Source organism: Acartia tonsa, chromosome 9 (genome assembly GCF_053477335.1).
Source record: "Acartia tonsa isolate MP-2025a chromosome 9, ASM5347733v1, whole genome shotgun sequence".
Lineage (NCBI taxonomy): Eukaryota > Metazoa > Arthropoda > Copepoda > Calanoida > Acartiidae > Acartia > Acartia tonsa.
The window spans coordinates 4,280,116-4,352,204 of record NC_137268.1 but is presented as its reverse complement, the minus strand read 5'-3'; the positions used below and the strand labels follow the sequence as shown (position 1 = coordinate 4,352,204).

Here is a 72,089-nt window from a genome sequence, read left to right as displayed (position 1 = left end):
CAGTTTAATCCACCTTCGAATACCCTAGATGCCAGGGGCGAAGTAATTAGTAATACCTAAAACTTGATAGATCAATGTTACATAAACATTGCCTGTAACTAGACAATCAAAAGAGGGGATAACCTAAGCCCTATAGAAGAGTCTTCACATGTTAAAAAACTCTCTCGCGCCGTAATAAGTCAATTTAGGAAATTTAAGGTTTAGCAATTTTGAAAGGTGCTACTACAAATGGGTGAATTTGAAATTGTCTAAAAAACTCAAATAACCAATTAATAGAAGACTAGAATAACAAAATGTGGACTTTAAAAACTTTGGGTACATTTATTTAATTTTGATTGGTTGGTTCCAAAATATTAATGTCCAAACTTTTCCGTCAATATGTTAATAGGGGGTACTTTTGTTTACCATCATTGGGGGTTTTCACCCATTTATCGTCCATTGTCTTATCTCTAAGGATTCCTGAACAAAAAGGGTAAAAATTTGCCATGGCTTTCTGTGCATTTTTGTAGTTGTTCCTCATATTAGCGGAAATCCTTGCTCTCCTTGATTATATTTGAACTCGACAAAGATTTATCTATCTATCTATTTATCTATCTGTCTATCTATCTATCTATGCATCTATCTGTCTATCTATCTATTTGTATATCTATCTGTCTGTCTATCTATCTATCCTTGCTCTCCTTGATTATATTTGAACTCGACATGGATTTATCTATCTATCTAGTTCTCTATTTATCTATCTATCTATTTATCTATTTATCTATCTGTCTATCTATCTATCTATGCATCTATCTGTCTATCTATCTATTTGTATATCTATCTGTCTGTCTATCTATCTATCCTTGCTCTCCTTGATTATATTTGAACTCGACATGGATTTATCTATCTATCTAGTTCTCTATTTATCTATCTATCTATCTTTCTAGATATCTGTCTAGATATCTGTCTATATATCTATTTAGATATCTTTCTCTCTATCTATCTATCCTTGCTCTCCTTGATTATATTTGAACTCGACATGGATTTGTGTATCTATCTATTTATCTATCTGTCTATCTTTCTAGATATCTGTCTACTAGATATCCATTTAGATACCTTTCTCTCTATCTATCTATCCTTGCTCTCCTTGATTATATTTGAACTCGACATGGATTTATCTATATATCTATTTATCTATATAGTAATCTATCTGTCTATCTAACTTTCTGTCTATCTATCTATTCTTGCTCTCCTTGATTATATTTGAACTCGACATGGATTTATCTATCTATCTAGTTATCTATCTGTTTATATTTCTAGATATATGTCTATCTAGATAGATATCTCTCTGTGTATCTATCTATCCTGGCTTTCCTTGATTATATTTGAACTCGACATGGATTTATCTATCTATCTAGTTATCTATTTATCTATCTGTCTATCTTTCTAGATATCTAGAAAGATACCTTTCTCTCTATCTATCTATCCTTGCTCACCTTGATTATATTTGAACTCGACATGGATTTATCTATCTATCTAGTTATCTATTTATCTATCTGTCTATCTTTCTAGATATCTGTCTACTAGATATCTATTTAGATATCTTTCTCTCTGTCTATCTATCCTTGCTCTCCTTGATTATATTTGAACTCGACATTGATTTATCTATCTGTCTATCTATCTATATAGTTATCTATTTATCTATATACCTATCTGTATATTATCAATCTATCTTTTCTCTCCTTGATTATATTTGAACTCGACATGGATTTATCTATCTATCTAGTAAGGTGTCTATCTATCTATCCAACTTTACTTGATTATATTTGAACTCGACATGGATTTATCTATATATCTGGTTATTTATCTATTTATCTATCTTTCTAGATATCTGTCTATCTAGATATTTATTTAGATATCTTTCTCTCTATCTATCTATCCTTGCTCTCCTTGATTATATTTGAACTCGACATAGATTTATCTATCTATCTAGTAAGGTGTCTATCTATCTATCTTACTTTACTTGATTATATTTGAACTCGACATCTATCTATCTATCTAGTAAGGTGTCTATCTATCTATCTATCCTGTTTTATACTTGATTTTATTTGAACTCGACATCTATCTATCTATCTATCTTCTATCTATCTATAAATCTGTATCCATCTTTTGAATCCAGCGGTTAGCTACAGATAGAATGCATCTTCTTATTTTTGCCTTACAATATATCTAATTGTCTATCTATTTCTATATCTATCTATCCAAACTCAACAAGGAAAAACATATTCTAAAGGATCTTAAAAATGTATTCAGTATGTTTTGTATTAAGAACTTCCCCTATAACACAAGGACAAAACACACTTTGAAAAGAAACTATTTGTATGACTATTCTACGTTAGATTGGGTAAAGTAGGATTTAAAAGATTCCCCACGGGGTAGAGACCACCGCTAACGCTTACTGTTTAAAGACATCCTACCAAAATTCTTCATTAAAGTCCACAATTTAACGGCGTGTTACAATGTAATCATAGTAGAAGAGTAGATTCGCTTCTAAAAGAGCACAAATGATTAAGATAATTTTTCTATATATATCCATTTCCGTTTAACTTAGTTTTTATTTATTGCCCTCTGACTTTTTACCTCCAGCTAAATATTTCCAGGGATCTAGAAGGGATAAGACAATGACCGAAAAATTAATGTACATCCACAATGATGATACTCCAAATTACAACTTCTTTAGATTATAATTAGTGGTTGAAATGTTTGAACACTATTTTAATGAACCAACTAATCACATTCAATAAAAGTCCCCAAAGTTATAAAGTCAACGAATAAGAAAATATTATCATAAAACTTTGGAGACTAGTGTATTAAACAGCCCAATGTACCCTCCCTTCCTGAAATCTTACATAGCTTTTGTTTTATTTTTCCTTTTCATGTATTTTATTTAATTTTGACTTACAAATGGATATATTATTTCTGGATCTTACACCAGATTCTCATGTTCTCAAGTGAAAATAACAGCGGGCTAATGTACTCAAACCTTATTCCACCTCTTCATCCCATACCCTCCCCTCCTACTGGATGATCTATTTGACCAATAAACGAGTTCCAAGTTAGCAAGCTAAATTGACAAGATTTTTCCCCCTGTCATGATATCCACTTATGGTTCAGTGGTTATTAGATAATAACGGATAAAAAAAACATTACTACTTTATATAAAAGGATTGCAAATTCTTAACTTTAGTCAATCTAACAAGGATGACATCTATATAAGGGTAAACTGAAAAGTATTAAACGAACAATAAAAGTTAAAGAATCTAAGTCCAACAAATTGTCTAAAAGTGCAAAAAAAAATACTTTTATGAAAATATGGCCTATTTTTCTAAGGAATACCCATGTAATGAAACAAATATTCCAATATTAAAACCCCCCACAAAAATTTATTTAATTTGAGAAAATTTACTCAAAAACTATTTATTTATAGGATAAAATTAATTTTCAATATTTGCAATTCATTACACATTAAACATTGAAAAGCTTCGCTTTTTAAAACAAAGTTCTTTATATAGTTCACATATGTATTCATGATGGTTAAGTCCTTTTTAGGACATATGTTTTTATGGTAAAAATGGTAAAAAGCTAAAAAGCATGTTTTAGCTTTTATCTTGTAAGTGTGTAAATGTGTTTTATAGAGAAGCTACATTATAATTTACTTTGGTTGAAACTTATTTTTGCAGTAAGTAGTAAGGTATTCTGTAGGTCCATTAGATTTCTTCAACCACTGAACCATTTGAGTTCTTCATTTCAGGGATTTTTTGCATAGCTTATTAGGAAGACGAAGAAAGTCTCGCAAAAAATCAGCATGTGAAGTTATAAAAATGAGGATTATCCATCTATTTTTTAGGGGTTTTCTTTCCCACTGCTACTTTCCTAATCCCTCATTTTTATGACGTCAGAATTTTTTTTGTAGGGACTTTTTTCGTCTTCCTTATTAGATGCTAGTGGGGAAGAAACTTGATTAAATAAATTATTAATCATAGTTGGAGGAGTGCTTTGGCATATGAACAGGTGTCCTACATTGTTGAAACTACCAGACAAAGGTAGTGCAATCAAGGGGTTGGTTGTCTGATATATTATATACAGATATAACCCTTGACGTATTAATCAAATTGTTTATAAAGTTTCGCAACTTTTTCACAGTTTTATCCTTGTTTTATTTTTTGGTTTAGGTAAGTTTTTGTTTATCTTAGTATTTTGCCTAAATGTAAATTGTACATGTAATAGCGTGTTTAGATGTAGAAAGGACAAATTATCATTTAAAATTCTACATGGATGACAACACCCATAAGCACAAAAAAGCATACATGGACAAACGGACAACGTCAATTATATGGCAGATGTTTTGTCTTTAAAAAAGAAAGAAATAAGTAAAATATGGAATTGATCACTATAACTATGAAATCTTTAGAAAAAAACGATTTATGTCTTTTAAAACAAGACCTTTCGACAAACCTACGGACCATGATTATATACAAGATGCACTTTGATACATGGAATTTTCCCTATAGCATCACAGAAGGGCGGACAACGTTAATTTTAGAACCTCGTAAAAGTGTCGGAGTATGACGTCAGAAAAAAATAACAATTAACCAATGAGAAGCCAGTATTTACTGTAATTGACCAATGGTAAAATATATAGCGGTCTCCCATTGGTTAATTGTTATTTTTTCTGACGTAATAGTTCGACACTTTTACTGGGTTCTAATTTTAGAGTGGCTTTGCTACTTAAAAAAATGATGATAAAACCACAGGGGAATCACTTAAAAGTTAGCTATATATATATTTTAAAATAGAAAAATATGGGGGGGGGGGGGGGGTCGAAGCTCCTCAACTCCTGTTGTACGTATTTTTGATTGAGACTAAAAAAGTAATTTCAGTTAACATATCCTTATCCACGAAGCTACCTAAAAACTAAAACCTAACAAGACTAACTAATTCTGGAGAGAGGAAGCGAGGATTAATTTTATTAATATACCAGAAACCATTAAAATGGGTGATTATGGTTTTTAACTAGAAAAAGAAAGTGTAAAGATAGCAGAAAAAATCAGGAGGGAGGGTACATTGGGCTGTTTATTACACTAGTCCTCAAAGTTTTATTGTAACGTTTTCTTATGCGTCGGCTTAAGAACTTTGGGGGACCCTTATTGAATTTTGAATAAGTTGTTTCATTAAATTGAGTGTCTAAACATTTCAACCATTAAATGTAATCTACAAAAAGGGTAATTTTGTGTATCGTCATTGAATATGAATATCAATTTATCGTCCATTGTCTTATCTCTTAAAATTCTTAAGAGAAAATAGTAAAAAAGAAGTAAAAAAACGAATGAAATAGATAGATAAAAGAATATAGATAGAAAAAAAAGAAAAATTGGACAATGAATTATATAAACCAAAGTAACAATGATGTATAATGTTGCGTTAAGATCTCGTAAGCTATTTAAGAGAGAGATATATATAGAAGGAGAGAAAGAGAGTCATATGATAAAGTGTGTTCTTTTTTATTTAGTTATCAGAAATAGATACAAAGAGGGAGAGAGAGAGAGAGAGATAGAGAGAGAAAGAGAAAGAGAGAGAGAGGAAGAGAAGAGATGGAGAGGGAGAGAGAGAGAGAGATATACAAATAAAGGGAGAGAGATATATATATATATAGAGAGAGAGAGAGAAAGAGAAAGAGAGAGAGAGAGAGAGAGAGAGAGAGAGAGAGAGAGAGAGAGAGTAAAAGAGAGAGAGAGAGAGAGAGAGAGAGAGAGGAGAGAGAGAGAAGAGAGAGAGAGAGAGAGAGAGAGAGAGAGAGAGATGGGAGGGAGAGAGAGATATATAAAAAGGAGAGAGAGAGTGTGATAAAGTGTGTTCATTTTTATTCAGTTATCAGAATGAGAGTTAGAGAGAGAGGGAGAGAGAGAGAGAGAGAGAGAGAGAGAGAGAGAGAGAGAGAGAGAGAGAGAGAGAGAGAGAGAGAGAGAGAGAGAGAGAGAGAGAGAGAGAGAGAGAGAGAGAGAGAGAGAGAGAGAGAGAGAGAGAGAGAGAGAGAGAGAGAGAGAGAGAGAGAGAGAGAGAGAGAGAGAGAGAGAGAGAGAGAGAGAAGAGAGAAGAGAGAGAGAGAGAGAGAGAGAGAGAGAGAGAGAGAGAGAGAGAGAGAGAGAGAGAGAGAGAGAGAGAGAGAGAGAGAGAGAGAGAGAGAGAGAGAGAGAGAGAGAGGAGAGAGAGAGAGAGAGAGAGAGAGAGAGAGAGAAGAGAGAGAGAAGGAGAGAGAGAGAGAGAGAAGAGAGAGAGAGAGAGAGGAGAGAAGAAAAAAGCGTGAGAGAAAGAAATATAAAGTCTGTTCATTTATACTCAGTTAACTTTTTGTCAACAATTTCTTATTGGGTTTTCTATTCAGCCAAGGCATGATAAATCGTTTTTCTAATTGTTTCTGATTGATTTAAAATTCAATTATTGTTGATTTAATTCATTAAGTACATATACAACTTGGCTAGATGGATAAACAGATAGATGGATAGCTAAATAGAATAGACAGAATAGTAGAACAGTATATAAATAGGCTTCAATAGATATCCTACTATATAAAGTAAGTAGTAGGGGGGTTTTGTTTGAAGCTAAGATTTTAAAACTTACTGAACCAATTGGGTTTCTAATTAAGGTATGCTTCACTTAACTCATGTGATAGTTTTAGGCTATTTTATTTTCATATTTATGTCTTGGGGTGGCTTTAGGCTATTTTTATTCCTTTCCTACGCTTTTGCATAGATGGAGAGATAGGTAGATCAATTGGAAATCAGGCAGAATAATAGATGGATAGATATATTATTTTGTGCAAAATATTGATCTCATAACATGCCCAAAAGTAAAGATTAGCTCATTATGAATTGGTCTACTTTATCCAAGATTATTTAAGCTATTCAGTATTAAAGATAAAAACACTTAATAATTAACATTAATAATCTTGTCATCTAAAGTAGTAAGATCTTTTAGTCTGTCTGTTAATATCTCGCTAACCACTGCACTGGTGCGATGGAGTTCTTCTTTTCAGGAAAGCTTACATAACTTACAGGATGGTTTTAAACTGTTTTCTTGTCTCCTCATATATGAATACTTATGAAAAATATAATAGATTTCAATACATTAATATACAGTAAATTGAAGTATATATTTACATTAAATGTTAAGGTAATATGTAAACTAACAAAATTTATTTCTTTTTATGCTTTTTTAAGGTTAGGTTAAGTAGGGACTAGAAGAGCCCCACATAGTATATTTTCATCTTATAACCAAACCATGTATAAAGCCTTGAATAAAAAAAGTGTTGTTCTATATACTTTAGGTATAATCATAATTTTAGCTTTAGATTAAATTCTATGTCTTGTAGGCTATAATTTGGGGGCTCTGCACTGTGCAGTTAACTAATAAGGGTGTCATAATAATAAACATATAGATAGATAGATAGATAGATAGGAAATTGGATAAAAATAGATAGATAAAAAGATATCTATAGATAGATAGATAGGAGTAAAGATAAAGATAGATAGAAGGATGGATAGATAGATAGAACATGGATAAATATATAGATAGATAGATAAGAATATAGATAAAAGGTAGATAAATAAAGACATAGAATAATAGTAAGGAGGATGGATAAAAATTGAGTTAGATAGATAGATATATAGATAGAAAGATATATATAGATAGAGATGGATAGATAGCTAGGAGAATGGATAAAGATATATATAGATAGAAAAAGATATGCATAAATAGATAGGAAGTTACATAAAATGATGGGAGAATAGTTAGAAATATGAGTTCTAAATCCGTATATAAAAGTATCAGGATGCATGTCTGTTTGTACCAAAAGATCTCGCTAACCGATATGGATCTGCTTTATAATTAGCTTCTCATAGGTCTAGTGAGAATATTTATAATTATATCTAAGGAGGGTACCACCACCCTTCAAAGAGAAATCCCCCAACACAGGTGCCTCTAGAAAATTAAAATCTATATAAACTATGTAATCTATGATTTAACCTATCACTATAAAACAAATATTTATATTTAAGTGTAACTTTTTTCAATCAAAGGCAGGGATAAGGCACAAGATTTTGAAATTAAAGTAGCGTTAACTGAAGTAAAGATTATGAGTGGTTGGAAATTTGTAGTCTTTTTGGTTGCTAACATGGACAAGGACGTCCAAGGGGGGGGGGGGGGGTAAAGTGGTGATTACCCCCCCAATTTTTTTTCCATTTTAACCCTCCTATTTAATATTTACCCCTACCCTGGGGGTATCTTCCCCCCCAAACAATTTTGGGGGGAAATACCCCCCCCCAAAATAAATAATCCCTAACAAAAAATATTTGGCGCAGCATTTTTACTACTAGATATTTCATAATTAGGTGGGTACTTTTTACATTTTTAAATTACCCCCCCGAAAAATTTTACCCTGGAGGTAAATTTTTTTAGGGGCCTAAAAAAATTTACCCCTACCATCAGATAACAGGGGGGGTAATTACCCCCTCCCCCCCCCCCAACCAAATTATCCCCCTAAATAAAAAAGCTTGGATGCCCCTGAACTTGGACCTCATTTAATGGTCAGTTCGATCATCAAGTAGGAGGGGATGGGATAGGGTAAAGGGTGTGGATAGGGAGTATCACTTTTTTTTAGCCAGCTTCGAGTATCACTTGATTAAAGTACATGGAAAATCTGGTGCAACATCCAATATATAGATTAGATTAAGATATTATCATATTAGTATTTTATCTTCTAGAAGAGTTAAGGAAAACTTTTTTTTTCTTGGTGTGCCGTGTGCCTATCCCTGTTTTTGAATATCTGTTTTTCTCCTACACGCTCTCTCTCTCTCTCTCTCTTTACGGATAAAGGAATACACGTTTTTAGTAGCGAAGCTACTCTATAATTCGAAATGTACGTCCGTCTCTGATTTTTTTGGCTCCTATAAAAAATAGACAGCTGAAATTTTTAGTAAAGATTTTCATAACATATGCCCATCTAATCTATACATTGTTTTGTCCACCTGTCTGTTATTTTGGGTGCTAGATCGATTTTTAGATTTTCATGTTTTCTTGATTTTACATTTTACATTTTACATAAGTTCCTTAAGCTTTATTGCGATTTATTTATTAATTGGGGTGCTAGATCGATTCCTAGATTTTTAGGTTTTCTATGGTTTTTTCGATTCCTATTCAGGATTGGCGGCTGAAATTATCAGGTATTGAATATGCTCATATATTACATATTTTTATCAAGTTTCATTAAGATTTGTCTATAAATTGCGGTGCTAGATCGATTCCTAGATTTTAAAATGTTTGTGATTTTTAAGGTTGTGTGATTTTTACGGTTTCCTGATTTCCCTATTTTATCAAGATTAATGTTTATTGTGTGACACTGCTTTATAGTAATTTTTCCTGATATCCATTCATAATTTTTGAGCTTCGCTACTTATGGATGTTGTCATCCTTGTTTTAACTCCTGTTTAAGTTTGTTTATATAAAAGTAAATCTTTAAACATTTAACCCAAAATTACTCATAAACTGAATCATAACTAATACACGTTAATATTCGAGTTTTTAACATAAACAAAGTAAATTTTCTATGAATTTTCTATATTTATTTAATTTTAGGGAATATCTTTTTTTTTAAATTAACTCTAAAATTGGTATCTGTATGAAGCTTAAGATCTCAGTAACCGCTATACGATATTCTTTTAAAATGCTAAGTTTTGCAGGAGGCATACCCAAAGAAAATGTAAATAGATCTATTATATGAGAGGTATATTTTATTTGATTCTATCTTTAACCTTATATAGTTACCATTTGTAAAAGAAATAAGAAACCCCCAATGATTATGAACAAAATAAACCCTGTTATAGATTGAGTTTATTGTTACAAAAGTGCGGACTCAGCCTTTTTGCATTAATGATAAAATGTGTGTCTAAAAATTTGGGGACAAGTATAATTTTTTAGTCAAATATATTTTGTGTATTTCTATCTTAATCTTCTTTGATCTATCTATCTATGTGCAAAAAAACTCCTTGCAAAAAGTTGTTCATCCCATTAGTATAAACACATTTAAGAAATTGCAAACAAAACAACAACAAAAATATTTTCTTTTATAGCATTCATGTAGCTCTTTTTAATGCTTATAAAAAATATAATAGAATTGACCAATGGCCATAATACACAGACTAAATTACCAATAGCAGGCCAGTTTTCCTTTTTAATTGACCAATGGTAGGCCAGTAGAGACAGCGCAAAAAGGACCAAAAAATGACGTCATACGATAAAATAACCAATGAGAGGCGAGTATATATTTTACCATTGGTTAATAACCATGTATACTGGCCTCTCATTTGACAACTTTATTGTATGACGTCAATGTTTTGGTTCCATTTTGCGCTGTCCATAGGCCAGTGTGATGTAATTTTATAGGCACTATAAAAGATTCAGCATTTATTAATTCTAAAAGAAATTTGGATGCTTACGTCATTAGAAAAATTTAAAATAAAGAAGAACAATAAATTGTTATACAGTAAGAAATGTTTGGGGGTAATTTCAAAAGAAATATCAGTGCAAAATATTAATTTAGGTGCACTAATATCCAGAGGACTTTGAAATTTTAATTACTCTAGTCCCCAAAGTTTTATAATAAAGCTTTCTTATTCGTTGGCTTTATAACTTTGGGGACTTTTATTGAATTTTGATTGGCTGGTCACTTATTGGGTGTTGAAACGTTTCATCCACTAATTGAAATCTACCGAAGGTGTTATTTTGTCTATAATTATTGGGGATGTACATAAATTTATCGGCCATTGTCTTATCACTGTAGATCCCAAAATATTATCTTTTTTGTATAAACATATGCAAGTGTGTGACATAAAAATCTGCGAATTTATTTACATTAATTACGATTAGTAGTTTGATATCTAGTTCATTTTATAATTTTATATTTGAACTTATAATTATAAGAACTTATTTTTTTCAGATTTTAAAATGGTAACATAAAAACAAAAATGGCTCAAGATAAATTGTTATTGTGATAAAGTTTAATTTAAAATAGTTTTACAAAATGTGAAAAAATATATATATAAAAAAGTACACCAAAGTGAAAAAGTTATACAATGTCAACTGACTATCAAACCGCCGAATCTGACGGCGGGAAACGGCGGCGAAAGGCCGGTTTCATGGCGTATTCCGCCTCCCGCCCCCAGTCTATGGAAGTTACCGATGACAGCGGCCGACCTTTAGGAAATTAAAATTGTATTTTGAGTTTAAAACATCCTCAATATTTCTTTATTCTTTTTGCGGTTAGCTGTACTGAAAAGCAAAGCCATTACATTTAATTAACTCTTTTTTATTATACTGAAAACCTTACTACTTTACACTACATGATAGTTACCTTGATTTCAGCCAATCAAATCCTATTCTGGTGACATATGTCTAGTATTCCGATAATGTTCGCAAGTTAAAAAAGTACAGGATAAATAACCAATGCTTCCGAAAGATGAAATTATATTCGGCTTTAAAATTCTGTGTTTTGTACATTTTAGTAAATAAGCCTTTTTAGAAATATCTGTAAAACTCGTGTAACACCCATTTTTAAAGGATAAATGTACTGTCTAAAATTGGAACCAGTTATTTTGACCCTTTTTTAGTATTTCTATCATTATCAAAAATAACACAATTTATTTTTTAAAAAGATTTTTCCCGCCAAAATGTTGATCACCTGCTTGCAAAATCAGCTGATTCTCTGTTGGTTGAGTCACTTGGCCACGAAAAACGGCGGGAAAGTGAGGGAAAGGGAGGTTCCAACTCCAGCGGGGCGTGGGTGAGGAGGCACACACCTGTTGCTTCCCATGGGAGTAGTAGCCAGCAGAGGAGCCACAAAATTAGCCCGCCAAATTTATCTTGTAAATTGTATGAATCAAGACCTCTGAGAGGTGATAACGGAGGCTACAAGAGGGGAGAAAAATTCTCCGTTTGTGAAGGATTCCTCAGTGAAAATCATTTTACATCCAGTTCGGATAAATATGCGGAAAGGTCCAGAGGTGGCTATAGCGATAATATCGGTTATAGTACCAATTGTGATAGAAGTTATAGTAATGATTTTGATTTAATAACAACCAGCAGCCCGGTGACTTCTCATAGTGATCAATTATTTAGTTTTTGTGATAATAGACGAGTTTTAAAAGGTACGTTCTTTTTTTGTCTTAAAAAGAAGATACTCTAACAATCTACGTCGTATAGTCGTACAATGTATTTGGAAGCAGCTATAAACACAATCAAATGACCAAGGATAGGCCTGTGTATTTTTTTCCATTGGAAAATATAAATGACCAATGATGTGCCAGTATACATTTTACCATTGGTCAATATAAATGTATACTGCCCTATGAGTGGTAATTTGTATTGTATGACGTCATTTTTTAATAGGCATTTTAAGCTGTTTCGTGTATTTAAAATGTCTAGTATTTGCCTTAGTGTTGGTGGCAGATTTATTGTTTTAGTTGTTTTTTGATAAATTGTACTTGTACTTTATGTATAAATAGCGGCTTCGCCCCTAGCTTCTAGGGGCTTTGCCCCAAGAGGTAATTTAAAAAAAAATGAAGTATTTCTGGTGCTACCATTTTTTTTTAAATAACTGCCTAAAAAATGGTGGGGAGAATTTATTATTTTTGGGCCGGTTGTGGGTGTCCTAATCCCCAAGAAAATAGCCTACCCCCCCCCCCCCCCAACAGGAACAGTAGGTATATTCCCTGAAAAATAGAATTCAATCGGTTCAGTGGTTACCGATATCCCAATGGACAGTCAGACGGACGGACAGACAGACAGCATTCTACTTATAGATAGCCGAATAATCCAAAATTAAGTAAGTCCGCTGGTTAAATGAGTTATTGGCGGATTTTGAAGATTGAAAATCGAAATATTTGTTTTAGATTATTTAATTTTAAACTCTTTTTAAGTACGGCTTCAAAACCAATTAATATCCGCAGGATTAGAACCGGTTCTCAGCCATATTGAAAAACCATAAATAGCACCGTATTACAGACAATTATCCTCGAATATTAATATAAAAATCTGAAAATTAAATAAAACCTGTTTTTTTAGCATGATCTGCGTCCACTCGGGGCTAACAAAACTGAATTTAATCTTATAATTTTTTGTTGTGATATCCGAGAAAAGCTGTCTATAATAAAATGCGATAAGTAGCTTAAAATGTGTATCAGTGTAAAGCTTTATCGATGAACATATGAGTTCTTGCGTTATATTAAAGATGCAATGTTTCTTAACAAAGAGTTTTATTTCTTTTTTAAAAAACTTATTTTATTCTCTAGATATTTAAATAAGTTTTTTTGTGCATTATTTGTAAAAGAAAATATTTGTTACGCGTTTTTGTGAATTTTAAATTTAAATTTGACTTCTTTGAAGAATATTGAAAAAAAATAGAATTATGAAAGTAAAAATACTCTTTCAAGAAAAAATAACAATACAAATTTTTATAAAACAGTGGCAATATAAGTTTTGACAAAATTATACGTAAATTGATAGCAACACTTCTTAAATATAGAATAATATTTATGGACAAACTGACATTTTTAGGACTCGATCAAAGAGATGCTTATGATATTGTACCTTATTGTAATAGGAATCAATAATAGGAAAATGTTTATAAATACTTTTCTCGTATTCATTCGAATCCGGTGGATAGGAACCGGTTCTCATCCATACGAAAAAACTATGTCTAGCATCGTAATATATCCAGTTTTCTACGAATATAGAAATGTACAATCATAAGATTAAAACCAGTTTTTTAGCCGGTGCCTCCGGCACCTCGGGGCTAAAAAAACTAGTTTTAATCTTATAATTGTACATTCTATATCCGCGGAAAGCCGTTTATAATACGATACGAGAAATAACTATTCTCGTATTCATTCGAATCCGGTGGGTAGGAACCGGTTCTCATCCATACGAAAAAACTATGTTTAGCATCTTATTATAAACCGCTTTCTACGAATATAGTAATGTACAATCATAAGATTAAAACCAGTTTTTTTAGCCGTGCCTTCGGCACCTCGGGGCTAAAAAAACTGGTTTTAATCTAATAATTTTACATTCTATATCCGCGGAAAGCGGTTTATAATACGATGAAAGAAATAACTATTATTTACAATAAACAAAAACAGTCAAATAATGGATATAGAAGATACGCAGGAGAGGATGTGGGGGGATGGGAAAAATCGTAGTTTTAGCCCGCTACAAGTTTCACATAATAAGTGTAATATCCAAGTAATGATAAATACATTAGTACGTGTTAACTTTTCATTGAGTCAAATAATAAAAAAAAAACATTTGAAATGCAGATAATTAGATTACAGGATAATTAAGAAATTACGTTACTGGTAAATTAAAGTAATATTTGTTTTTGAAATCTTTAGCAAATAAATGTTTTGTTTAAAATTTTCAAATAACCTTTTATTGTTGCAATTTGAAAAGATTAAATTTTAAAAAACTCAAAGTGAATTGAGAGCAAAATAAAACGTTTTTCTTATTCATTGGCTTAACAACTTTTGGGACTTTAGTGAATTTTGATTAGTTGACTCATTAAATTGAGTGTTCAAACGTTTTAACCACTAATTTTAATCTACAGAAGTTGTAATTTTGTGTTGACTTTACTTCTTCTAAAAAAGTACTTTTGGCCAGACAATCATAAGTACAAGTTGACTTTTGTGTTTGAACTTTGCAGAAAAGAAAAAAATGTTTTTTATACTTCAAAACAAGTTAGGGAAATAAAAAAGCAATTTACATCCCTTTATCATCCCAATCAATCAGGGCATAATTTATCACACAAAGATTTGAGGAAGAATAATTTATCACTATTTTGTCGAATCTCTGCATTCCTTTAATAAATGGAAACAAAACAAATTCATGTTATTCTTTGTGGTGGGGGGGGGGGTTGTAGAAGTTGTTAAACTACCCTCACTTTCATTCTTTAAAATAGCCTGAAACCTACAATTGACCAATAATAGATAAATTGTCGCCAGGGATCACAAGTAAAACCCCAAATCTGCTCAAAATGTGTTAAATAAGAGACCCCCTTCTGTAGAGTAAAAGTATTTGTTGAAAAGTTTGAGCACTGCTATTTGTACCATCAAGATTAAGCACTAAACATTCTTAATCCAACGTATAGGAGAACGTGCTTATGCAGTTTTTTTTGGATCAGCATAATTTACAGTCAATTGACACCAATCTTCCTGAGAGTTGTAGAATAGCTGAGCTACTTTAAAAAATGGAATTGCCACCTGGTGAGAAAGTGGTTAGGGCACTAGTTTTAACATGAGGCATTCCATGGAGGAAGTATTTTAGAGTCTATATGTCCTTATTTTTCCTGGCCTTTTAAAATTATGTTAGGGCACTAGTTTAACATGAGGCATGGCATGGAGCAAGTATTTTAGAGTCTATATATGTCCTTGCTTTTAATAGCCTGTTTAAATTAAGTTAGGGCACTAGTTTAACATGTGGCATTCCATGGAGCAAGTGTTTTAGAGTCTATATGTCTCTAATTTTCCTGGCCATATTTAGGTTAGTTAGGGCAATAGTTTAACATGAGGCATTCCATGGAGGAAATATTTTATAGTCTATATGTCCTTACTTTTCTTGTACTTTTTAAATTAAGTTAGGGCTGCTAGTTTTAATATGAGGCATTCCATGGAGCAAATATTTTAGAGTCTATGTGTCTTTACTTTTCCATGTTAAACAAGTTAAGTTAGGGCACTAGTTTTAACTTGAGGCATTCCATGGAGCAAGTATTTTAGAGTTTAATTTATAGGGCCTTATTTGCCTATTTAGGTGGGTTGCTGCATTAGTTTCAACATAAATTTAACATGAAGGAAGGAGGTATTTAAGAGTGTAGAGGGTCTTTCTTTTTCTATGCGAATACAAAGTTACTGCATTAGTTTTGATATAAGACAAAGTGACATAGAGAAAGTATTTAAGATTCAGTGGGTCTGTTCAAGGCTATATTCAAGATGGTTACTTGGCATGAAGAAAACTTTCCCTGGTCCTAAAATGATGTGTCATGAACTAAATAGTTTTCAGTAAAATTAATTGAATAATATAAAAAGTTTTGTATCTACTTTGTTTTATATTATATTTTTTCAAAAAATACTCATAATTTTTTTTTCTTTTGGAATTGATCTCCCTCTTTTCCTATTTTATCTATGGTATTTAAAGCAAGGGCTCCGCCCTAGAGGGACAACCAATCAATCACAAAATTACATGGATAAAGAATAGGTAACTTTTCAGGGAAGCCGTGTATTATAGGTTGTAAGTAGATGTAGTTTGCACTTTTAAATATAGATAATATTTAAATAAATTGTCTAAATAAAACATTATGTTAAAATAGGAATGTTTTTGTTTGTTTCTTCTTAAGTTAATAATTTTATATTTAAAGCACCTCACTTAGTAAAAATAATAGATTTACCAAAATCTCATTCTGCACTGGTCCCTGAAATTATTTTCTCTTTCTATGTATCTCTGTCTTCCTCTCTCCCTTTCTTTCTCTCTCTCTTTCTCTCTCTCTCTCTCTCTCTCTCTCTCTTTCTCTATCTCTATCTCTCTCTCTCTCTCTCTCTCTCTCTCTCTCTCTCTCTCTCTCTCTCTCTCTCTCTGTCTGTCATTCTCTCTCAACCAATCAATCAGAGTTGAAATTAGAATTTCCTCATTTAATGTAAACCAGTTGTTCAATAGGACAGACCTAGTTTTCTTAAAAACAATTATTATAACAGAGTATTATTTTTAGTAGCGAAGCTACTCTATAATTCACTTTGTTAGTAGCGAAGCTACTCTATAATTCACTTTGTCCGTCCGTCAGTCCGTCAGTCCGTCAGTCAGTCCGTAACGCTATGGGGGAAATGGGATTTACTCAGCTCCTATAAAAGATAGAATGCTGAAATTTTTTGACAACATTCCCATCATTAAGGAGCACAATTGACTATAAAACATCATTGGCGTTCGGACCGATTTTTAGCAGGTTTTAGGCTATTTTTATATTTTTCACATTTTTCTCCATATCTTCAGTGTTTATGGTCCGATTTTCAAAATTTTTTCAGTTACAGATATCAAAATTAAATTTCCCGTCGTTTAAAGGAACAACCATGAAGGCCAGACTGCCTTTTTTTGCAGGTTTTAGGCTATTTTTATATTTTTTACATTTTTCTCCATATCTTCAGTGTTTATGGTCCGATTTTCAAATTTTTTTCAGTTATAGATATCAAAATTAAATTTACCGTCTTTTAAAGAAAACAATCATGACGGCCAGACTGCCTTTTTAGCAGGTGTTAGGCTGTTTTTTATATATTTAACATTTTTCTCCATATCTTCAGTGTTTATAGTCCGATTTTCAAAATTTTTCAGTTATAGATATCAAAATTAAATTTCCCGTCTTTTAAACAAAGTAACCATGACGGCCAGACTGCCTTTTTGGCAGGTTTTAGGCTATTTTTATATATTTAACACTTTTTTCCATATCTTCAGTATATATGGTCCGATTTTCCAAATTTATTAAGTTAAGGATTTAAAAATTAAATTTTTTGTCGTTTTAATAAAACAACCATGACGGCCAGACTGCCTTTTATCAGGTTTTTGGCTATTTTTATATGTTTTACATATTTCCCCATATCTTTGTTTATTTTGATGCAATTTTCAAACTTTTATGGGATATCAGTATCAAAATAATTTTTCCCATTGTTATGAGCATCTTTAATATAATTTAGTTTGACCATCGTCATCATGCAAAATAAAACAAGTTTTTATGTTTATTTTATCCAATAAATCTATTCTTGATTTTAGTAAAAACCTTTTAAATCTACCTGTACGTATTCCCATCGACGATTTTTTGTGCTTCGCTACTTATGGATGTTGTCATCCTTGTTTCTATTATGATTGTTTTTCCCTTTTTTAACTCTGTATCTATCTTTTTATTCATATCTTAGATTATGCCTTTTAATTATAATTTTAAATTTTTTCTGCCACTTAAATTTTGTAAAGGCTTTTTGGTCTATTGCATGGTGCCTCAAGGTCCTCTAAAACAAAAGTCTCAAAAAAGTTTGCCTGTGTTTGATTGTGTGTCACCTAATTTGCCATAACCATTTTCATTTAAAAAAGGCATCAGTTTTAATAAAAAAAAACTAATCACTTTAATTATTATATCTCTTGGCTTTTCCCCCCATTTTGTTTGATTTTGATTTTGACCTTAAAATTAAAATGGTTTATTTTTCAGTTAATTAAGAATGGGCGTTTACTGACTTAGTTTACCAAACTCAGTTTTTGATGGATAACTTTTAATAAACGGTTTTTAAAATGTGTTTTTCCTGTATGGCTTCGAAACCGATTAACATCCGCTGGATTAGAACTGGTTCTCAGCAATATTTAAAGATCATATATAACAACATATTAAATAGAATTTTTCAAGAATATTAGAATAAAAATCATAAGATTTAACCTAGTTTTGCACCTTAGCATACTCGGAAAGCTGTCTATATTACGATGCGATACATAATCGTAATATAAAAAAATGAAACAAGGACGGCCTTGTTCTTGCAAAGGACAGGATGGTGATAAAAATTGAAGTTGGCAAGCTGCAAACATGTACACTTTCTAACCAATAATGTGACCAGATTGTTCCTCCATTGATTTCCTAATAGCTGATTTAAAGATTGTATGTATCTAGGTCTTCTATATCTATTTATTTACTTTAGTAATGCCATTAGGAAAGATTATTTCATGCCAGAAAGTTATTCTATTTTTATAAAGTAGTAAGGTTTTTACGTCTGAAGCTTGAGATTCAAACAACTACTGAACTTCTCCTAATTAGAGAAGCTTCAAAATCACATAGGTCCCAGGATGGTTTTAGGCAATTTTATACTTAGATTTAAACCTGGATTGTTTAAGGCTACTATTCTGCCCCCTTCTTATGCCTTTGATTGAGCCCTCAGATAGAATGGCGCAACCGCTAAGGTTAATAAAATAAAGATTAAAGAAATAACTTTGCTTTTTAACAATCTAAAATTTATTTACCCATATGACCATAAACTAAACTCAACCCCATTTTAAAAAATACTAGTTAGAAACCCCCTGTCAATTTAATAGAAGCTAAAATTCATTTTTCAACATACTAAAAGATTCCCTCAAAAACAACCAAAATATCTAAGCAGTAAAAAACCGCTAAATTGATTTTGATATGATTCTGGCACATAATGGATATTGAATACGTGGATATATTGACAGGGAAAAATTGTCGTCAATTTAGGTTGCTAATATTGACCTCATTTGTTGGTCAGTTTGTTTATCCAGTAGGAAGGAAGGAGATGGGGTAAATCGTTATTTTAGCCAGCTGCAAACATTACTTTATTATAGTACATGCAAATCTGGTGTAACATCCAAGTAATTATAAATCAATTGAAAAATTAAATTTAACTATTGAGGGTTATTCTTAGAGTATATATTGAGGCTATGAGCGAATCTTTTATTTTTATTTTAATTTCATTTAACACTAAGTATGTTTGAGCTTTTTAGTTGTTTTAATTGATTTACAGAAGTATTTTTGGACTTCTGAAATATGTATATTTGAAAACAAATAGAAGGAAAAAAGTCATTTTATTCTTATTTCATAATTTGTGCAATTTTTTTCAAACATTCATTTGTTTGGATTTCTTAACTTTTTTATACAATCTTTGACTGTCTTGTATCGTATTATAGACAGATTTCCGTTGCCAAAGACCCTAGCTAACAAAACTTGTAATGATATTCGTGGAAAATTGTCTGCAATACGATGCTATACATGATTTTTTATTATTGCTGAGAATTGGTTCAAATCCAGCGGATATTAATCAATTTCGAAGCCTTACTGGAATATCTATTCCAATCTCTGAGCTTTTTTTAGGAATCTAAATACTCCGCCTAGAGGCGATTAGGGGCGGGTATTTAGGTCCCGCCCCTTAGTTAGTTAGACACCAATAGTTGGGGTTACAAAATACCAAAAAAAAAAATTTAATACTAAAGCAACTTCATATAAGTTCAATTGTCCGCATGAGTTGTTTGTTACACTAGTTGCCAAAGTTATAAGATAACGTTTTCTTATATGTTAGCTTAACAACTTTGAAGACGGGACTTTTCATGAATAATGATTATGTTGAGTGTCCAAACGTTTCATCCACTAGTTGTAATATACAAAAGGGTTTATATTGTGTATCATTATTGGGGATGTACATTAATTCATCGTCCATTGTCTTATCCCTTTAGATCCCTGCGATTCGAGACTGATATACTAGACCCTTCTGCTGCTATGTCAGGCCTATATCTAAAAAAACTAGTCACTATCTTGCACAAGGACTTTCAGACAAAGGTCGTGAATCAAAAGGTCGATTATCTATAATTTTAGGGAATTATAGATGAAAATATGTATTTTTTAAGGAAAAGGTTTCAGGTGTAAGATTTTATCGGGTAAGGGGGGGGGGGGGGGGCGGACAAAATCTAAAACATTCGGGGTTCATTTGATTTATCTATAATGTCTTTGGTATTTATAGAAAATAAATTTTAAAAACCGCTATTAGGAGGTCAGACTAATTTGTAAAATTTGTAACACCGCCATCTCGGCTGGTTTTTACCTATTTTAATTAGACGCTCTCCCAAGCATACAGATATAATACAATATATTGGTCAATAAATATAACTTTTACTACATATGTTTACATTTTATTTATTTTCTACTTTTTCTGAATTTTAAACAATTCTAGCATATTGATTATCTTACTTACAGATTTAGATTCAAGTTGAAAACAGTAAAAGTGTCGAACTATGACGTCAGAAAAAATTAACAATTAACCAATGAGAGGCCGCTATATATTTTACCACAGTGAATACTGGCTTCTTATTGGTTAATTGTTAATTTTTTCTGACGTCATAGTTCGACACTTTTACTGTTTTCTTCAAGTTTTACAACAAGAAAAGAGTTTGGTTCTAGTCAAGCTCATTGTATGTCATGTCTCACAGTTTACTTTAGGGATCTTAAGGGATAAGAAAATGGTGACAAATAGATGATGTACATCCCCAATTTTGATACACAAAATTGCCCTTTTTGTAGACAGTGGACAATCAGCTTAATGAACCATCCAATAGAATGCAATAAAAGTTCCCAAAGTTGGTAAGCTATCGAATAAGATAACGTTATTATAAAACTTTGGGGACTAGTGTATATACAGCCTAATGTCTCCTCCCTCCATGAGTGAACCCACTTCTACTGTCGGGCCAGTGACACTGACATAAATACATAGAACTTATGAGAGATGTATAATTTTTAAATTGTAAATTAATTTCATTGACCAAAGGAGTGAGGAGGTTAGGTGATATTGGACTGTAAATTTTACTGGTCCCCAAAGTTTTATAAACATTATATCTCATTCTTTGGCTCCAAAAATGTAAAGACTTTGCAATGGTAAAGCTTTAATTTTAGTAACCAATAACCAATCATTTAAATCTAAACAAGGGGCAAATGTTTTTATCTACATTGGGTTTGAAAATCAAATTATTGGCCATTTTTTGTTATTTAAGAACTAAGAAATATTTTAACCAATAATTATTCAACAGGAATTATCAATAAATCAATTATCAATAAATCAATGATAATGATATTTTCATAATATAGTAAACTTAATTCTATCTTAATCCTAATTACATATTATGATATTATTTCATAATTGTTATTATTTGTTATTACAATAAATTAACATATAACATATAAATACTCTTATTTGCGGGAATCTTAAGGGATAAGACAATGGCAATAAAATGTTGAATATGCTTAATGATGATAACAAAATTACAAAAATATTTAAAAGCGAAGCTTTTCTATAATTAGGGTCGGTTCGTGCGTACGTCCGTAACGGATAGCTCTTTTCATTAATTTTGGCATGTTAGAATTGCCCTATCGATTTCAAACATTGAATGATGATTCCTATAGGAGATAGGTACGAGTTAGAAAACGTAGAAACTCTATAATCGTTACCAGAAAGTCCGTACGTCCATTTTAAACATGTTGCTTTTTAACATTTTAGCAACAAATTATAAAATTATCCGTTAGGTCTGATATTTGGAATACTGATTCCTGGGACAACAAAGTACATTGTTATAAGCGAATCATCTCTATAATCAAGTCTTAAAAATGTAAATATGTCCTTAAATAATATCCTGTATTTAAGCAGTTTTCAACAGACCTACTTGCAATTTTTTTTTATTCGACGTTAATACATTTATATTCTGATTATTCAGTTCTGACACTCTACTTAAGTGTTAATGTTCGTTTGTCCTAACGTTTCAGAGCTTCGCTTTTATGGATGTTGTCATCCTTGTTTTAGTTGAAACTATTGGACATTGCTGGTTTAACCAGCCAATCAAGATTTTATAAGATTAAAATGAGAGGACATGTTCAAAAAAAACTTTGAATACCAGTAAAATTTTCAGCCCTCCCTCTCTGTAATATATGAAGATTTACCATAATAATATAAATACCCTCATATCACACTCTTATTAGGTGTGCATTTGGTCCCAAAAAATTATCGCAAAGATCAGATAAGTATAAATTTTTTTTTTAAATATGGATGGACAAACACACAAATTAAGTTATAGAGCAGATTTTCAATGGTCATATTAATGCAAGAAATTCAAGAAATTTAACTAAAGAAAATCAAGAAATTAGCAGTCTATTAGTAATGGCAGCCGAGAAAGAATGTCCCAAAGAGTCAAATTAATACTAATTTGCCGTTCTGATAATTTGATAATGTAAACTAGTTTCACGGAATTGATAGTACATCCTCATAATAATAAGCTTACAAGGATGGGTCAATAAATGATATATTATTTTCTCGTATTCATTTGAATCCGGTTGATAGGAATCGGTTCTTATCCATACGAAAATACTATGTCTAGCATCGTATTATATCCAGCTTTCTACGAATATAAAAATATACAATCATAAGATTAAAACCAGTTTTTTTAGCCCGTGCCTACGGCACCTAGGGGCTAAAAAACTGATTTGTATCTTATAATTGTACATTCTATATCTGCGTAAAGCTGTTTATAATACGATGCGAGAAATAACTATTATTTACTAAAGTAATAGGATGTCTGTTTCTTTTATGTTTCATGAGATCTCCTTAGCGATTGGTTTGTTCGTTTTTATATTTTTTACGTTTGTCAAGGTTTGAGGCTATTTTAAGGGAAAGGGTTGTCCCCGAGAAAACATTTACGTATTCCTGTATTCCTTTACGAATAATGATATAATTTACATAAACAATAATAGTTATTGATTAAAGATTATTATTATAAGGGCTCGGCAGCCGCGCTCATGACCTTCTAAAAAATTTACGTTTCATAACTTTTAAAATGAACTGAGTGACGTTACCGTTAAGGGCTATTTTTGAGGCATCCTCAGTTCTGTAGCTCGGATTACTTACGGCTGCCGAGCCCTGGATATTATCAATATGTATTACTTAATTAAGTAGTAGAAAGGATTAAGAATAATAGAAACAGTTAGTTTCAGGGAGTAAGGGAATATTGGACTTTTACAAACAATATCTCTGTCATTAGTTTGCCAACAAACTATTGGTACTTAGAAAGATTCTAGATTGGTTGACTCAACAAACTAACATTTTCCAAGAAAGAGAGAAAGAGAGAGAGAGAGAGAGAGAGAGAGAGAGAGAGAGAGAGAGAGAGAGAGAGAGAGAGAGAGAGAGAGAGAGAGAGACAGAGAGAGACAGAGAGAGAGAGAGAGACAGAGAGAGAGAGAGAGACAGAGAGACAGAGAGATAGTGAAATAGAGAGAGAGAGAGAGGGAGAGTAAGAGAGAGAGAGAGACAGAGAGACAGAGAGATAGTGAAATAGAGAGAGAGAGAGAGAGGTAGACAGAGAGAGAGAGAGAGAGAGAGAAAGAGAGAGAGAGAGAGAGACAGAGAGAGAGAGAGAGACAGAGAGACAGAGAGATAGTGAAATAGAGAGAGAGAGAGAGGGAGAGTAAGAGAGAGAGAGAGACAGAGAGACAGAGAGATAGTGAAATAGAGAGAGAGAGAGAGAGGTAGACAGAGAGAGAGAGAGAGAGAGAGAGAGAGAGAGAGAGAGAGAGAGAGAGAGAGAGAGAGAGAGAGAGAGAGAGAGAGAGAGAGAGAGAGAGAGAGAGAGAGATGAAGTGAGAGAGAGAGAGACAGAGACAGAAAGAGAGAGAGAAGGAGAGAGAAAGATAAAAGGAGAGATTTTAATTTTACAATTATATTTGCTATCAAAGATTAATTCAAATGCAAGACAATTGGTAAAATATATCCTAAGGTTTTCAAGTGGTTAGACAATTTGACTTTGGCTACTGGCTCCAGCCCTGACTTAGTCTATCTGAAGTAATAAATTTTAGTTACATTTATCTGAAATAGCCATATATATTGATAAACCAGGGGTGTAGAGATATTCATATTAGGGTTGAGCCGGATATCCGACCATTTTCATAATCCGGCCGGATACCGAATATTGAAACTATCCGGAAACTGGATATCCGGCTGATTTCTTTTTGATTTCTTAACCGGCTTGTTATACGGTAATTTGCCGGATATCGAACGTTATCCAGATATCTAGCTTAACCCAAATTCATATGTAGCGCAGTAATAACACGAACACGTACAACTGTTTACGTTTATAAGATTATAAGTTTACAAATTATCCTAAAATATAAAGTAATAAGGTTTTATTTTTCTAAAACTACAATTTGATTGAGTTCTCCTTTCCAGGGATGGTTTTTAGGCTATTACATTTTAAGATAAAAGCCTTAGAATTTTAAACTTCTCCCACTATATGCCCATTTAAATATAAAATCCCTAGAAGCTAAGGTCGTAGCCACTAGTCCTTTATAAAAGTAACAGGATGTCTACTTTTCCTGTAAGCTGTTTTAGATATTTAGAGAACCACACAGACACACACACACACATAACTACTGTTTCAATTACTAGCGGATGGCAGCAATTTCATCTAGATGCTCTTGATTAGAAGGGGTAGAAAAGGGCCGAAACATAGCCTAAAACTAACGAAACGCTTAAATCTAAATGCAAAAGCAAAAAAAATATATCTTGGGACCTATGTGAAGCTTTACTTTTATCAAGATGTAATAAGATAACATGATATTTTCTTTGCTTTTCAAAAAGATCTCGTAAACGGCTTGACCATTTGTTTCAGAATTTCTAAAAAAGTTTTCACGAGAGAAAAAATCGTCCACCTCTCTAAAGTTTTTCTTCTTTCAGCTAATATTCACTTAATATGATTATATGTATACCTTTATTTCTTTAAATTAACTTATTTGAGCAATATCCCATGCAGAGAAAACTAACCCCATTGTTGAACCCCTACGTATAATACACATTTTTTATTTTAATAATTTGTGCAAAAAAACGCTAAAATGGCTCTTAAGGGGCAGTCTGAATGCACATTGCATTAATTGTAAAAAAAAGTATAATATCTTTAATAAAAGCTGAGAAAATGCTGGACTTTGTCATGGAAAACCAGAGGAACACACCCTAAGAGTAACACCTTATATTCAGTGGCGTGCGGTAGCGGGGTGTCAACACCCCCCCATAAAAATTAAGATTAGGAAGGACTGCCTTACCATTGTTGAATCATGTGCACGCCACTGCTTAAATTCTAAAGGGGTGTTAACAAAGTCTATTCAGACTTAAAAGGAAAATGTTCTAAATCTTTAGCTTATCTATAAATTGAAAAGTAAGTAGTTTATGTATCTTTACCCCGTAAATTAAACACTTTTCAGGAGTAATACATACAGGTTGGAAAAAAATGACGATTTAACGAGTTGTGGCTATACCCTATTAAACGTTGATATCTTTAATATTCCAACATAATTCAAAAGACACTTATTTGGGCATGTAGATTAATGCATTTAAATACAATAAAGTCGACATAAAAGTAATTAAAAATATAACTTTCTGTTTTAAATCCGCAAAATAGTAATTCTGTACGTCTATGTTTATGTTTCAAAGACTAAATTTCATTTATAGATTGTCAATTTTCAATTTTATCTTTGAAGTATCAAGGTTTTTTTTTTCTTTTGGGTAGTTAGGAAGTGAAATAGCCTAAAACCACTCCAATACTTAAATAAAGCTTCACGGTAAAGAATAACTACGGGGGGGCAGAAATTTACGAGATCTTTCAAACAGGCCTAAAAATTTATCTAAAATTTACACTTCACTGTAAAACGTAATTGTAAAAATGGTGTTTTTTCTCTTTTTGTGAATGTGAAGTAGTTAAATTTTAAGTCTTACTTAACGAGGATGATAACATCCATAATAAGCGAAGCTTTAAACTATTGAAGTAAGAAGATAAAACAAAAATATCTAAAATCTAAATTATAGCAAGGGTAGCTATTTCAAATAATATCTGTTTTAAGAATATTTATTCATGTACCTGACTAGTGGTAGATAAATATCTAAAATATAAATTATAAAAAGTGTAGCTATTTCAAATAATATCTGTTTAAGAATATTTATTCATTTACCTAACTAGTGTTAGTAAGTTATAGATAGATATCTTAATTCTAAATCATATGCTAAGTAGCCTTTTCAAATATTATCTGTTTTAGATTATTATTCATTTACCTAACTAGTGGTAGATAAATATCTATAATTTAAACTATGGTAATGGTAGCAATTTAAAATCATATCTATTTTAAGAATATTTATTCATGTACCTAACTAGTGTTAGTAAGTTATTGTAGATAGGTATCTTAAATCTAAATTATAGGGTGGGTGGCTATTTCAAATCATATCTGTTCAAGAATACTTATTCATTTACCTAACTTCTATTAGTAAGTTAAAGATAAATTTCTAAAATCTAAACTATAGCAAGTGTAGCTATTTCAAATCATATCTGTTTAAGAATACTTATTCATGTACCTAACTTCTATTAGTAAGTTATAGATAGATATATAAAGTCTAAATTATAGGGTGGGTAGCTATTTCAAATCATATCTGTTTTAAGAATACTTATTCATGTACCTAACTTCTATTAGTAAGTTATAGATAGATATCTAAATTCTAAATTATAGGGTGGGTAGCTATTTCAAATCATAAGAATATATTAACTGTCATTTAGGAAAAGATGGTAATACAGATATGAAAATAAAAAATGTTTTCGATGTGATGTTAGTATATAACAAGGATGACAACATACATAAAATCGAAGCTCTGAAACAGTATGACAGATGAACATTAACCTTTATAGAGTGTCAGAACTGAATTTACAATAAAAAATTTAAATGTTTTGACAAAATTATACGTATATATATATGTATTTGTTGCAAAACCTCTTGAAATACAGAATTCGGTTTAAGGGCATGCTGACATTTTTAGGACTTGATTATAGAGTTGCTTCGCAAATCACCATGCAAAGTTTGAAATCGATAGGACAATTTTAACTTGCCTAGAATTACGAAAAAAGCTATCCGTTACGTACGGACGGTTGGACGGACGTACGGACCGATCCTAATTATATAAAAGCTTCGCTTTTAGAATAGATATATTTTGCCTTTATGTATTTCTTTAATATTCCCCCTATTTTCTAACTGTCCAAAGACGTTTATAATAATTAGGGAAAGGGTTGAATTTGGACAGGAAACCTAAATATTAAAATCTTTTCTAAATTTATACGATCCTGAAAGTTAATATTTACTGATATTTTCCAATAAATTTTTTCGTTTCGTCAAAATTTGGAAAAATAGCCAATATGGCTGTCTAGAAAAAACACGAAACCTCTACACCTAATATTTTCTCAGTGTTTTTTTTTACTTTTTATACAATTTTTTTAAAAAATTAAATATTGATGAGTTTTTTATTTTTATAGAATGAATTATAAAAAAAATAATATTGGTTGATTGGTTTTTGCGATATCAGAACTCAGAACCATATCAGTTTTACTTTTAAACAATTCAATAAATATGAAAACTTTAAAAATTAAATATTGATGAGTTTTTTTTATTTTTTTAGAATGAATTATAAAAAAATAATATTGGTTGATTGGTTTTTGCGATATCAGAACCATATCAGTTTTACTTGTAAACAATTCAATAAATATGAAAACTTAGATATAAAATTTGTATAATAGATAAGACTTTTAAATAATTTATTCTCCCCTTTCTTTATTCCAAAAATCTCGATTTTTCTTTCATTGTCATATCCTAGTATTTATTATGTGTATTTGTATTGTCGTGTGAGTATGTGAGAGGGTTGTAAAGGATAGATAAATTACCACCCCCCCCCCCTCTCCCTCACATAGCTGTTAAGACTTAAGATTTTTTGTTTCAGGCTTTCAGCGTATCTACTCTATAATAATCCACCTTCCAAAGATCCAACACCCTACATTATCCAACCCTCCACCCTGCTTACTGTCTTCTACATTTCAACTCAACCATATATCAAACTTGCTAATATCATAAAGTGAAAGAAAAGTTAAAAAATAAACCACCAATAACCATTAAATAATGTATTAATCATTCTAACTCAAGTAATATGTACTAATTTATTATTTAACCTAACATACTAACAAAACAATAATCATAACTTTTTTTACTTTAATGAAATAAATAATCTAAATAAATAAATAAACTATGTTGACTTAAATAAAATGAAAATAAATATTTTTATTTTATTTGGATTGGAGTTAGTTAGTTTTGTAAATTGTAACGATTTGTCCTTGTTCTCTAAGGTCTCATATTTCCTGTATCATGAGTTGACCCTTAGCTTTATGCGGTCATAAATGTTCCCCCCCCCCCAAAAAAAAACGCTTTTATCAATATACCTTGTATATTGGGGAATATTAACAAGGATTAAAACATCCATAAAAACTAGTACTGAAACTTTATGACAAACGGATACAGGAAGCAAATGCCTACATTACCAGAAATGAAAAAAGCTATCCGCTTTCTTACGGAGATTGACCAGCCCTAATTATAAAAAAGCTATTGTTCTGTAAGATTAAAACGATTTCTGAAACTGTATAACAAACGGATAATAACACAAACACTTAAATAGTTCAGAATAGTCGACAAATAGTCGACGGACAAACTGACCCTAATTATAGAAAATTATTGTTCTGTATGAAGATCTCATATTTCTCATGTGAGTTCAGTTAAGTTGACCCTTCCAGTTTCCCTTCCTTAATCAGGTGACATAAATTTTTCCTCCCCGCCCCCCCCCCCAAAAATAAATATTGTACAGCGATTAAGGCGCGAAGATATGTTAATTTTATTTACCATAAAAACGAGTACTTTTATTATCAAACTGACATTATTCTTTTATTTTAGTAATTATGGGAAAATTGAAACAAATTTAAAATGCACGGAAAAATGTCTATAAAAATTTTAAAAAACTTAATTATGAAATAGCTTCGCTCCAAAAAAAATAAAATACTGAAGGGAAACAAACTAATCTAAAATCTTAAATATATATGAACATAGCTTTGTAAGTATGTCTGTCCAGGCGATAAATTTAATTCAAAAAATAGATATTTATCAAATTATCACATCGTATTATAAGCGTATGACCGGAAAGTAAAAACGATTTCTTTCAACTGAAGTCCAAAAAAACCGTATATAGTTATTCCGAATTTTACGATTTGTATTTAATAAAAGATAGACAGACAAAAAGAAAGAACTAAAATTATTAAAGTGATTATCTAAATTTGGTTACTATCATCATATCTTTGTAGTTTGTATAATTGATCAAAAAGCCTTCATAAAACTCCTAGGAAAGTACAGACGATATTTTTATTTACCATAAAAACGAGTACTTAAGTCAAGTTTTTATTTCTTTGTATGTAGATTTCTAGAATGATATCTATTTCTTTTTAATAAAAAAATTAAATCGACTTATATCGACAAATTACGGCTTTGTGAAAAAAAACTAAAGATATATTTTAAAAATTAAAATCCACGGAAAATGTCTATAATATGTTAAAAGTAAAAGTACTATAGAAACTATTTTTTGAAGCGAAGCTATTTCTGATTTATTTACATAAATAAAAACGAAAATGTCTATAATATGTTAAAAGTAAAACTATAGAAACTAACTTTTGAAGCGAAGCTATTTCTGATTTATTTACATAAATAAAAACGAAAATGTCTATAATATGTCTATAATACGATGCGATAAATATATATTTTCTGAAGCAACATAAAAGATAGACAGACAAAAATCAAAATGTATTTCCGTGAGAAATTAAATCTTGTTGTTTATCTCCCTCCCCCACCCCTCCTTCTAACTAACCATTACTACCAGGCTAAACCAATCTAATGAAATTCTCCCCTCTTTTTATAAGGTTTTAACACCTGCATTTATATTTCTTACAGATTTTTCTTTCTCATAAATTTAAATGAATTCTATTTCAAATATTATACAATTATACAATTAAAAAACCGTATATAGTTTTACTTACAAAATTAACTTTATAGACTATTGACATTGAGCTATTGATATTCTATGACCACAAAAATAAAAGAAGCAAAGCATTTATTCTAAGAGTTATATAAAAAAACCGATTTCTTTCAACTGAAGTCAAGTAAAACCCGTATATATATTTTACGGATATAGGATGTACAATTATAATTTCTACTAAGTTATCAAATATATTTTTTTGCATTTCTTTCAACTGAAGTCAAAAAAAACCCGTATATAGTTATACTTACAAAATTAACTGTATTAACATATTAACGTAAATCCGTAATATCGTTTTATTTTAGAGTTATATAAAAACGATTAGATATATAGTTATACTTAATAAATTTAGATTTTATTAATTATTTATAATTTATATCATAAAAATTCAAATCTTAAATCGTAATATCCACGTATGACGTAACTCTCGCAAATCCATCGTATCACCTGAAGAAAAGGGGCGGAGATTTAGTATAAATATCTGTTTTCCGGTCATAGGCAACTCAGTTCATTCAAATATACGAAGCCATATACATAACAACACCAGTCAACCAGTCAACCAGTCAACCAGTCAACATCAAATTTTAATTTATTAGTTTGAATTTTTTAAATAATATTATTTTTGAAAAATTGAAAATATGCCTGTTGTAACCAGGAGACAAGCTCTTGCGGCGGCTAACCGTCGCGCTAGAGCGCACGCGGCCGCTAATATAGCGGATCCAGTGTTGATCCTGGGGGACCACATAGTCCATGGTGGTCCTGTTCCGGTTCCTGCTCCTGTTCCTGCTCCAGAAGTACCTCCAGCAGTCCCTAGAGTTCCGCCGCCAGCAGTTCCAGTTAGAGGACCTGTTGGTCCACAGGGACCTAGGGGAGAAGTTGGTCCACCAGGACCCCCTGGAGGACCTCCCGGCCCAAGAGGGGCAAGGGGGCAGGTTGGACCACCAGGACCCCCTGGAGGTCCGAGGGGACCTCCCGGCCCAAGAGGGGCAAGGGGGCAGGTTGGACCACCAGGACCAGAAGGGCAACAAGGACCTATTGGAGCGGATGGACCACCAGGACCACCTGGCGGGCCGATGGGACCTCCCGGCCCAAGAGGACCAATGGGACCTAGAGGCGTGGGGAATGTGGAGAATAATATAACCATAAATAATAACAATACATATTTTATTATTAATGGCCAGCATGTCCCCATGCCTAACCCAGCACAGCCGCCAATAATTCAAAACAATATTGTTTATATTTATCAGAATTTTAATAATTAATTTAAGTAACTATATATATTGTAATCATATCATCATCATTATCATCAAACTATACTGTAATTATTAATTAACTATATATATAACTATTTCATATTTGTAATTGTATTGTAAATAGAAACTTTAATAACTATATTGAAATTAAATTGTAAATATTATAAAAATAACTTTTGCGTGATATTGTAAAAAATAAATGTGATAGAAACTCAAAATAATACACTTTTTATATTCATTTTTGGTGGATAGTCTTTAGATTTAATTTTATTAGACACTAACACTTTCAAAACGATTCTGGTAACGATTAATTTAATTATAGAGTTGCATGTCAAAAAAAAATCAGTTAATACTTGTGTTTGGATTAGGAACTTTGGATAATTATATCGCATTATTGGATTTACGGCCTAAACTAACCGGCTGCTTATTATATACACTTTTTATATTGGTGGATAGCTTTTAGATTTAATTTAAAAGTTTAAAAATGATTCTGGTAAAAAAGAGAAAAGATTTTAAAAAAAACTTAATTATGAAATAGCTTCGCTTCAAAAATAGAGATTTATCGCATCGTATTATAGACAGCTTTCCGCTTTATTTAAATAAATCAGTTTTTATGTAAATAAATCAGAAATAGCTTCGCTTCAAAAAATAGTTTCTATAGTTTTAATTTTAACTTAATTATTAAAACCAGATTTTCATTTTTTAGCCCCGAGGAGCCGTTTAACTATGAAAGAAATAGCTATCTGTCTTAAAGAACGAACGAATTAAAAAGTAAAAACTTTGTATATTTGTTTTACATAGAAAGAGTAGAATAGAATAGAGATTTATCGCATTGTATTATAGACAGCTTTCCGCTTTATTTAAATAAATCAGTTTTTATGTAAATAAATCAGAAATAGCTTCGCTTCAAAAAATAGTTTCTATAGTTTTAATTTTAACTTAATTATTAAAACCAGATTTTTTAGCCCCGAGGAGCCGTTTAACTATGAAAGAAATAGCTATCTGTCTTAAAGAACGAACGAATTAAAAAGTAAAAACTTTGTATATTTGTTTTACATAGAAAGAGTAGTTTTTATTGCAAATCAAATATATTTTTTTATCCGTGGACCGTGGGACATGAAATTTCGTTGTTTCTCTTACTTAAATAAATTAATAACCCCTCGCCTCCCCCCTCCCCCAAGCCATGAAAAAAAGAAATGAATATAAATAGATTCAGATTTCAATTTGAGATCCTTGGTAGAGAGAGATTAACAGACATCCTATTATTTTATTTTTTGGTTTTCAATGATAACTATGACGACATATATAGAGTAGACAGAACAGAAAAAGAGTAGTTTTTATTGCAAATCAAATATAATTTTTTTCATTTGTTTTTTATCCGTGGAGATTAACAGACATCCTATTATTTTATTCTTTGGTTTTCAATGATAACTATGATATATAGACAGAACAGAAATGTACAATCGTTTGATTATTAAAACCAGTTTTTTTAGCCCCGAGGAGCCGTTTAACTATGAAAGAAATAGCTATCTGTCTTAAAGAACGAACGAATTAAAAAGTAAAAACTTTGTATATTTGTTTTATTCAAAAAGAGTAGGTTTTATTGCAATTAGAGTCTTCCAACTAATTCACTTACAATTTTGCTTCATATCCGTGTCATGTTATTTAGTTGACCCTTTTTAAAAAATTTAAATTTCCCTTCCTTGCGAAAGAATGTTTTTAAAACTTAAAACATATGAAATGATATTATCACAGATATTATCATCAATCTATAATATAATTGGCCAAAAAGCCTTCATAAAGTGTTATAAAGAGAATATAGTCTCACTGAAGATATCTATATTCCAACTTTCAATATGTAACTTTGAAGCAATTTTGTTTGTTTTCTACATTACCGAATACTTTGTGAAATCAATTCGTCTCAAATGTAACTTTTCTTAAAAATAGGTTTCTAAAACTTGAAATATAATTTTTAACTTTTCTCACCAATGAATGATGAAAGTATAAATTTAAGAACAATTTGAAATATTTACCCTCTAACGGCTAATTTATTTACTATAATTTCATCGTATTAAATCCAAATTTAATCTTGTTTCTCCCCCCCCCCCCCCCATCCCAATTATTACCATACCATTACCAGGTTGGTTACGATATTATATATTTGTTTTTTATCCGTGGACCGTGTGACATGAAAGATTAAGCATCAAATCCTCCCCCCCTCCTCAAAGGGGAAATTAGCAGAATTCTTACATGTCTACCTAATAAAACATACATAAGTAGCGAAGCTCTAAAATTATGAATAATAAATAGACCATTTGGAACAATGTATGGTTGTCTTTTGAAGCATTAAGCTAATAGAAAAACGTTAAAACTTAAACAATTGAATTTACAATTACATAATCCTAAATTTGCCTAAACTTAAAATTGTTTATTAATTATTTCTTATCAGTTCAGCATTTTGATTTTTGATTATTATTTATTATTGTCAACTGTCCTATCCCCTCCTAATATTTATGTTTTTCCCCCTTTTTTTTTTGGGGGGGGGGGAGCTAAACAGATATCCTATTACCTCCTAATATTTATTACATACAACACCAACCCCAATTTTAGGGGGTTACATGGGGGGGGGGGGGGGGCGCGCATTACCACTCCGCCCATATTCATAATGAGCGGTGAAAATGGACAAAAAAATTGTAAAATACGTGATAAAAAACACATTTATAACAATCTTTTTCTATATATAACAATATAGTGTATTTCCGTAAAAAGACTCGGACGGAGGGACGTATGGACATACCTTAATTATAGAGTAACAAGGATTCTTATAATTTCATTTTCACTATGTTTATATATATGAGAGGGGGGGGGGGGTCACGATTAATTTTTAACTTGGGGAGTGGGTAAGATTATAATTTATTATACTAGTGTAGTCTCACCCCTCCCCTATTTGAAGGTTGACCGTTACATTACAACTTACGATACAAATATTGACCCCTCCCCCCCCCCCCCTCCCCAAGAAATAAGTTAACAATTCAAAACATATGGAAAATAGGAATTAGCGAAGCTTTTCTATAATTTGTGTTGGTTATAAACGTCAGTTAGTATTACTATTTTATATAATTTATAGACAGAATACTTACTTTATAATTATACTTATGCATTTATGTTAATGTTCCCCCCCCCCCCCCCCCCCCAAGAAACAAAACAAAACAAAACATATGGAAAATTCAAAATACTAGGAATTAGCGAAGCTTTTCTATAATTTGTGTTGGTTATAGACGTCAGTATGTTAGTATTTATATAATTTATACTTATAGACAGAATACTTACTTATAATTTTGATTATACTAATGCATTTATGTTAATGTTTTGCTTTAATGGATATTGTCATCCTTGTTAAAAATATTTCACACATCCCATTCCCAACACTTTATATTTGAAGATATCTAGAATATTATAAATCTTAATAATTTCTTGGAAACCAACAACAAAGAAAAATTTGTAGGGGGTAATTAATGATTCCTTGAAATTTCATTTGCTTACAGACCTTTGAAGTGACAACATTTGAACATTTGTTTTATTTTTGCTATCGTTATTATGGCGGAACAAGGACAGAGAGTCAGAGTTGGGCGCAGGCGCAAGCCGGTAGCGATGGATGACTTGGTTCCTTACTTCCCCCGTACACTTACCTGCACAGATCCAGAACCAAGTTTATACCCCGACCTGATGCCTGGATGGTACGCCCATTATCAGGTCCTTCACAGATCTTTTAAAGATATATCTAACCTGCTTTACAGGTCGGGGTTTCAGAGTGTTCGTAATATGCAGGCGATCAGACTATTTAGTGAAGGAATTGGTATATACCAATTCCTTCACCAAGCCCTTCCATCTTCTCAGCGTACACGCGAAGAAAATGAACTTGTTCTGCAGCAAATGGAAGCAAAATGCAACGGTTACCGTGACGACGTTATCCAGGCGTTAGCTGTCTATGACCGTGCGATATGTTTAGATGGCACAGTAGATCTATCATCAGATGAAGACGAATATCCCGATATCTCCGGCGATGTAAATCCATCTTCCGATGATGACGATATTGACGCCATCCTGGAAGTTCTGGAACACGAAGGTGGCGCGAGCGAAGGTGAAGGTGATGACTCTGATGAGTCAGTGATCATTATCGATTGAACATTGATGTTGCGTTGAGTTGAGATCGCATTCCTGTGAATATTTAGTTAGATTCCACATAAATAACTTGACATATATATGCTATAATAATAAAACTATGAAAAATAATTTTCTTATTTTTATTTAATTTAATTTGTAATTGCGATGCTGCTCTATAATTTGAATTATAATTGAAGAAGTAAGCTCTGTTTGTCTGTAGCTAAGGATCTCGCTAACCACTGAACCTATATGGTTCTCCTTTACAGTACAGCTTCGTATAGGTCCTTAGATGGTTTTATTTGTGTACTTATTTTAACTTTGAATTGAAGACATAAATTTAAAATTATCAATAGCTATAGTATTAACTTTAACAAACAAAAACATTTAAAGTGCCACTAGAGGCCTCTAGGGGCGTAGCCGCTAGTAAACTTATAAAGAAGTAAGCTCTGTTTGTCTGTAGCTAAGGATCTCGCTAACCACTGAACCTATATGGTTCTCCTGTACAGTACAGCTTCGTATAGGTCCTTAGATGGTTTTATTTGTGTACTTATTTTAACTTTGAATTGAAGACATAAATTTAAAATTATCAATAGCTATAGTATTAACTTTAACAAACAAAAACATTTAAAGTGCCACTAGAGGCCTCTAGGGGCGTAGCCGCTAGTAAACTTATAAAGAAGTAAGCTCTGTTTGTCTGTAGCTAAGGATCTCGCTAACCACTGAACCTATATGGTTCTCCTTTACAGTACAGCTTCGTATAGGTCCTTAGATGGTTTTAGGCTATTTTTCTGCCCTTTCATATCCCTTCGAATATAGAGCCTCTAAATGCTAGGGGCGCAGCCGTTTGTATCCAAGGAAGAGACTCGAGAGACGTTTGATATAGTTATTTGATATACTTAGGTAGGTAGGTAGGTAGGTTCGAATATAGAGCCTCTAAATGCTAGGGGCGCAGCCGTTTGTATCCAAGGAAGGAAGAGAGACGTTTGATATAGTTATTTGATAAAACTTAGGTAGGTTAGGTAAGCGTTCCACGTATTTAAAATTATCAATAGCTATTTCTTGCATCGTTAACGAATAAAAGCTAACTATCTCGGACGAAAAATCAACATGTTTAAAATGGACGTACGGACATTCTGGTAATGATTATAGAGTTGCTACGCTTTCTAAATCGGACGGACCGACCATAAGAATGAATAAAAAAGTGTATTATTTCGAGTTTCTTATCACATTTATTTTTATCACGAATATGAATATGAAATGAAATGAATGAAATACAAAATGAAAATGAAACAATGAAATTGAAAAACGAAAAAAAAACAGACAGACAGACAGACATATTTACATTTAGAAATATAAAGTAGATTTGCTACTAAAAAATGAAAATGAAACAATGAAATTGAAAAAAAAATTTAATGAAAATATTAAAACTAAAGAAAAGGGGTAGTTTCACGAAATGCATTTGAACTTAATTTAGTGAACCGCATATTTTATCCTGGTTAAATGGGTAAGGTAAACTACATTTATATGGCATATATTTGAAATGAATTCAATTTTCTACCACGTAGTTTTTAAAATATCAAGACCTTAAAATTGTCTTTTTTGTGATATATGCAATTTAAAAAGACGATTTTCAAGTCTTGACATTTTAAAAACTATGTGGTAGAAAATTGAAATTTTTTCAAATATATGCCATATAAATGTAGTTTAACCATTTAACCAGGATAAAATATGCGGTTCACTAAATTAAGTTTAAATGCATTTCGTGAAACTACCCCTTTAAAAAATCTGCAAATTTAGTAAATAAAGTATAAATATATCAAAAATAGTATATACAAAATTTGAAAATACAAAATAGATTTTTACAATTTTTATCCCCCCCCCCACCAATAAAAATAACCGCGGGCGCTCGGCCCCCTAGCCATATAACCTAACCTAGCCTAACCTAATCCAGTCATTTAGTCGGGGGGGGGGGGGGGGGGATAACAACACAAAATAGAAATAATATTACAAAATTAACAATAAATTAACAGTAAATATCAACAATAATCAATAGAATTCAAATTGATTATTGTTGATATTTACTGTGGCGTGCGCACCTATTGTCAAATTGAAAATAGGTGCAACACGCCGAGGTTGACGTTCTTGCTGTGGCGGGGGTGGGGGAGGTGGATTGTTGTCTCCTGGCTGTGGCTGTTGTTCGGGAAGGGGCTCTGGAGGGTCGTCCTGCTGTTGAGGATGGTCCGGTTGTGGTGGTTGATGGGGAACATTGACATGATTGTTGTTCCCCATCTGTTGGATAACCTGTTGACCTTAATAAATTAAATCAAAATTAAAATTAAAATCTCTCAGGAGGGTGGTCGATAGATCGTTGTACATCCCCAGTGATTTTCCCTTCTGTAGATTACAATTAGTTCCATAAAAGCCAAAAAAAATACATTTTAATTAAAGAGCCAAAAAAAATACATTTTAATTAAAGATCCAGCTTAGATTTTTTGACGCATTTTTTTGGAGCTTCTCTTTTATGCATGTTTTCATCCTTGTTTTATAATAATCATGTAAGCAATTCTGTATGATATTTACTATTAATTTAAATGGTTAATTTTTCAAAATCATAAAATATCTCAACGCAGGAGTCCCAATTATATATAATACCTTGTCCTCTTGGAGCATTACGGCGTCCTCGACGATTCCCATCAGGCTGGGGTTCAACAGGAACGGCAGCCACACCTTAATGAATTAAATCTTATTTATTATTTCAAAGTAAGGGGACTGGACAAACGCAGGAGTCCCAAACGTCGGAGTGGACAAACGCAGGAGTGTTAAATTAAAATATTAATTTTAAGTATTTCTGTACAGGTTAGGTTAGGTTAATATGTACAAGATATATAAGACTTGGAATAGGTAATAATAAAAATATGATTATATATAATACCTTGTCCTCTTGGTTGAACAACCCGTCCATGGCCATCATCAACAGCAACAGGAGGAACAGCTGCCACACCTTAATAAATTAAATCTTATTTATTATTTCAAAGTCCCAAACGTCGGAGTGGACAAACGCAGGAGTCCCATTTATTAACTTAGTCCTATAGTTTATACAAACGGACAGTTTAACTTTAAAAAAGTTTAAACTTTACTACAGTAATATAATTAAACTAAAGAGTAGGACAAACGGACATTAACACTTGTATAGTGTCTGAAGTGAATAATTTAAATATAAAGTATAAGAGTCGAAGCAAAATTGTAAGTAAATTTATTGGAAAACTGCTTCATACAGGATAACCGATAATGTTTATGGTTATACTTACATTTCTAGGACTTAATTATAGAGTTGCTTGCTTCGCTTATAATATTATTCTTTGTTGTCCAAGGAATCAATATACCAAAAACCAGATCAAACGGATAATTAGATCACATAAAATTTTGTTGTTATAAAAGTAGAAAAATCAACATGTTTAAAAGGGATTTACGGACATTCTGGTAATGATTATAGAGTTGCTTCGCTTTCTAAATCGTACGTAACTACATCATGCAAAGTTTGAAAGCGATAGGACAATTCTAACATGCCTAAAATTAACGAATAAAAGCTAACTATCTCGGACGAAAAATCAACATGTTTAAAATGGACGTACGGACATTCTGGTAATGATTATAGAGTTGCTACGCTTTCTAAATCGGACGGACCGACCATAATTATAGAAAAGCTTCGCTTTTAAAAAGGTAAATTAAAAGGTAAAAAGGAGAACCCGATCGGTTCATCGGTTAGCGAGATCCTTTGTATAAAGATTATTTATTCATTATATTACACTTGGAATAACTAAAAATAAATAGAATTCAATATATATTATACCTGGGTCAAGTCGTTGACGTCGTTCAAGTATTCGCTGGCTCCTTCGTTTCGTGCTGCTGGGTCTAGATTTCATTATTCGTTCGGATATTTATACTGAAATAAATTATTAAGGTAATAAATAATAATTTAATAATTAGTATTTTATTTTTCATAATGCAAATGCAGATATAATTAATTTCAATTTCAATTCAATTTCAAAACGTTCACAATATACGTATAAAAACACTGCAAAATCAAATATTAAAAAATAATTAACTTTATAAGTTTATTTTATGCGTATATAAAAACTAATTACGCATTAAAACAAAGAGAAAGGCGGTCAAAAGGTAGAGAAAGCCATTAAAATAAAGGGGTTGTATGCAAAAATGTAATTTCCTCATTACCTTCCGATAAGCCGCTGAAATTTATTTTGCCTTTTCTCGGCAGTTTTCGGCGGTTGCGCCGCCGTTTCTTCTCCCCTTAGTATCCAAGTAACTTGAAGTTGGCTGGCCCATCTCTCGTTCGTCGCCAACCTACAATTTAACTTTAAATTACAAATTTGTAAAATGTAAATTATCTTTATAAACCAACCTAATGCCGTAAAATCAATCTTCGAATAAACCAACCTAATGCCGTAAAATCAATCTTCGATATTTATTATTTAGAAAATGTTAAGATTTTTAATTTGTTAATACTAATAGTCTAATAGCATGAAAAAATTTTATCTTTACATACCCTTTAAAATAAGTGGCATCCGCATTTAGAGCCTAGAGGTCAATATCCAAACATATATGGGTGGGGGAAAAGGGTTTTACATGTAAGTAACAGTTAACACCTTTATAGTCCCCCCCCCCCCAAAATAAAGGGAAGGGCAATGGGCTGTTTATTTTACACTAGTCTCCCCCCCCTCCCCTATTTAAGAAGGGTTGCTATATGAAAAGAAAGGGTTGAACTTGATTTTGAATATAACCCCCCCCCCCAAAAAAAAAATACAAAGAATAATCCCTTTATTTATTTAAATTTTCCTTTATAAAAATTTTCCATAATATATATATGACACCTTTATTATACATAGAATATATGAAAAGAAAGGGTTGAACTTGATTTTGAATATAACCCCCCCCCCCAAAAAAAATACAATGAATAATCCCTTTATTTATTTAAATTTTCCTTTATAAAAATTTTCCACTAATGCTGGGTGACGGGAGAGAGTTTTTTTTTTAACTTTTAAGAAAGGTTTATATATATGACACCTTTATAAATTATAACCTTATATTATAATGGCCGATAAATTGATGTACACTCCCAATGATGATGCACAAAATTACCCCTTTTGTAAATAACAATTAATAGTTGAAACGTTTTTACACTCAACTTAATGAAGCAACCAAGTCCCAAAATTCCCCAAAATTGTTGAGCAAACCAAAAAGAAAACGTTGGTATAAAACTTTGTTTTTAAAAGATATGAAATGATACAGATATTCATCATATCATTATCATCAATCTATTCTATAATTGGCCAAAAAGCCTTCATAAAGTGACATCAAAGCTGACAATAAAAATGGTAATCCTTGAATGTTATGTAACTTCCAATATGTAACTATGAAGCAATTTTGTTTGTCTACATTACCGAATACTTTTTTAATTCTATTCATCTCAAATGTAACTTTTCTTAAAAATAGGTTTCTAAAACTTGAAATATAATTTTTAACTTTTCTTACCAATGAATGATGAAACTTAAGTATAAATTGAAAAACAATTTGAAATATCCAGCCTCTAACGGCTAATTTATTTACTAAAATTTCATCGTATTAAATCCAAATTAAATCTTGTTGGTTCCCCCCCCCCCCTCCTCCTAACCATTACGTTATGATGGGTGGAGAAAAAAAGATTACATATAATTATATTCAAATAAGAAGTGTTGAAAAAGGGGGGTGGGGCAGGTTTCAAATAATCTTTAATCTTTTAATCTTTAATCTTTTACGGAGGGTAAATTAAGTGTTAAATTACCCCTTCTGCAGATTAAGCATCAAATCCTCCCCCCTCCTCAAGGGGAAATTAGGAGAATTCTTAGTCTTACATGTCATATAAATATTTTCCAACACATCCCATGATTTCCCTCGTACTTCGTAGTAATTGGATACGGATTATAGTTATACCCCCCCCCCCCCACACTTTCTTTTATGTGTGTTTATTTTATCCCTTACTATTCCAAAAAATAAAATTATGGGTGGAGTTACTGTTAAGTTGTTAACCCTTTTCTTCCCCCAATCATCCAATGTAAGCGGTAACCTGGCCATTCTCACCACCTTAGGCTTAAAGTCATAAAGTCATAATTAATATTAATCTTTTTTTTTAGTTTTAGTTCAGTTACAACATCGTTAGAGAATGGCTGAGCCTGACTCTAATAAAGTTATAGGTGACGATGATGACAGTGAGGTTGTCCAAGCTATGCCTGACTCTTCAGTTACGCGTACTCGTAGTTTGCGTGAACGTAAGACGATCCCCGATGCAAGAATACCCGATATTTTGGATGAGGTTGACCTTGATATGTTGGAGGAAAAGGAGGGTTTGGGGTCCCCCCCCAAAAAAATAACCCCCAGTGATAACATTAGGTAATAATAATATTTTCATTTTATATTTAATAATGTTATAAAAAACTAAAAGGGGTAGTTTCACGAAGTTTATTTATTAAGCTCAAATGCATTTCGTGAAACTACCCCTTATAAAATTAGTGGGTTTCGTCGTATTTTTACTTTTTATTTACTATTAAGCTCAAATGCATACCCCTAATACAATTATAATAAATGGGATTATGAAAAGTAGTGGGTTCCTTTGTATTTTTACAGTAACTTTTTATCTTAGGGTAGGTAAATGTTATTTATTTATTTAATTTTCAGTTGCACTCCAGGGTCGGTAATGTTGGAGGAGAAGGAGGGGTTGGGGACCCCCACAAAAAAAATAACCCCCAGTGATAACATTAGGTAATAATAATATTTTCATTTTATATTTAATAATGTTATAAAAAAACTAAAAGGGGTAGTTTCACGAAGTGCATCTACCCATGCTAAAAAAAGTATAGAAATGGGATTTTTTATTTTACAGTAACTTTTTATTTATTAAGCTCAAATGCATTTCGTGAAACTACCCCTTATAAAATTAGTGGGTTTCGTCGTATTTTTACTTTTTATTTACTATTAAGCTCAAATGCATACCCCTAATAAAATTATAATAAATGGGATTATGAAAAGTAGTGGGTTCCTTTGTATTTTTACAGTAACTTTTTATCTTAGGGTAGGTAAATGTTAAAAAAATATCCTTACTTTCTTTTGGTCAGGTTAGGTTGGGTCCTCCATCCATCCTCCGGGGCGCATTCCTTCCATGTTCAGCAACTCTCGGTGCTCTACACACCAAGAGAGGCCATTTTTTTTTAGAATATAATCCCAAATTTGGTAAATTTGGTGGGTTCTAAAAAGAACCAGAGAAATTGAAAATTTATTTATTTATTTAATTTCAGTTGCACTCCAGTCACTTCAAAAATAGCTGATCCACAACGGAAGCGAATAATAACAAAGTTGTGTTCACCTCCAAGGGTCAAGAAAAGAAGAACAGAGTCTTCTCCCCAATCGAGGTAAAAAAAACAAGTAGCCAAATAATTTTTTTTTTATTTTGTCCAGAGGGCAAGGGAAAAATAATATTAATTAATAATTAAAATAATAGGCTATTTTTTTAAGGTCAAAACCTGACAGCCCAGAACCTGAAAATCCAACTTCACCCCCCAAACCTTCTCCCCAATCGAGGTAAAAAAAACAAGTAGCCAAATAATTTTTATATTTTGTCCAGAGGGCAAGGGAAAAATAATATTAATTAATAATTAAAATAATAGGCTATTTTTTTAAGGTCAAAACCTGACAGCCCAGAACCTGAAAATCCAACTTCACCCCCCAAACCTTCTCCCCAATCGAGGTAAAAAAAACAAGTAGCCAAATAATTTTTATATTTTGTCCAGAGGGCAAGGGAAAAATAATATTAATTAATTAATTAATTATTTTAAGGTCAAAACCAGCAAGCCCACAACCAGCTTCACAAACAACACCAGATACATCACCAATGCGCCCACTCAACGTAACGCCGCCGCCGTCTCCATCACCTACAAGTACAACAGCCACACCTAAAGCCGCAGCCACACCTAAAGCCGCAGCCACACCTACAACACCAGCTGGAGACACACCTTCTTCAGCACAGTCATCCCCAGCTGGAGAAAAGCCAAAAGGGAGAGGTGGCCGTACAAGTACAACAGCCACACCTAAAGCCGCAGCCACACCTAAAGCCGCAGCCACACCTACAACACCAGCTGGAGACACACCTTCTTCAGCACAGTCATCCCCAGCTGGAGAAAAGCCAAAAGGGAGAGGTGGCCGTACAAAAGGATCCAAGAATAAACCCAAGATGAACAGTGACAGTACAGAACATATGTTCATCAAAGGTAAGCTTAAATTAGTATAATTAATATCAATAACATAGGTAGTAACATTAAAAATTTAATTGACAGGATGTCTATTTGTCTGTACTTAAATAAAATACATTATATTATATTTATAATTAATAACCATACAATCTCAACCGTAAATACATAAATTTCTAGAATACTAGTTTGTTTTACTTTACCTATATATTAAATTAACTGTTCTATTGATTACCTAGACTGCGTGGGTACAGTACAAGGGGACACACACTCGCTCTATGACCGCCTTGATGGGAAGAGGATAACATATAGTAATGGTGATAAGGTACAAACATAAATACTAAAAATAATAATAAAATGTAGAGGGGGGGGGGGGGGGGGCAATTCTTGATGGGAAGAGGATAACATATAGTAATGGTGATAAGGTACAAACATAAATACTAAAAATAATAATAAAATGTAGAGGGGGGGGGGGGGCAAAAGTGACACTTTTTGAAAGCAAAACTAAAAGTCAAGAAAGGAACACAACTAAAAAAAGAGTTACAGGTGTGAGATTATTAAATAAAATGTTTAATAAAATTAAAATTACTTCAGGTTTATGTCTACTTGGTTAAAGTGCTTGAAGATCATGCTTACATGATCCCCAACTACCCTGGAAAGGGTCAGAATAAGACCCCGTGGGGGCGGGGGTGCAAATACTGTAACTTCCATACCTGGGATGGCACATACCACGTGAAAGAATACCCCACAGAGGGAAAACCAAGAGAGAAATTTATACTGCAAGAAACTAACCTTCTTAGGTAATAATATTAAGTTGACATAAAATAACATGATGTATTAACGCAACGTGCCGGAGCCGTATAATTTTGATGCGGCTCCGGCTCCGGGGAGCCGTATTTGGAAATACGGCTCCCGGCTCCGGCTCCAGCTCCGGCTCCTACCTTAAAATTAATATATCAATTTTTTTCCATTATTGAATTTGATAAAATAAGATAAATAATATAAAATATTTTGCTTTTATTTGATTAAAGCTATATAAAAGTAGAAGGATGTGTGTCTATTTGTTAAGTAACAATAGTTTTTCAGTTTATTATATGGAAATAGACCGTTGCCAAATTATAATATTACTTTAAAAAATCATTTTTACCTAGTCCGGAGCCGGAGCCGTTTTTAACAAAAAATACGGCTCCGGATCCGGCTCCACAAAAAATGTTGCTGCTCCCGGCTCCAGAACACTGGTATTAAGTATTCATAAACATTGATTAAAAATATATACTGACAGACAAGGTGAATTATAGAGTAGCTTTGCTAAAAAAAATAATATTAATTGCTTACCTGTTTAGGAGGTTTACCCGTCACTGGATCATTGACCACAGAGATGTTTACCGAGAGTATAGGAAGGGAGTGAACCTGGCCAGCTTTCAGAGGAAGTTTCAACAGGCCCAGGCAGATGCTGAAGTTATCCATGAAGTCAAAATATACGTCACTGCCCTAGAAGCGCTGCGCCACATAACAGGAAAACTGGTTAATAATGAAAGTTTCCTTCGCTTTAAGGTAAATGTATGTTTAATATTTTTGATCATATTTGCTGTTATCTAATGTCTCATACCTATATTTTTTTAAACAAAATTAATTGAAAATGATTGCTAAAATCGAAATATATCTTCATGTCAGTTAGAATAGTGTATTTTTTAAAAATAGGTTGAAAAACATACTAACTTTAAAAAATTCGCTTTAAGGATAAGGATGCCAATGCCTTTGACCATATCATCGCCAAGCAGGTCGGTTTACTTGAGAAAGGCAAGAAGCAGGATGCACCCACCAGCAAACAGCTTCATAACTGGCTGCAGGGGCAGCACAAGTATTACATGGAATCCTTCAAGAAGATTTTAGAAAATAAAGGTATTAATAACTATTAACTATTAAGTATTATAATTTATAAACTAAAACATTACTAAATAATTTCAAAATCTGAAAGAAATAACAAATAATTAATTTAAATTATCTTCACTTCCGCGGGTGTGTACATTGCCGAAATCGAAGGAAAGGTGCACACCTGCGGAAAAAATGTTAATATTTAATTATTTTAAATAACAAATAATTATAATCAATATTATCTTTGTTTCCGCAGGTTTGCACCTTTCCTTCGACTTCGGCAATGTTCACCACACCGACTTCATTGCAGGTAACCTAAATAAAATAAATAAACTATTATTATTTATTAATGCAATTACAACTGCAGCAGCTACATAACCTGAATTAAATAAAGTAAAGTAAACTATTATGAATGAATAATATAAAAGAATTACTAATTTTTCAGTAACTGCAAACTATACCGATGCAGACGGTCCCAAAGAATTGTTGCTCGCCTGTGAACAGGTATAAGTTTAAAATTAATTCTTAGAAATTTAGAATGACCACAAATACCTAAATGATAATTTGATTAATTACTTATGTTTAGATGCCTAAACCCGATGCTTCCGGCCGCAGCATCTACGAATATTTCGAAGAACTGTTGAAAAGGTTTGGGCTTGAGCATTATCAACTTCTCAGCTCCACATCCGACTCGGCTGCCAACTGTGTAAAGGTAATGAAAAATTATAAATTATAATTATAAAATCATAACTATTTAATAGTTTTTTCTCGCATCGTATTTTAAATGGCTTTCCGCGGATGTAAAATGTACAATTGTAAGATAAAACCAGTTTTTTTAGATGAATATTTGAATGAATACGAGAATTAATATTATAAAACAATACCATTAGAAAGTAAATCATTAATTTATTTTTCATTCTTTAGTCCGTCAAGATACTCAATGAAGAGCACGGGAAAACCCCCACAGAGTATACAAGTTTCATGAACCATGAGGATGAAGATGAGGGAGTCAGTGATGATGATGATGATAGTGATAAGGAAGACACACCTGAGGCTGATAGTGAAGATGAAATCCCGTTGGATATGTTTATAGAAGATTTAGATGAGGTTGAGGATGGTGTTGTAGAAGCCGAAGGTGAGGGTCAGGATGGAGATGAAGAAACCCTGGCAGGAACAAGACAAGGCGATGGCGGCATATCAAGTGCGATTTTCTACAGGTCCATCGCCATCAAAGATCCACAACAAAGAGAGGGTAAGTAAAGTTAAATTAAATTCATTCCCAAAAAATTCAATGAATTACATTTAATGATTTACAGGGGTAGTTTCACGAAATGCATTTAACTAAATTATATTAATTTATTAAATTATTTCTTTTCAGCAATCACAAATTTCGGGAAACTAATAGAAGAGAACATCCAGAAAACAATGATATGTGATGAGCAGAAATGTGGACTTATAGTGGGAGGTGTTTGCCTCAACCACCAAGTGGAGTTGGCGTTGAAGCAGGCTGCCAAAGTTGTAAGTAAATTAATTAAATGATTAATAGAACCAACTAAATAACTTATACAGTAACTTAAAAAGTTAAATAATAAATTATACAAAAACGTGAAAATTAACAAATATTATATTTTTTTAGAAAGGGAAGGGGTACAACAGAACCATAATTAACCTGGCAAAGCTGGTCAGTAAAATTATGAATAACAAGAAGCTGCGTCGCATTTTGGTAGAGAGTGGACAACGTATGCTTACCAGATACGTGGAGACGAGATGGAGCTCCAGAATGAACATGATAAAGCGGTTCTTAGAGTTGTTTGACAACAAACAACTACTTCAGAAGGTGAAAAAATCCGTGCAGGATCAGAAAGGTAAACCCAAAAAAGTTAATTATAATTTAAACAACAATTTAAAACTAACAAAATTACCAACTTAAATTTCTCTCTGTCCCTTAATTAAACAAAAGAGAAAGGTAACAAATAGAAGTTTATTAAAATTTAAACTAAATAAATTATTTCTTCTCTCGTTCCCTTAATTAAAAATTAGAACTGTATATATCAATAGAATTAATTTTTAATTTTTAATTTTTAATTTTTATTTTAGTCAACAAGAAGTTTGACAATCTGTGGCCAACACCTGACCAGGTTCTTGCCCTCAGAGAAGTCCTGGAAGTGTTGGAGTGTGTGGATACCATGCTGACAATTCCTGCACAAGCCCATGAGGCCACAATCGTCCAGATGTTCACCATGCTGGATACGGTGTTCTTTACCCTACGGACAAGTATGCCTGGCAACTTATTCGCTAGACGTGTATTCAAGTTCCTTCACCTGAGAGTTAACAAGATTGTCCGTACTAATGCAGGCTGGCAAGTCTGTCTCTACCTACACCCCCTGTCACGCAGTCATTTGGAAATGATTGCGAGTGGCACACAAAGCTTTACGGTGACACAGGATGAAGCAAAAACAATTTTACAACAAGCACCCAAAAATTGTAGGTTGTTGGGTGAACGGCTACACCGAATCTCACTGAGAGCCAACCTAAGTCCTGAAGAAAAGGCAGATGAAGAGGCCGACCTGCGTAGAGCTAATGCGGATGCCGACAATGAGGATTCCGAAGCTGACGAGTACGAATCTCCAGAAACTGCACCTCCCACAGGTAAAGATATACAATATTAATTAAAATAGATAATAATAATAACATTAGTTAAATAATTCAATTATCATTTTTATTAATTATATTTATGTATTACAGGCATGATGACACCCATCCAAAAGATGTTTTGGAACAAACAACAAGAGTTCAAAGAAATTCAGGCTCAAGCAGCAGCCAAGAAGAAAAAGAAAGAACAACGTGACAAACAGAAGGATCCCCTGGACGTCATGAAGAAACACCTGAAAGCTGGGCTGAAGGATTGGAGTAACATAGAAGAATCCAAGTTGCATGCCTTGACATACGGTTACCAACGTGAAGTCGCTAAGATAAAGGAGGAAATTGCGAAAGTCAAAAAATCTAAGTCCAAGGATTTCGATGTTGAAGAACGCCAGAAACTGTACAAACAAGGAGCAATGACCGCAAGCCACAGGATGCTTACTGCCAGGTATGAACATGTTGCAGAGAAGATATGTTATCCACCTGGACTTGTCAGTTTGATGACCAACTTCAACAACTTACCTGTTTCTAATGCGAGGTGTGAGAGAATTTTCTCACACCTCAAATTAGTTTACTCATCGAGGCGCTATAACCTAGAGAAAGAAACCATCCACGCCATCATGTTCTTGAAGATGAACAAGCTAGTCCCCAAGAAGTCCCAAGCATTTTGGGATAGGCAGGTAAAAGTTACCAAGAAGACAGCAACCAAGGAACTGGAAAAGTGAAATAATTTTTGTAAATATGTTTATCATATTAATTATGTTGGAAAGAAATAAAGTAGAAGTAAAGTAAAACAAATAATTTAATGAAATAATTTTGTGTTTTTTAAATATCTGTATCATTACCATTATAAAATAAATGTTGTAATAAAACCCAAAAAACTGTTTATTGATATATTTATTTTTTTTGCAGTATTGTTATTTAATTTAACAAGGATGAATAATCAATAAGTAGCGAAGCCAAAAACATTACTCAAATCATACTTGTCTTGTGTCTTTATGCGTGGATGGTCTCTTGCTCGAGGTTCTAGAGTAAATAAGTTGGACATCAAATGAAAGTAAATACTAAATATCCAAAAATAAATTTGAATTTCAATTAAAGGGTGATGGAAAAAAATAAAAATGCGTACTTGCCGCTTCGCTTATATTATTGTACATTCAAACATCAGTAAACCAAAAATCAGACCAATCGGATAATTAGGTCACATAAAAATTTGTTGTTAAAATGTAAAAAAAATACGGACATTAATGTCAGAACTGAATTATCAGAATGCGAATATATAAGAGTCTAAGCAAAATTGTAAGTAAATTTGTTTAAAAACAGCTTGATAATCAGGTTTAACATGAGCGTACATTTAAAACCGAGTTTCAACGCAAAAAAACGCGGAGCCGAATCTAGAAATACGGCTGCGGATGTGTGTATATTTGGTAACATATGGTTTTTAAGTTTAATTTAAGGAAATAGACCGTTAAATCATATTATTACTGTAAAAACTCACTTTTAACTAATGTGGAGCCGAGCCGTTCTGAACGACGTAAAAAAATGCACGGAAATTCTTTTCGAACACAGGGATTCAATATTTTTAGGTAAGACTTATCGATAAAACACACCCGATACTTTGTAATTTTGGAACGATATAAAAAAATAAAAAATAAACATAATTAAAAACAAAGTATGGAGCTTGCCGAATTATTCACAGTATAAAATCTGTGCGTTTAAAATTGAAATTACCAAAAGGCAAAATAAGAATAATTAAGTTATAACGAACAGACTTATCACTTTATATTTACAAATTATTACAAAATCCTTACCTTAATATACAGTAAATGATTATGTGTACTGCCTTCCGAAATAGAAAACATAGCCTATTATTTTGACGTGTATGTACTCTTATGACATTCACTCAAAACAATAGACTACAATAATTTTTTTCGGACGACAGTACAGAATTAGATCTTCTTGTGTTGACACTTGACTAAGACTTTGTTTCTTTCTTCTTTTTTTTTATAACTATGCAAATAATATTTATCACTTTATTTTATTGTATTAATATAATTCCATTTGAAGTTTTCACATTGAATATTAAATTTTTTATTATTTTTCACTTTTCTTTGTATCTAACTAACGCGTAGTATGACGTGTCAATACACTCTGAAATTCAAATAAGGACTGAAGAACTATGTGTGTGTGCACGAGGTGCACGAGGTAGAAATGTACATGGGTAATTAGAAACTTCAATATAATTTATTTCGTTATATTTACATTTTTTAAAATAAGATTTTTTAATATGTTTTGACCACGGTAAATAATAAAAATTTGTTGGAGGAATTTTTGTGTATATATTTATCCCTGATATAACAGCATACACCGGAAACGGATGATATCAAATAACAGGGAATCTATAAATATATTGTTACAAATACAATTACAAACTATTATAAGTTAACTTTAATATATTTCATTATCGTTATATACTTTTTTTACGTAATGCAAAATTATCCTTTTTTAATATTAGGAAGAATTTTTATTTTACCCTGTAAAAAAAGCAATGAAAAAAGTAAGACGTCTAAAATGTCGTATTCTTAACAGGTAGACTTTTTGGAGTAAGGAAATTATGTCATCACATTAATTTCATAGAAAGAACCTAAAAGTCTAATATATCTAGTAAATTTTATTTCGGAATTGTTTAACGAACATACTTAATTTAAGATTGCGTGATTTATTTCGAAATAGAAATATAAAACGTAAAAATTTATTATTTTTCAAAATCTTCTATTTATTTACCAAGTACTTCGTATATAAATATTAAGAAATTTGAATATTTAGAAAAATAGAAATATCTCTCAAAATTAAAGTTAAAGAATAGAAAAGACACGAGCTATATACAACTATGTCCACAGGGCAGGGACCCTGTCCCTATTTTGTATTGGGCCTTTGAAATTAGCTAATAGCGTCAGAAATATATAATCAGAAGTGTCTTTACAAATTAATAGAAATGAATTTGCTAGCAGACGAAAAGGATTTCCTCCCATTGGGCCAGGTAGTTGTATGGGTTATACATCTATTAATTATCTCAAAATTGATAATCTTTAATGGATAGTTTTATCGAATTAAGAAGTTCAAATTGAAAAAAACTTACAAGAGCCAATCAGTTAAGTAAAAAATGATAAAAAATATCTTATCTAAAATTAAAGTTCTTTTGTTAATGAATTGTTTGGCTCAAAATATGCTATTGTATGTTTATACAATGTTAACAATATTGACATTTTAAATTAAATGTTAAAAAATTGCATTATCCTATCATATGAATAAGTATATTTTGGGGGGGAAGCAGCAAATAGTTTTTAATCGAAAATGACGCCATCAAATACAAATGACCAATGATAGACTAGTATATATTTTACTATAGGTAAATTACAATGTATACTGACCTATTATTAGTCATTTGTATTGTATGAAAACATTATTTGTGTTGCAATCTTATTCTTTTAAGCTACAATTTAATGTTTATTTGGAGGTAAGATTTGTTTATCTCCAATTGACCTAACACACTTTAAGAGATTTTTATTTCAAAAAGAATTAATAAAGATATGAGTTTATTTTTTTATTTTGTTGGTTTATATAACAAACTAACCATTATGATAATAAAAGAAGTCAAAAAAGATTGAAAATAATATATTTTGTTAAGCACCAAATATATCATATTACAAATATAATTTTATATTCTTGTACCTTAGGAAAACTGTTAATAAAACTTTACCTTTAATACAATGGCGTGAGCTATAGATGGGTGTCTCACCCATCATTGCTCTCACGCCTATAACACACTTTTTTTTTATTTTACTTTCTTTTTTTGCGCTATTATTCTTGGGAGTATGGTGGTACCCTCCCCCCATATAGTTATAAAACTTCCAAGGACCTATGAGAAGCAACCCCTTAAATGAGAACCATATCGGTTCAGCGGTTAGCGAGATCCTTCGGTACAAACAGACAGACAAACAGACAAACAGACAAACAGACAGACAGGCAGACAGGCAGGCAGGCAGACAGACAGACAAACCAGGGATAAGACAAACAGACAGACAGACAGGTAGACATCCTGTTACTTTATTATAAGGATATAACATATCCCTTAATTCTATATGAATTGATTTTAAATCAATGATTTTCTGTCCAAATCATTGTTAGATCATTTTTCATTTTTATAAATATATTCTTGTTCATAATAGAGCGAGAGAATAGATTACTAATTTAAAAAGTAATACACATGTCCTAAATGAACTACTTTATCATTTACTAGCGGTTTCGCCCCTAGAGGCCTCTAGTGGCACTTTAAATGTTTTTTTTGTTCAAGTCTTTATGATACCTACCTATGTTGCTTTCAAGACTCTTGCGTCAAAATTTTTTTTTTATGATTTCTCTTAAGGGTGGTGGTACCCTCCTCCCAAAAAGTTATAAACCTTTCCGGGACCTACCCCGTTAATGAGAACCCGATAGGTTCAGCGGTTAGGGAGATCCTTGGGTACAAACAGACACACATCCTGTTACTTTATTATAAGGATTCTTGATCATATAGGTCATATTTCGACAATCTTTCTTCAGTGCCATCTATTATAGCATGCTATAAAAAGGAAAACTACCCTTTTTGCCCTAAGATAATATTTGTTATAAGTTTAACAACATTACCCCTTCTTTAGATTAAATACTTTTTAACATAAAGATTGGCACTGAAGGTTAGTACAACCCAATCAAGATACAATAAAATAAAGTTTTTAAACCATTGAATGAGAGATCGTATTTAAACTGTCCCCTCACTCCTTAATTGTTAAAAAATAGTTTTCTAAATTATTACTCTTTTGCACGCAGTATATTGTATATTTATTATGTATTTTGGATTTGAAAACGGCTTCTGCATGACTTAAAGTAAGGCTACAAAATTGCGCATTTTAAATAAAAAAAAATTAAAATATTTACATTTAAAAGAACTAAATTAGATAAATTAGCGTAAGAATTTTATAGCGCTTGCGCACTGGCATCTAGGGGCTTCGCAGAAAGAGCTAAAGTATAGAAATAGCCTAATAGCACACCAAGCAGAGGGGGGTGCAAGAAATTAGAAAGAACTACATTCCACTTTTCTCACACTTTTAAGTTTTTACACCCCAATGGTAAAACGCTGTGCACGCTATTAAAAAAATAGCCTAAAACTTAAGTAAAGCCTTTCCAAAATGTAAAATTTAACTGGTTCAGTGGTTATTGAGATCTTAACAGACAAACAAGCTCAATTGATGTCAATTTAAGTAAGCGAATAAACCAAAGTCACCTTTTTTTTGTAAATCTGAAGATTGGCAGAAAAAAAACGTACATACCCTCAATTATAGAGTATGCTGTGGTATTTACAATAAATTTTCTTTATATTCTGTAGGACTCCCAAAATTGGCTTCTTTTCCCATTTTTGTTGACCCCACCCAAAATATAATTTTTTTATAAATAGTTTTCTGATTACTTTATACGAATATCAGAGAGTCATTTTTCATTCAGATTTAGAGAGATATAGAGATAAATCCAGATAGAAAGATAGATAGTTAAACAAATAGATAGAAAGATAGATAGATAGACAAATACATAGAAAGATAGGTAGATAAAGATAAAGATTATTTTAAAATTATAAATAGTAAGATTTTAAGAACCATTCTCATATAAAAGTAACAGGATGTTTATGTGTCTGTAACCGCTGAACCGATATGGTTCTCCTCTACAGGTCATCTGAAGGTTTATAACTGTTCCTGGGGCTAATACCTACACCCCCCCCCCCTAAGAGAAATCACCCCTAGGAAAAAATCCCCAAATCAAAAGTGTACAAATTTAGATTTATATAATTTTTTAATCTGTATATTATAATATTCCCTAAAGATTTTAATATAAATGAATACTAAAAACTGATTAAGAGATAAAAATATAATTAAGTATAATAAAAAATAATTGAACCTAAAATATGACCCTAATTTTATCCTAATCTAAAAGTATGAAAACCACGACCCCCCCCCCCCCCCCGATTTGGAAAAAATTGACTGAAAATATGGGGCTATTGATTTACTTTAGGTTAGGATAGGTTAAGTTATATTGGGTATTATCTAGCCCCGGCGGGTATGTGCACCGAAGGGTAGAAACAAAAATACTCCCCCCCCCCCCTATTTTCTATCTATTTTAATAAGTAGAGAGTGGGGGGAGGGGGTTTCTCTGGTCTTTGGGTACTTTACAGGGAAAAAAAAACAACTTTTTACCCCATCATAAATTTCTAACACTAACATTAAATATTGGTCTATATTGTCTATAAAGATCTCATAAGAAATTATAAACAATTTACTTTTTAAAAGCGAACGGATAACTTTTTTCGTTAATTCAGGCATGTTATAATGTCCTATCGATTTCAAACTTTGCATGGTGATTCCTGTAGTAGTTGTGTACGATATAGAAAGCGTAGCAACTCTATAATCATTACCAGAAGGTCCGTACGTCCATTTTAAACATGTTGATTTTTTACTTTTTTTAACAACAAATTTTTATGTGATCTAATTATCCGATTGATAACTGATTTTTGGTATACTGATTTCTGGGACAACAAAGTACAATATCATAAGCGAAGCAACTCTATAATCAATTCCTAAAAATGTAAGTATGTTGATTAACATTTTCCTGTATCAAGCAGTTTTTCAACAAATTTACATACAATTTTGCTTCGACTCTTATATTCTGATTTTTTAGTTCTGAAACTATACAAGTGTTAATGTCCGTTTGTCCTACCGTTACAGCGCTTCGCTTTTATGGAAGTTGTCATCCTTTTTCCATTAATGATTACTTGGTAATAAAAGATTATAAAAAAATAAAATACATAAATGATTAATTAGTTAGATAATTGATAGCGGAACCACATTACAATTATGTCTAAGAAAATAAGTCAACCTAGCTTATTGATAAGTATACCTTTAATGAAATAGTTAAACCAAAATAATTCTATTAGACTTGAAGGTTCTTTTTAATGTTTTCCTCAAATCGCAAATGAACTATAAACAAACCTTTTAAAAAGAAATTAATTAAGAAAAAAAAGGCTTGCATGGATTGGATATTATAACATAAGCATAGGGCCCCCGGAAGATGCTATGAATATTTGTTTTCTCCAAAGAGAGGGGTAGAGAGGGGTTATTTGAACTTGTGCAAAAGTGCAAAAGGCAGTAGGCGTTTTAAAAGTTCATAGGTAAAAAAATTAGTTTTTTTATATTCTTATACGATATATTTTTATATAATTTAAAAAAAATTATTCTTAATCTTTTAATATTTAATTTAGATTTATAATTGTAATTATATTGATTTAAATAGCATTAATTTAATTTTAAAATTATAGAAATGGTTGATTCATTTAGTTTTATTTGTAAACGTTAATGAATTTTTTATTTGTTTTATCTTAAAAAACATTATTGTAAGTAAGTTTGTATATATGTCTGTAAGTCATTCTAACTGTTTGAAAGTCTGTATATCTGTCTTTAAGTCTGTATATCTGTCTGTAAGTCTGTATATCTGTCTGTAAGTCTGTATATCTGTTTGTAGGTCTGTATATCTGTTTGTAAGTATATATCTGTCTGTAAGTATATATCTGTCTGTAAGTATATATCTGTCTGTAAATATATATCTGTCTGTAAGTAAACGTTGGTTTCTGAAGATTGCGAAAGCATGAAACTTTAAGTTAAAGATAAATAAAATTGAAGTAAAAAACGTTGTTTTACTATAAAATCTGTCTGTAAGTATATATCTGTCTGTAAGTCTGTATAACTGTCTATAAGTCTGTATAACTGTCTGTAAGTCTGTAAAACTGTCTGTAAGTTTGTATAACCTTCTGTAAGTATGTATAACTGTCTGTAAGACTATATATCTGTGTGCATGTCTGTAAATCTGTCTGTAAGTCTGTATAACTGTCTGTAAGTCTGTATATCTGTATGTAAGTATATATCTGTCTGTAAGTATATATATGTCTGTAAGTCTGTATATCTGTCTGTAAGTTTGTATAACCTTCTGTAAGTATGTATAACTGTCTGTAAGTCTGTATATCTGTTTGTAAGTCTGTATTTATGTATGTTTTTAATTTTGTATATATGTCTGCAAGTCTATATATCTGTTTGTAAGTCTGTATATCTGTTTGTAAGTCTCTCTATCTGTCTGTAAGTCTGTATATCTGTCTTTAAGACTATCTATCTGTTTGTAAGTCTGTATATCTATTTGTTAGTCTAACTGTTTGTAAGACTCTATATTTGTTTATAATTCTGCCTGAGGGCCTGTCTTTATGTCTGTAGGTCTATTCAATTGTCAGTAACTCAGTTAATCTGTGTTTATATGTAAATTATATTAGTGTCGGATTGGTTTAGTATAATATGGACAAGTAGAACTTTGATTTCATGGACTTTTTCTGTCTTACCTCCGTTTACAGTTTAAATAATATCACGTGTAAGACAACATGAAGAATGTTTATTCCTAATAATCTTACAATTAAACTAAAACTAGAGGTCAGGTTTCAACCATTATTGTTATCCGATTCCATTCGATCTATTTTTATTTAGCAAGTTTTTCTATGATTAGGGTCCGTCCGTCCGTGACGGATAGCTATTTTCGTTAATTTAGGTATGTTAGAATTGTCCTATCGATTTTAAACTTTGCATGGTGATTCCTTTAGTTGTTAGGTACGATTTAGAAAGCGTAGCAACTATATAATCATTACCAGAATGTCTGTACGTCCATTTTAAACATGTTGATTTTTAACTTTTTTAACAAAAAAAAGTATAATGTTATGAGCGAAGGAACTATATAATCAAGTCCTAAAAATGTAAGTATGCCATAAACATTATCCTGTATCAAGCAGTTTTTCAACAAATTTACTTACAATTTTGCTTCGACTCTTAATTTACATTTATATTCTGATTATTCAGTTCTGACACTGTACAAGTGTTAATGTCCGTTTGTCCTAACGTTTCAGTGCTTCGTTTTTATAGATTTTGTCATCCTTGTTATTTAGCAAGTTTTTGTAGTTTTTTTTTATAATCAAAAAGATTCTTTCTGTTTTTAAAGAATAAGTATGTACGAAGTTAACGAGGGATAGGACAATGGATTTAGATTCAGCTTTTTTTAGGGTTAAAAGTAGTGTTAGTTTTAGGCCAGTCTAGTAAATATTTCGTGATTTGTGATTTGACTTTTATTTGTGTTTCTGTGGACAATTTCTAAAAGCTAAATTAAATATATTTTTTGTAAACTTTTGGCAATTTTTTTTCTACTTATAAGATACATACAGCAAAACTTAAAATGTTTTTAATATTTCAGATGGTCAAACTGTAAATATCGCAGTAAATAGCTGTACTGTAGATTCCGCTGTAAAAAATACAAAAAGATATGCTTATAATATTCTATTATTTCAGATGGTCACACTGTAAATATCGCAGTAAACAGCTGTACTGTAGATTCCGCTGTAAAAAGTACATACACTATTCTTATGATATTCTTTTATTTCAGACGGTCACACTGTAAACATCGCAGTAAACAGCTGTACTGTAGATTCTGCTGTAAAAAGTACATACAGCCATTCTTATAATGTTCTGTTATTTCAGATGGCAACACTGTAAACATCGCAGTAAACAGCTGTACTGTAGATTCCGGTGTAAAAAGTATAATATTCTATTATTTCAGATGGCAACACTGTAAACATCGCAGTAAACAGCTGTACTGTAGATTCCGCTGTAAAAAGTACGTCTACAAAATCTGGAACAGTCTCTCTTCATATACAGGAAAGTCAAACATTTAGATAGAGTAAAATAAACAACTCTAACATTTAAAACTTAATTATATTATCGTTTAGTATTATTGATATTGGACAACTTTCCGTGGATATTAAAATATAAAATCATAGGATTAAATCCAGTTTTATAAGCCCAGAGGAACCGAAGGCCCTTGCTATCAAAACTGGTATCAAATTATGATTCTAATTGAGCGGATATTAATCGGTTTCGAAGCCATACTTGAAACATAATTAATGTACATTTTCTGTCAAAAACACCAGAAAAACTTGGTTCGTTAATGAATTGTACTGCGACGGTCTGTTGGTCAAACATTCTATAGATATGTAATAGTTTTTCTTTATTCATTTTCAAGATAAATCCATTGCGTTTCTAGAAAAAAAACATTTAATTTATTGATATATGTAGAATTATACTTTTTCCATTCATAGTTTTTTTTATAATGTAAATTTGTTACAGTAAAGCTATCCTGTTATAAAAAGTAGTAAGGTTTAATTGTGTGTCTGTTAAGATATCGCTAACTACCACTGAAGTGAATTACATATTTGTATGATTCTAGGCTACATTTTCCTTAAAAGTTAGATGCTAGAGGTGTAGCCTCTAGAACTGCATGGAACATTAGAAAATTAGTATACGATGGGCCTAATTAAGAGTATTAGTTATTTATGTCATCATCGTATTATAGACAGCTTTCAGCGGATATTTAAATGAAACATTATTAAATTAGACAGATAGATGTATTTCAACATAAGCATACAAAATGATAATAATATTTCTTACACATATTTACATAATTTTATGCATAGTTTGGTACTTTCATAACCTGGGTTGGCCGTTGCAAAAGCTGGAAGTACCGATTTGAGACAAACATATTCAAATGATTTTTTAATGTTTCTAGCTACATAATAGAAATTTTAATCAGAGAATTATATTGGATATATACATATAACATATAAATAGGTTTAAATAGTATAAATAAATAGTAAGGTATTAATGATGCTATTTACACTATCATACAATTTATACAATGGGGTTAGAGAAATTAAAATTTTTTGAATAAATCAAGGCAAATTTTAATTATTTTTACAGACAAACATTTTTGCTTATTACAATTAAAACTCTTATATTTATCTAAAGCTTTATTTTTGATGAGATTTTTAGTGGAATTTTTAGTTTCAGCACACCTTATAGCAGTGTCTAGGTTGTTCCATATTTAACCAGTTTTGTTAACACCGATGGGTTTTAATCTTATAATTCTTATTTTGATAATGTCTTAAATACGATGATATACATAATTTTTCAGTATGGCTGAGAACCGGTTCTAATCCAGGGGATATTGATCGGTTTCGAAGCTATACTGATATTTCTATCTAAATGTTGACTGCTGTATAAAACCTGCAGGATAGCACCCCACCTCCTGCGCGAGCGGTCAAACTGCGCCGAAGATCCAACACAACAGCGTACAACCAGCACACTTCAGATCTAGACAAACAGAGATACAGACCGGTTATTCTTATCAGAAATAAGGTTAGATTATTTTTTACTTTATAGTAATTCTAGTGGCTTCACCCCTAGAGGCCTCTAGGGACACTGGAATAAATAGAGGTTGACTAATCACCTTCAATTTAAAAAAAAAGGAACGAATTTTTTTGGGGGGAGAGGGGGTCATTTTTTCTAAGAGCGATTTATCTTGAATGGGCGGAGATACCTTTCACTTAAATAGTTATAAACCTTATCTGGATTCATAAGAAGCTTCGCTGTGAAGAAGAACCATTCAAAAAAGCTTAATACTTTACATAATAGGATATTATTGAGCATTTATTATTTTTGTACTGGCTATAATAGTAAAACCATGATTTGAGTTCAAACACCTGCCCTCAAATTTTTATTAAAAAAATTAAAACGTAGGGGTTTTATACCTTATCCCTGCGAGGCCCATACCTGCGATGTCTTTACACTGTAGGTCTACCCTGTTCTTATTATAACCTAACCTTAGATTAGAACACTAACACACGTAACCCACCCCAGGACACGATGAGAAAAATCCTCCAAAAACAATTTAGAAATTCTGCCTACTAGATCACCTGTAAGATTCTTTAGATTTTGACCTCTGTGTGTTTTTGTTGCAATTTGTAGAGTAGCTATGCAATGCATACCCAAGAATGAATATATTATGATATTTGTGATTCTAAAGGAAAACAATATTTGGAAAAAGATGAAATTAAGTCTGTAAAAAGTTTTCTGAATATTTGGCTACCTTAATATTTATGTTGGTCTGTGTGTGCGTAATACTCCACGTGTAATGGATATGTTATTACTTTCTTTGGATCTTACACCAGATTTTATGTTACCTAATAAGTGAAACAAGCAGCGGGCTAAATTAACGTTTTTCCCCCTTCCACCATCTTTTACCATTCCTTCCCCTCCTATTGAATTAACGAACTTACCAAAGAATGAAGTCCATATTAACAACCAAAAATGAAAAACTTTCTGCTGTCATAATATCCAAGTATATACTACATACATTGTTAATCTTTCATTTATTAGTAGCAAAGCTACTTTTTATTTTCCGTCCTTAAAAATATTATAGAGATATAGTATAGATCTTTTTTATTCCATCTCTTTAATGTTCTTCTTGCTGTTTCAAAATTTTCCTATAAAACATTCAATTACCAAACAAAAGGCAAATTCGTGAATATCTAAAATCTTGATAAAAGATATTTTTCTTGATTAAATACAGTTAAATTATACTATATACAGAGTAATACGTTGTACGACTGCCCATTCCTAATGAAGCTAAAGACCTCGTTAATCGCAGGAAATATAGGGCTCTGCTTTTCAGTTAATATCCTAAATAGTCATATAATGGTTTAGGCTATTTTCTTTGGAGGGAGTTGTGAACATCCACCTTTTGAAAAAAATATAGCCTCCAAAATAAAAACTTCTAAAATGCAAAAAACATTATCAAACAAAATGATTTACCTCTTTAGATATTATCCTTTTTTTATTCATAAGTTAAGTTTTGAATTTTTAAAAAATGGAAAACAGTATTATGTATAAGCATAAATTTCTTGTTTTTCAAAGTTTCTTGTTTTATGTTTAAGTTAAGATAAATATTAATGATTTTTTCCAGATATTCTAACTTGTTTCTGGCTTTAGAGCTATTTTAGAGTGTTTTTTGCTTTCTAATATTAAGTCCTTATTATCCATTTATAATTTTTACAAATCAATACACCTATTCATCAGTACACTTTTTTGTCATTTCATGAACATTGTTTTTAGTTTACTATTAATAATTTTTCTATCAATCAATCTATCTATAAAAACCTATACATACATCAAACTCTATATTAATATGCCAGTAGAAAAATCCGCAAATGCATATTCTAAAAACTAAAGTCTAATACAAAAGTGTGTAAGAATATTTTTCTAGCTTTAACATTTTCACCTGCTGTGTGACATATTGTTCTTGTGACAAGAATGTGAGTTCTAAAAAGTAATAAAAATGTAATATAACAGCAAAATAACAAAATATAACAGTGAAGTATAATATGTGATTCTTTATTTCAAATTTGTACTTGGAAGATTTTTATCTTAGTTTACCTGTAAAAATATGTGTACATTATTAATGTTTTAGCAGCTAAGCTGCTTTATAATTAGGTTTATGTCTATACGTCCGTCCGTTCATCTGTACTTTTAAGGAAAATTCTATTAAAAATTTGCAACAAATCCATGTACAATTTAGTTTAGACTCTATTGTTCGTTTGTCCCTCCTTCTTATTTTAGAACTTTATGGATGTTTTTATGGATGTTTTCAGCCTTGTTCAATTGTAATTATCTAGTAATAAAATGACTGATTATAATAGATGTTTTCATTTATTAAACATAAAAAAGGTCAGTTGGATTTGAATTGCCAAATTTGTACACTCTTCCTCGGTGTTTCCTCATCCTATCTCAATATTTACTACTAGCTAAGAAAGCTTCAAACTTAAAAAAAAATAAAATTTGAAAAATTTAAATTTTGATTGTATATTGTATAATGTATAAATCGTTTGTACATTCAAATTTGATTTTTTGGAAGTTTGGAGTTTTTTAGCTAGTAGTAAATATTGAGATAGGATGAGGAAACACCGAGGAAACTGTGTACACATTCGGCAATTCAAATTCAACTGACCTAAAAAAATTGTCTCTAATTAGAATTTTATAATTTAGAATAGTGATTTTATGCTAGTAGGGATTTTTGCTCGTGTTTGTGTATATGGTGTCTTTAAAATAGACGTTATTTATAAGTTAATTATCGCCCAAGGGGTTGAGGGCCCTGCATAACAAAACTGTAAAATAGTTTCTACCGCAGCTTTGGGTGATTTCTCTCAAATCAAATATGGCCCACAAACGGTTAGGTAAAGTAAAGGTTCATGAGCCCCGGAGGGTTAGAGCCCATCACTGTGTTTAGTATGTATTTATAGGTTTCTGTTGTCAAAAAATAGGCATAAGTGAAAGTACCGAATTGTGATGTCAAAAAAGGTTAATAATCCCTTTTTCTTGAGTTTTAGGTCTCACGAATAAAGTTTGAGCAATCAAAGAGTTGGTTGTCAGAAAATTAAAGGAAATAATCAAAACCTTTATCTTTATCAAAGATAAATGGAGAACCATTGTGCGAGGCCTATGCTCTGGAAAGAAGAGATAAATGGCGATGATGATGAATCAAAACCTTTAATTATAAAACAGCTGGTTCTTATGTGGGGAGTGGGGTGGTTATTCTTCTAATTATTATAATCTACTAGATTATTATAAAAATACATAATCAAAAACAATAACATACTAATTTATGAACATAATTGTTCAAATGCTAAAGGTTGTAACGCATTAGATAACAGGAGACATTTATACTTAAGACCTATGCTATTTAAAATATTATAGAATACGTGGATATTGTGAAAATTTTGATTGCTAATGTAGTCCTCAGATATTGGTCTACATGTTTCTCAGGGAAAAGGGGATGGAATAAAGTCAAATTTGGGAAGGAAGAGGGTTATCGTTATATTATCTAGCTTATTTTTAAGGGTATGCAAGAATCTCACACAATATCCATGTGTTCTATATCCATTACTTTTTAGCCTTTTACTTTTCCATGAGCTCTAGGAAGATTCTTTTGGATATTAGTATTGTACTATTTCATTTACTAGAAGCTGCATACCTAGTATCTAGGCTTAAATAAAAAAGAACTAAAATAGTCTAAAACCTTTCGTGGACCTATGTAAAGCTTACGAAAATTGAAATCTTAAGCTTCAGACAAAAAAAATACTATAATCTATACTAGCAGCTGCGGCCCTAGCATATTGGGGCTTTTTTATTCAAAGGTGTAAAGGATAAAAGAAAATGTATCATAAAACTATCGCAAGACTTAAATACTTAAATCTGAACAGTAAAATAGTTTAAAAACATCCCAGGACCTATGTTAAGCATCCCTTAAATGGAGAACCCAATCGGTTCATTTGTTATTGAAATATTAACACTTTACTACTTTAAATAATAGCACATCCTACTGAACTTCTAAAATTGCTCCTTCCTGAATTAAAACACGGATCCACCGTTATTACTGGAAAATAAATTAAGATTAATTCGTCTTTTTCCTAAAAATAATTAAGTCATTAATTGCCTTTTACAGATTTTAATGTAATCGTTCAAAAATATTCCTTATATGTGTATTATTTTGATAGTTTATGTATAGAATTTATAATGTATACACTTTTTCAGTATGTATTCGAAACCGATTAATATCCGCTGGCGGTTCTAAGCCAAACTAAATAGTTGTAGCATTGTATTACAGACAGTTTTACTTTTATATTAAAATAAAAATAACAAAATTAAAACCGGTTTTGTTAGCCCACTCCTTCGACCCCTTGGAGGTGACAAAACTGGTTTTAATCTCATTATTATTCATTTTGATATCCGCAGAAAGCTGTCTATAATACTATTTAAATAATTTTTCCATATATGTTATGTGTCTTGAGGGATAAGACATTGGACGATAAATTAATGTACATATATCCCCAATGATAATAAACAAAATTATCCCTTTTGTAGATTAAATTGTTGGCACTTGCTGGATTGAACTAACAAAAAGAAAGTTTTTAATGCAACGAATGTGATGATGTGTTGTAAGATTTTTTTATCGTATAAATTTAATAGAACTTTGAAGCTATGATTATCTTTTTAACAACTTAAGAGGAAAAATTTCAAATCATTTACTAAGTATATTTGTAATTACTTTTATTTAATGAAATCTTCCAATTTTTAACATGTACAAAACGGCCTGCTTAATTGCTTCAAGATCCATGTCAGATCTATATAGGAAATAAATGTCTATAAACGAGCTCAAGTTTTCCAAGGAATATATGATTAAAACTCATAGTGCTCCAATAATCCATAATAAACTCTCATTGCCCAGAACGATAAGACCCATTATTTTACTTTATTAAAAATAAATTCATTTTTTTCATTTCATGTTGCTATTTACCTTATATTGATGTATTTAATTTCTAATCATAAAAAAGAAAATTTAAATTTATAATATGATAAATTTAAGAAAACTATGTTTTAAAAGAATTCGATTGTGGCGACATTTTGTGTGTTCAAATATTAAACTAAAATTATAATCATCATCATTAACCCTTTGGTGATGGTAATGTATAGAAAAAAATATAATTTAAAAAAATCTTTTAAAAATCATTTAAATTATTAAATATTTACTTTCTTTTAGATAGTAATGCCGGGTGAGGAAAATAGATTTATTGAGAAATAGATATGCATATAGAAAACTAGCCAATAGGGAGATAATTATATCGAGCCAACTCTAGTCTATATAATACCATAAAAGAGTAGTATAGTGTATATTTCAATGGACACTCTTAAAGTTGGTTTTCATAAGGTTATGAAATTTTATCTAAAGTGTTATATATTTCTAGGGTAGGAGGGGATATTGGGCTGTTTATTACACTAGTCCCCAAAGTTTTATCATAACGTTTTTAAATTTGTTGAAATAACAGCTTTGTAATACACAAAGGGGGTAATTATATTTTTCATAATTGGAATGTACATTAATTTATCAGCCATTGTCATTGCATCTTGTAGTTTTATGAACGTTTTCTGTTTTGTTTAAAAGATGTATAACATTAAGCTTTTGCTAAGCTTCTCCTGAAATATTAATAAATAGGACAAAAAAACCTTTTCTTAAAATTTGACAATTGTTAACAGTTTCAGTCCCTAATTTTCATCAGTTTATTTTCTCGTATTTGTGGAACTTGATTAAAAATAGAAAATAAGATACCCTATTTACATACGAATAAACGATCCAAATGTGAAATAAAAATAAAATGCACACTGTCCCTTTTACCAAGTATTGTTCTCAAAATCACTGAACTGAAGAACATAAAATAAAGTTTCGCTGAAAGCTGAAGTTTTAAAACTTACCAAATATAAATTGAGACAGACAGACAACATTGAAATTATTTTACTGATGGACCTGTAATACTCATAAAACATGGGGAGATGGGACATTGAACTAAAATTATAGGGGTTCTCAAAGTCTTAAGGTAATATTCTATCAATGGTATGCTTTTGGGGCATTATTAGATGTGTCAGAACTTTTCCACCACTTATCTCTTTTGTCTTATCTCAAAAGAACCCAGCATAAAATAAAGTAGCAAAGAAAAATGGATATGTTATTGCTTAAATCTTACAATAGCTTGCATGTTCTCTAATAAAATGAAACTCGCAGCAGGCTAAACTAAAGATCCCCCCCATCAAGCCACTTTCTCCCCATTTCCTTCCCCTCCCCTCGAAATAGATGAACAAACTAACCAATAAATAAGTTCACTGTTAGCAACATAACAGTGATAATTTTCCCCCCCTGTAATAATATCCACGTATATTCTTTATCCAATGAAAGAAAACCGAAATTAAAGCTAAACATGCATGTTTAATATAATAATTTTGACAAAAAAAACAGGTAAATTTAAGAATCTTCCTTTGAATTGACCTTCGTAGAACAGGGACAAATACTTGATAAACATTTTACTGCAATTTTTTTGCAAAATTAAATTTTTTTCATTTGTATTGTTATACTCATTCAAAAAATCGATTCACTTTTTTAAATATATGTAAAACCTACGGTTTTGGTTATATTTAGTAAAAACAATCCAATTCATAAGTAAACATAAGCAATAAGTAAACATAACTAATTTTTTACTCGCCTCTCCAGAGCACTACAGCTCGAGACCTAGCCCTTGTGGAAAATTTAGCTTTTTAGGTTTTTTCTATTGTCCTTATTGCAGGGATATATGATTAGGACACTAGGTAACTTTTCAATAACTATTTATTATGACTAGTACCCAAAGTCTTTAGATTATCCAATTAAGAAAAGGTGCATTGGTTCCAAGACAACCAAAAGAAATAACTCTAGATCCAATGTTCAATCCCTGTATACCTGCTTAATAATTAACTATCCTAATAAAAATAACGTCATTCAATACAAATGACCAAAACTAGGACTATATATGTATTTTACCATTGGTCAATTAAAATGTAAACTGGTCCATCATTGGTCATTTGTATTGTAAGACGTCATTATGCACTTTAAGCTGCGTCAACTATCTCTATCCATGGATGTTGGTCGACTAGTGCAGAGTGTAAAAATCCACAGCTGTTGTTTAAACATTTTTGCTGTTGTTTTATTATTAGCAATCAACTGCGCCTCTAGCATATAAGGCCTATATATTCAAAGAGGTAGGGGAAAGGGCACAACAATTGACTAGAACCATCTCAAGACTTATATATATAAAAAGATAACAATGAACCATCACAGGACAAATGTGAAGCTTCCCTAAAAGGGAGAACTCAATCAGTTAATTGAAATCTTAAGCTATAGACAAAAAAAAACCTTACTATCTAAAAGTAACTATCGGCTGCGCCCCTAGCATCTAGGGGCCTTGTATTCGTAGAATTTAAAATAGCCTAAAACCAACTAGGAATCCTTATTGTCCTAGGAATCATTATTGGAAAAATCAGATCAATAGGATAATTATAATAGGGTAGTTATATCATACAAAAAATTGTAAAAAAAGTTTCCAAATCGTATCTAACTTTTATAGGAATCATTATGCATATTAGGAAATCGATAGGACAACTTTAACATGTCTACTTATCGTTGCGAATGAGGGACGGAGCTACCCTAATTATAGAAAAGCTTCGCTTTTAAAAATTATTATTACTATACTATCTACTTTACTACAAATTGTTGCCATTATGACAAAAAAAGCATCATTTAATTTCTATGTTAGATTTATTATAAAGAAGTAGGTAGAAATGTTGTTCATGAAATGATACAAAAATTGTTTGTGTTAGCGCAGCTACTCTTTAACTTAATCATTCCATTATTCATCCTATAATATAAAGTAATGAGGTTTTTTGTCTGAAGCTTAGGAACTCAAAAATTACTTGTCTTAACTTGTTGAACTTTTCAGGGAAGCATTATAAATGTCTTTTGGTGGTTTAAGGCAACGCAACTAGTATACATAAAAATAATGGTGGTTTTCTCTTACAGGAAATTTCTCGTAGATGCAGGATGGGTTTATTAATATTTTAACTCCACCCTCCCAAAAAAAGAAATCACCCTAGGAAAAAATACCCCAAATACCCCAAAAAATTAAATTTTCTTTTTAAAACTAAACTTAAAGCGAAGGGTCGCTATATATTGAAATTGTTTTTATTTGGTGTTGGAAATGCTTTAGCTCTGATAAAGGGCAAATAGTTGAAGGATTAAGGCTAAAGCTGGGCTTTATCTTAACATTTCGCTTACTCGGATAAACACCAATTTAAAGTAATATTAAATAAAAGTTGTGACATCTGGCTTTTTATATATTTTCATCTTTCAACTTGTTTATATATAAGTAATAAAAAAAAATTAACAATAGATTGTAATACAGTATTCAAACAAGATATTGTTGTACAGTAAATGGAATGTTTAAACGGCACCATAAGCACTAAAATGATAAATTCATTCCCCTAGATAGACAAGCTGATATTGTAAATTGGCCAACTTTAAAATGTATGTATTGAGTAGTGAAAGATTTTTATGTTTAGTTCATATAATGAATTTTTAACGGTATATTGCCTACAATTGAGAGAGAAGTTTAATTTTTAATGTCTTTGATATTATGGGGTGTTTAAAACCAATTACCTTTTTTATATTAGAAATTTGAATTGAAAAATGTTTTTTTTAATTCTCATCCCCGTATTAATAAACTTTGATAACTAATTTTAATCAATCAAAATGGGATAGAAAAATAGGAAAGAAAGAGGGAGAGAGAGAGAGACAGAGAGAGAGAGAGAGAGAGAGAGAGAGAGAGAGAGAGAGAGAGAGAGAGAGAGAGAGAGAGAGAGAGAGAGAGAGAGAGAAAGGGAGAGATACTTTTAAAAAGTTAACTTATGGTACTTTAGACTACAAAAGGTACATACATCATTTTAATAAAATCAAGTCACTTTTTATTAACCCTTTACAGTCGGGCCCCTTGCCGCACCTTAATCGGTCGGGGGGGGGGGGGGGGGCGTTCAACGCCCCCCCTCATTATCTCAGTTCCTATTAGAGCTAGAGGGCTAAATTTTTTTGTGCAAGTCCCCTGTTTGATAATGAATTTCCGACCTTTTATAAGTCTAAGTCAATTTTCGCTTCCTTCACCCTTTTATTTAACAACCTTTGTTTTTAGGTCTTTTTTTATTTAAAAATTTCAAACGGCTGTAATTTTCTTATTTTTTAAGCTGGAAGAAAATTTTTTTCCCAGAAAATGTTTATTTTTATGTAAATTTTACATTAGAAATATCAAAATATAAATTTCAGCGGCCGCAGCTGTACTTGGCAGCTGCCAGCCGCCGCAGTCGGCGGTCGGCGGGAAAACGGCGGCGGATCTTCATGAAATTTTAATACGTTATGTAGACATGTAAGAAAAGCTTAAGTTTAAAATTTGAAGTCTCTAAGTCAAAAATTGCGGCCACAGGAGCCTTTTAAAGATTTCTGGAGACCTGGAGGATCAGGACCTGCAGGATCATACCTGGAACCTGAAAGTGACTTGAACACCTGTATTTCATATAAGGATGTACTACTAGAGGATTTTTTAGTATTTTGGTATGATAAAATGCTTTGTTTTAGTCAAAAAAATATTTTTGCTCTTTACCTGGATGACCCTGCCAGGTTTGCTGGCATCCTGTGCCAGCCAGGATGGAGATATTCAAAAAATTCCAACTCTCAGTTATGTGTCATACCCATACTTAAAAAGTCAAGCAGTTTGGGCTCTTTATCTTTCACACACAGAAAATGAGATAGAAAAAACCGGATGGGGGGGCGTTCAACGCCCCCCCCCCCCCGACCGTTAAGGGTTAAACATTTTTTTTGTATTTTATCAAAGCAACTCTACAAGTTAACATTTGTGTATGTTTGTCTGATTTATCGTTTTAGGGATATTGTCAGTCTGATTTTATCCCAGATTCCAGAATACATCTTACTCGGTCAGTTGGTCTATCGTTAATGTGCATATATATTTTCAAAGGTTTTTCTATTTTTCTCTTTTTCATCAAATATTTTTTTCTTTATTATTATGAATGTTGTCAACCTTTTTTTACTATATTTGTGTTCTTTTCAAAGCAAAAGAACAAATTGAATGGTTTAGGAGGGATCTAAAGGGATAAGAAAAGGTCCGATAAATTGGTGTACATCCCTAATGATGATACATAAAATTACCCCATCTTAATATCACTATTAGTGACCAACCTAATTGACCAAAATTCAATAAAAGTCCCCAAAGTTGTTAAGTCAACGAATAAGAAAACAGCATTATATAACTTTGAGCACTAGTGTAATAACCAGCCCAATGTCCCCTCCCTCCCTAAAGGTTAAGCCTTCATATTGATAAAAATCTTTAAAGTATGGGGGCGAAGCCAACAGTTTAACTATAATTCAATTGAATGGGTTGATGAAGCATGAAATTAAAAATTAACATTTTTTTCAGATCTCATTGTTACATATTAAATTGTCAAGGAGATATACACATTTTATTGGGTCCAAAAATTGATTTAAAAACTGTATAAAAACGTCCTTGCTTTTTTGAGGGGCGTAAATACGGGGTTGAGGGGGGTAATCTAATGTATTTTTAAAATTATAAGGGGGTATAAGGAGTGGTTTCAAAGTTTGAGGGGGTAGACACTACTCCCCACCCCTCTCTTGCACATCTAGAATCAAGTTTTAAAATAAATAAGAAAAAGAATTTAGTGGGTCCATTTTCTCCTGGGTTATTTTTTGTTTTTTATATATAGGTAAAATTAAAAGTTAATTCCCAATTCAAACTTATTTACATATTACTTTATTCTTGAAAACGGCAAATCAAAATCTTATTAACAATCGAGTATATTGCTATCATGATTTTTTAAGTATCACAGCTACTCTACAACTCATTATTAAGAAAGCGTGGGTTAATGATATATATTCGATGGCTTTGATTAATTGAAATATTGTAATGTTTGCGTTTATTACTTATTTTAACCATTTTCCTCATGTTTTTTAAGAAAACAAACCTTTTTTCAAATAGACCAATATGTTTTGATATAACTTTATTTATTAGTAAATCACAAAACTTTGATATTAAAAAGAAAACTTTAAGTTTAATTGCAATTTAACTTATACCAAGTACGTGACTAAATAAGGCGTCTGGTTCTATGATTGACTTTTAGAAAATGATGTGCTCAAATTCACGTTTTTAGTTTATTTGAGTCCTAAACTTTCAATGCAAGGCTCGGCAGCCTCAGTCGTAGCCACTTTAACCGCGCGGCTTAGAAAAGACTTAAAAATAACCCGCTTACGGCTTTTAAATCTACTCAACAAGTGCCAGCCAAGACCATCAAATTTCAATTGAGCCACCCATCATCCGTGCAATTTGCTAAGCCACTCAATAAGACACAGTTCATAAATTTAAATTCAGCCTCCCGTCAGCTGCGAGGCTTTCTTGGTCACCCAATAAACCTTAGCATCAGCCACCCTCAAATATTAATCTGAATCTGATTAGCGAGATCCTTCGGTACAGATACACAGAGATGCAGTTACTTTTATACAAGAATGTTTTAAAATCCTTTCCTCGTATTCATTCGAAACCGAATCTAATCCGGTGGATTATAACCGGTTCTCATCCATACGAAAAAACTATGCCTAGCATCGTATTATATCCAGTTTTCTACGAATATAACAATGTAAAATTATAAGATTAAAACCTTCTTCTTCCTTCTACACCTCGGGGCTTAAAAAAAGCTGGTTTTAATTTCATAATTGTACATTCTATATTCGCGGAAAGCTGTTTATAATACGATGCGAGAAATAACTATTCCCTATCCAATGATAGGCGTCAATATGATAAAAAT

At 31.6% G+C, this 72,089-nt stretch overlaps 5 protein-coding genes across 5 annotated transcripts; all 5 read left to right on the top strand.

Moving 5' to 3' along the window:
• The first annotated feature begins 28,176 nt into the window (after window positions 1–28,176).
• LOC145328050 (uncharacterized) lies at window positions 28,177–32,573 on the top strand. Its single transcript, XM_080171600.1, has one exon. It carries the CDS (start codon window positions 31,208–31,210, stop codon window positions 31,829–31,831), a length of 624 nt encoding a protein of 207 aa, XP_080027726.1. The 5' UTR covers window positions 28,177–31,207; the 3' UTR covers window positions 31,832–32,573.
• Window positions 32,574–40,978: 8,405 nt separating this feature from the next.
• On the top strand, window positions 40,979–43,609 carry LOC145328047 (uncharacterized). The gene is made up of 3 exons (XM_080171598.1): window positions 40,979–42,430; window positions 42,716–42,799; window positions 43,333–43,609. The coding sequence occupies exons 1-3, from the start codon at window positions 42,204–42,206 to the stop codon at window positions 43,448–43,450; spliced, it is 429 nt and encodes a 142-aa protein (XP_080027724.1). The 5' UTR covers window positions 40,979–42,203; the 3' UTR covers window positions 43,451–43,609.
• A 113-nt stretch (window positions 43,610–43,722) lies between these two features.
• LOC145328048 (uncharacterized) lies at window positions 43,723–44,610 on the top strand. Its single transcript, XM_080171599.1, has 2 exons — window positions 43,723–43,781; window positions 43,871–44,610. Exon 2 carries the CDS (start codon window positions 43,926–43,928, stop codon window positions 44,319–44,321), a length of 396 nt encoding a protein of 131 aa, XP_080027725.1. The 5' UTR covers window positions 43,723–43,781; window positions 43,871–43,925; the 3' UTR covers window positions 44,322–44,610.
• A 146-nt stretch (window positions 44,611–44,756) lies between these two features.
• On the top strand, window positions 44,757–46,282 carry LOC145328046 (uncharacterized). Its single transcript, XM_080171597.1, has 3 exons — window positions 44,757–45,080; window positions 45,624–45,834; window positions 46,020–46,282. Exons 1-3 carry the CDS (start codon window positions 44,917–44,919, stop codon window positions 46,197–46,199), a joined length of 555 nt encoding a protein of 184 aa, XP_080027723.1. The 5' UTR covers window positions 44,757–44,916; the 3' UTR covers window positions 46,200–46,282.
• Window positions 46,283–46,581: 299 nt separating this feature from the next.
• LOC145328044 (uncharacterized) lies at window positions 46,582–49,970 on the top strand. Its single transcript, XM_080171596.1, has 7 exons — window positions 46,582–46,659; window positions 46,742–46,867; window positions 47,080–47,407; window positions 47,534–47,673; window positions 47,792–48,020; window positions 48,253–48,804; window positions 48,901–49,970. The coding sequence occupies exons 2-7, from the start codon at window positions 46,742–46,744 to the stop codon at window positions 49,521–49,523; spliced, it is 1,998 nt and encodes a 665-aa protein (XP_080027722.1). The 5' UTR covers window positions 46,582–46,659; the 3' UTR covers window positions 49,524–49,970.
• The last annotated feature ends 22,119 nt before the right edge of the window (window positions 49,971–72,089 follow it).

What these genes read in the sequence shown, in the direction of transcription:
- LOC145328050 (XM_080171600.1), top strand. Translation starts at nt 31,208, where the DNA reads ATGCCTGTTGTAACCAGGAGACAAGCTCTTGCGGCGGCTAACCGTCGC.
- LOC145328047 (XM_080171598.1), top strand. Translation starts at nt 42,204, where the DNA reads ATGGCTGAGCCTGACTCTAATAAAGTTATAGGTGACGATGATGACAGT. An exon ending in ACCCCCAGTGATAACATTAG is followed by an intron (nt 42,431 to 42,715) that starts GTAATAATAATA and finishes TTTAATTTTCAG; the next exon opens with TTGCACTCCAGGGTCGGTAA. An exon ending in ACCCCCAGTGATAACATTAG is followed by an intron (nt 42,800 to 43,332) that starts GTAATAATAATA and finishes ATTTAATTTCAG; the next exon opens with TTGCACTCCAGTCACTTCAA.
- LOC145328048 (XM_080171599.1), top strand. Translation starts at nt 43,926, where the DNA reads ATGCGCCCACTCAACGTAACGCCGCCGCCGTCTCCATCACCTACAAGT.
- LOC145328046 (XM_080171597.1), top strand. Translation starts at nt 44,917, where the DNA reads ATGATCCCCAACTACCCTGGAAAGGGTCAGAATAAGACCCCGTGGGGG. An exon ending in CAAGAAACTAACCTTCTTAG is followed by an intron (nt 45,081 to 45,623) that starts GTAATAATATTA and finishes TTACCTGTTTAG; the next exon opens with GAGGTTTACCCGTCACTGGA. An exon ending in AAAGTTTCCTTCGCTTTAAG is followed by an intron (nt 45,835 to 46,019) that starts GTAAATGTATGT and finishes ATTCGCTTTAAG; the next exon opens with GATAAGGATGCCAATGCCTT.
- LOC145328044 (XM_080171596.1), top strand. Translation starts at nt 46,742, where the DNA reads ATGCCTAAACCCGATGCTTCCGGCCGCAGCATCTACGAATATTTCGAA. An exon ending in CGGCTGCCAACTGTGTAAAG is followed by an intron (nt 46,868 to 47,079) that starts GTAATGAAAAAT and finishes TTCATTCTTTAG; the next exon opens with TCCGTCAAGATACTCAATGA. An exon ending in TGAAGCAGGCTGCCAAAGTT is followed by an intron (nt 47,674 to 47,791) that starts GTAAGTAAATTA and finishes ATATTTTTTTAG; the next exon opens with AAAGGGAAGGGGTACAACAG.